The sequence below is a fragment of the Mustela nigripes genome, unplaced genomic scaffold (assembly GCF_022355385.1).
Source record: "Mustela nigripes isolate SB6536 unplaced genomic scaffold, MUSNIG.SB6536 HiC_scaffold_75, whole genome shotgun sequence".
NCBI classification, from domain to species: Eukaryota; Metazoa; Chordata; class Mammalia; order Carnivora; family Mustelidae; genus Mustela; species Mustela nigripes.
The window spans coordinates 615148-679405 of NW_026739490.1; the positions used below are offsets into that span (position 1 = coordinate 615148).

At 39.1% G+C, this 64258-nt stretch overlaps 1 protein-coding gene across 1 annotated transcript; it reads left to right on the forward strand.

Moving 5' to 3' along the window:
- The first annotated feature begins 1368 nt into the window (after positions 1-1368).
- LOC132008178 (thioredoxin-related transmembrane protein 4-like) lies at positions 1369-44011 on the forward strand. Its single transcript, XM_059386599.1, has 8 exons — positions 1369-1770; positions 13734-13849; positions 21016-21061; positions 22666-22794; positions 25238-25283; positions 34477-34578; positions 38591-38654; positions 39840-44011. The coding sequence occupies exons 1-8, from the start codon at positions 1586-1588 to the stop codon at positions 40202-40204; spliced, it is 1053 nt and encodes a 350-aa protein (XP_059242582.1). The 5' UTR covers positions 1369-1585; the 3' UTR covers positions 40205-44011.
- Positions 44012-64258: the final 20247 nt, after the last annotated feature.

Sequence of the window (64258 nt, forward strand, 5' to 3'; positions counted from 1 at the left end):
CCAAAATTAATAGTTATTTCTTTTTTAATTTTTAATTTATTTTTATTTATTTATATATTTAAAGATTTTATTTATTTATTTGACAGAGAGAGATCACAAGTAGGCAGAGAGAGATGGAGAAGCAGGCTCCCTGTGGAGCAGATAGCTGGATGCGGGGCTTGATCCATGACCTGAGCCGAAGGCAGAGGCTTAACCCACTGAGCCACCCAGGCGCCCCATGGGTAATAGTTATTTCTTAATACAGAATCTGTTTTAAAGAATTTTTTCTACCAATCCCAAATCATATACAAAAGCTGCACCTAAAAGAATGATAGAATCCCTGTATTTCTTTTTATAAGCAAAATAAAATGTTTTCTATTGGGTTTATAGGATTGATTTGTATAAAATACCAGTGATTATTACTAACACTTATTACAAGGACATTTTCCAAATTTACAATGATTTGTAAATGTGAGTCTTATATTTTTATAAGGGCTGGCTCCAGATAACATTGAGCTACTGCTAATTAATACCTAACTCAAGTAAGATCTCCTCTGGAGGCAAAATTAATCTTTGTCTCCTACAGGATTAGAGATTAATCTCATGTAAACAGCAATACTGTTAGTTTTATAACGGTCTTTGTTTTAAGCCCAGGACAGAAATCACACTTTTTCATCATGTGTTTACCATATTATCTAGTTTTATGCTTTGCACAGCTCACAAATTTTTATAAAGCACACTTCTAATTGTATTTCAGCCATACAAACTCAGGATGTGCTGTTCTCAAGGTACAGATACATCTAACGCGTATCTGGAGAGAGATATGGAAATCATTTACGCTTCTCTCATTTTAGATCTAGGGAACTGTAAGCCAAGAGAAGGGAGAGAGCCATTTAATTGTAACTGCCAATATTCTTTTATTCCCTGACTCGTTTTATGTTAGCACTCACATCTTACAAGTTTTTATAAAATTAAAATTATTTACAAATATTACAGAGTCTTGTTTCACTATTATCTCTAATTAGGCAGTGACACTTATTATATTCAGGGGCAGAGAGTATTTAAATTTTCCTCTTCCTTGTCGCAAGAGATGGCCAAGCATCTTTCTGTTTTCTCATTACACATAGCTTTACTTTGCAACCCATTATTACTTCCACTACCATGGAATAGGGGATGAATTTTTAAATTAGCGGCCGTGTTTCTCTTTAGAAATCCCCCACGCACGCCAACCCCCGTACTGGAGCCTGGGCACACGCGGTGCCCGTTCCAACTTAAGCAACATTGGGTCATCTGTTTATTTTCGGGGGGAGGAGGGGGGAAGGGCGTCAGAAAGAAAGAGCGGCCGTTGCCCACGCAACCGACACCCCGGGCAACGGCAAGGCGAGGCGGGAGGGGGCGTGGCCTCGGCGGGCCCGGGCGGATAAGAGGCGGCGCTGGCGGCCCGCCTCCGAAGCGGGGACTGTCGGTGCGGCCGGGCGGAGGCGGGGCGGCCCGGCACCACCTCCGACTACCTGGAAAGGCCGGGGCTGGCGGGCTAGCGAGGCCCCGGGCCCGCCGCTTCGTTTCTCCACGCCCCCTGCCGAGGAGCGTCCCTCCGCGCCCCAACATGGCGGGCGGGCGCTGGGGTCCGCTGCTGACGGCGCTCCTGGTGGCCCGAGTCGCGGCGGCGGCGGCGGCGGCGGCGGAGGGCGGCCCCGAGCAGGCCGCGCTACCGGAGGAGCGGAGCTGGGTGCGGCCCATGACCGCCTCCAACTGGACGCTGGTGATGGAGGGCGAGTGGATGCTGAAATTGTGAGTGTGCCCGCCCGCCCCGCACGCCACACTGCCCTCGTGGGCGCCGCTCTCCCAGAGCCGTGAGGGTGTCTGTGGATCCTGCACTGCCCGCTGGGCTCGACCGCTGCTCGCCGGGCGACCTGCGGCGCCGGGGCCGGGCTCCTCACGCTGCGCATGCGCGCCAGGCCCTTCGCGGTGACAGCTGCGGGTGCCGAGCATCGCCTCCCTCTTCACCCCACCCCGCCCTTTTAGCCACCAGCTTTGGAGGGGAAAGAGTTTGAGGGATGGGGTGGGCAAGCTTACCACGGGGAGGGGGGGGTAAGTGGGCAAAACCTGTGAAAAACTCGCGTCCTTTTGATACAGGCGTGTACATAGAGAAAGGGGCTGCCATTCAATGACATTTACATATAGTATAAATAGGTAGCACGGGCTAGGCAAGGTATTTATTGAATGAATAATTCCAGCACGGCGGAGGGCAGACCGGTGTGTGCGAAGTAGTTTGGTTTTCATTTTGAAGACCCCGGGATGTCAGTGTGGAAAATAAAACAGGAAGATGGGAGTGTTTTTGAAGATTTTAGAACAAGATTTCAAATAAATGTTGATAATGGTTATCATTTTCAGACGTAGAGATTCCTGGGTAGATATCTTAATTGTGCTAGTGTAATAAAAGGATCTTCCTAGGTTGCCCTTTTTGAACAATAGAAGGTAATTGTATGCAGTGCCTTTGCTTGAAGGAGACGGGAAAAATACAGTTTTGAGTTAGGAACAGGCATGTAGCTTAAAATTAACTTCTAGGAAGAAATTGATCATTTGGGGAAAAAGCGTTGAGGTAGACAATGGGCAGATGTCTGAACAGGCTTCAGAGACCATCATGGTGGGCTTGCCGGGCAAAAATGAAGAACCTCTGGAGAAATGATCACTGAGAATTTAATCTCTATAGATTGTAGTTTCAGGTAATATACATACTTGATCGCTACTGTTTGCTGATTTATCTTACCTTGAGGACACAGACACACAGAATTGGATCTTTCCTTTATTTGTCCAAGGCCAAATCTTGATTCTTTCAATTTAGATTGCAAACAGATGCCTGTGGAGTGAAAACCTCACTGTGAGATCAGGACCAAAAGTTGCAACTCCCTTAGCAGATTACATTGTTCAGAAAACACAATACCATGACCCCTTCAAACATGCATATACCTTTTGGTCACAAAGAAGGGGATATTTTAAGCCTCTGTGTAAAATGCCTTTGATATCATAATGAAAAAATGAAATGATTAAAGAGATCTGTAGACTTGAAAGACTTATTAAGCTATTTAACCACTTTGGATAAAGATGAGGTCATTTTCCATTTAAGGGGGAAACTTCTAAGTAAGTGGAGCTTTATTCAACACTGTCATGTTTGTAATAATTGTAAGAATTTTCGGCTGCATCTTGTCAGCTAGTACTACAGGAAGTTCTTTGTAGGTGCTTACACAATGGAGCTTTCTAGATGTCAATTTTCTGAATAAATCTGACTTCGTGTATGTGCATGATGAAGGTCAAAGCTGAAGGCCTCAACTCCTTTATAGCTCCTTTTTGGAATAGCTATGATTTTTTTTTCTTTAAGTAAAAGAACTAAGCACACTAAAGGAGAGTGTAAGCCACATACGCTCATAAATAGCAACAACCAACACTTCCTGTGTTTGGCCATGTTGACTGTATTCAAATTGGCCATGTTGACTGTATTCAAATTGTATTCTTCATAAATGTACAGGCCCAGACATGGTAACAAACTGCTGTAAACTTGCCATGCGTCCATTGCATAGAATACGTGTGGGCTGTGATACAAGATGAAACTTGTAAACCGGAAGTAAGCTGCCCTTGAGATCGTTTTAGTGGAAGTTCCCTTTTCATCAAGTACACTTCAGAATAGTTCAATATGAAAGGACACTGTAAAGGAAAAAAAAAATACTTAAACCATTATATCCAAATTTCTCTATCTACCAGAACCTAAGTCCTGAAGAAATACTGTGGCTCTTATCTGTTTGTAATTTGTACTACTCCGTCTCCTCCCTTTGACAAAAATCCAACACCTAAAAAACATAAAATTCATTATATTCTCTACCATGATAGGCCTATATTTCTAAGAATTCACTCTAATAGCCAATAATTTGTCAGATTTTTTTTCCCCTGATGTATATAACAGAAAAAAGCCAAATGTGTTAATGTTAGCTACCATGTCAATCCCTCTTTCAAGTGAACTGATCATAATAAACAGAGATTGTTAGGGGTCCACAGCTGATGCATTTAACTTTCCTACAGAAGCAAGTTAGGAGGCTTTCTGGTAGTATTAAAATTTTGACATTACTTTGAATGACAGTTCTTTATTTGTTCATTTGCTTATGCAACTTCTGGGAATTTTTTCTTTTATATCCCATTTCATACAAAGCTCCTATAATACAATTCCTAGTTATATTGGGATTGATAATTTAACTTATTTTTAAGAACCTAGCAGCATTTTCTGCTTCTTTTGTAAAACCTAATTTGTATCTTCTTCATCTTTAAAACAGTTTTTTTGGTAACTTGCAATTGAATTTTCAGTTTTTAAAAAAGATTTATTTTAGCGATAGAGAGGGAGAGAGTGTGTGCATGGGGGGTCAGGGGCAGAGGGAGAGAATATTCGAACAAACTCTCAGAGTGGGGACCTGAGATCATGACCTAAGTCCAAACCGAGAGTCAGTCGTTCAGCCAACTGAGGCACCCTGGTGCCCCTAAATTTTCAGTTTTAAAAAAGCACTGCTCTGTTAAGGAGAAATATCAGGTAAAAATATATTTGTAGTAACTCACCATTTCAGTTATGAAATCTTTGTTTTTAAAACCTGAAAAATTATTCCATTACTATTTACATTTTCTTTACTGCTTATTGTATATTCATGTGTTTCTCGTCTTGTTTGCTTTTATACATTGTTTTATAATTTTATCCCTATTTCTGCTGTGTCTCTAAAATTGCCTTGCTGTGCTTTTCTCATCTTAACCTCTGATGAAAAGTTTGCCCTTTCTCAGGGTTAGAAAAGGTTATATAATCTGTAAAATATCTTCTGATGTTTTCTTTATTTCCATTGTTTCATATTATCCTTCACTCAGTTACTTTGTAATATTTTAAACTTTTTTGGTTCCCATTGTATCAGTCCTTGAGAATACTACTTGTGTTCTTTTGACAAACAATAGTATACATTCTATATACTTTTCTGGTGGTGCCCCCCACCCCAAGGGAAAAAAGAAGCTATCCAAGCAGCTTTATTTTGAGCTGATTAATCTGATATCCAGAGTCAAAGTACAGGGGTTACCTCTGTAAAGTGTATGGCTCTTTATAAAACACTCCTTTTTTTACTTTTTTCTTTGGACAATCATGTTTAAACTTGGAAGCAGTCAAAGTGATGGAGGGAAGTCTCATTTATTTCCCTAGGACCTCTAGGTTTTAGTAATTTCCCTCAAAAACCCTTATTTCTGAAGAGAACGTCTTCAACATCATCGCCTTAGCTTGTCCCTGTCAAATAATTATCATATTTTGCGGTTTAGTAGATTATCTTGATGTGCTGATTGAATGTTTAAGAGATAGTCATTAAATGCTTGTTATGTTTCAGGTTTAGAGTTAGGGATCTGGGAAGATGAAAATAAGCTACATTCTTTGATTTCAAGGGACTGTCAGTCTTCTGTGCTCTGAAGGAAATAAGTAGCAGATACAGCATTCATTTATTTAGCATATATTTACTGAATGCTTTTTCTCTGTCAAGCATTCAGCAGTGGTTCTCATCAGGGCCCTATTGGCATCTTGGGTTCAACAGTTGTTTGATGTATGGGGGTGGCCTGCCCATTGCTGCCCCTGCCCATTACGTTCTAGGATTCACCAAAAAAAATTAGCAATCTCCATCCCCTATGCATATTTCCAAATGTCTCTGATTGAAAACCACTGCCCTGGCTACTGTTATGTGTATTTAAAAACATGCAAAAAAAAAAAAATCTCATAAGTGAATATATAAGTATTTGATTTCAGATTGTTTCCACAAAGAGTTATCCACATCACCTCCATGATCCTCATCATCTCAGTCACAGTAAACTGTTGCATTGCTCACATTACATGTCCTCTTGCTCATCAGTCCTCGCTCTCTCTCTCTCTTTTAAGATTTTATTCATTTATTTGACAGACTGAGATCACAGGTAGACAGAGAGGCAGGCAGAGAGAGAGGAAGGGAAGCAGGTTCCCTGCTGAGCAGAGAGCCCAATGTGGGGCTCAGTCCCAGGACCCTGGAATTGTGATCTGAGCTAAAGGCAAAAGCTTTAACCCACTGAGCCACCCAGGCGGCCCTCATCAATGATCTCTTATTTGATCATCCCAGCAGTCAGGTGCAGAATTCTTATTCTCATTCTCATTTACTAGAGGAGATTAAAACTCAAAAAGGTTAAAGCTTTGGCCAAGGCCAGTAGTAAGTGGTTGGCAAGGCCAGAACTAGAATGCAGGCCTGAGCTTTGCAGTTCTTGATGCAAGCCTAGAGTAGCTGGGTAGTGAGGGAGCCTGGGTGATTCATGCTTAGTCTGTCAGCTAGCCGTCACCATGAGCCACCTGAAAGATAGCCTTTTCCCTGTGGGATTCAGAGGCCCACCCATAATTTTTTCCTCTGTAGAATCTCTAAATAAAGAGCATCATTGCTATATTCTCATTCTTGACACTCTTCACCACTCAAACAGGTACCCGTCTTCTGTGCACACCAACCACCTGGGAGAATTCTCAGTTTATCTTCTTTGTATCTAGCATGGCCCTTATCACAACTTATAATTATAAATTAATTTATATGCTTCCACACTAGGTTTTTGTCTAATTCCTCTTCTAGACAATCAGCTTTTCAGTAGAGGACGAAAGTCTTTCTTCTTTCTATTGATCTCCAGAGCCTTCATAACAAGTACTAAGTGTTCAATAAATACTTGGACTAAGTGAATGAATGAATAATAGACTAGTTGTTCCTTTAATAAAGAGCTTCCTCAAGCACATCACTGAAGGAAACATCTATCTATATTTTCATAGGAACTAAGGATAGTCGTTATCATCTACCTTTTGTTCGTTAGTGTAATACATATTTACTGTGGCCCAGGATCTGCCAAGTATTACTCTAGCTAAGTATGAGGCATCAGTCACTGTCTTCATGGAGTCTTCATTCTAGAGAAGGTAGTGAATTCTAATTCCTCTAGCAGGTATCATGGTTTTTGTAGAATTATCAAGTTTTATTTTTCCTCTATATGTGATGACAAAATGTCCTAGAAATGATCTTGTAAAGAAATAGCATCAAACATAAGCCTTCCAACTCTTGGATCATTAAGCTTGTCCATATTTTCTAGAGAAAGGAGTAACACTTGATGTAGATCATCAGTTGACATTTTGATTTAGTTTCATGTATTAAGTCAGAGAAAGATGAACCTGGTGTACTTCTTTCATCTTCATTGTCACAGATTGTTTTGAGCACTTTGGTCAAAGTCAGTTCTAAGTGAAAAACCTACCGTATCAGTCATTGTCCATCTCTGTTCTGCAAGGATAAGAAAAGAGAATGTGTACTCTCTCCTAAAGAGAGTGTGTGAAATTTGAACCACGACAGAAGAAGAAAAATTGCCCATTACTGGGGAATAAAAAATGTATTTTTAGTAAAGTGTTATTTCTAAGATGTGTTTTTAAGTAACTCCTTTCTTGTACACTTAATAGAATCTCACACCAAATTCAGTTGGTTTATGCAACCAAAGTAATCAAAGGCTTTCAACCACCTTGCATATAGCAGAAGCTCAGTGTAATATATACATAAATGTGAACATGGATGAAAAAACATGATTTTGAATTCTGTTTCCCAGAAGTGGTTAAAAACATTGGACTGATATCCAAGTTGATGTAATGTAACACTGTTAGCTATCTGGAATGTATTTCAAATGTCTTTATGAAGCTTACTATATACCACTGCCGCCTAAGAAAAGTTTAAATAGAAAAGATACTATTGTATAGTTTTCATGATTATAAAGGTTCTAATTCCTCTTAGAGGCTCTTAAATGAAAAAAGGATGAATTTGAATGTAAAAGACAAAGTTATGGCAGGTCAACTCCTTTATAGTTCCTAGAAGACTGACGTTATGAACTAGTTTTAAATAATATAAATGAAGACCATATGCAGTCCTTTCTGCTGATTTTTGTCATGGATACATACATAAAAATTACATTTATATCTACATAAATACACAGAGAGAGATAGAGTGTGCATGAGTACATGAAAGTCACGAGTTTCCTTTGTTTGTATTGCTTTGGCCCCTGAGATATTTTCTTTTAGTAGGTTCTGAATTACTGTCTAAAACACAGTTCTTTAGGTCCAAAAGAATACTAATCATTTAAAAAGCTGAAACAACAGTGGACCAATTCCCACACCAGAGACTCAGAGCAGACTGATTTCTACCACCAAAAGAACACACTAAGTCAGTGAATGATGTTGGTGCACTCCAACACAAATAGCTCTGATTAAATCTCAGAAATAATGACATTCATAGTCTCCAGTGGGTAGCGGCTACATAAAAATTGGAATATCTAAAGTGACCTCAATGGCATTTTTATATCTTGGGTTATAAAAATGTCACCCAAATCCCAATTTTTATAATAGCCTGTCTAGAGATTAGGGACTGGGATTTTAAAAAATAAAAGATGAAATTTGCATGATTTAATAATTACTGATGAAGTAAATATATCCCTGAGTTAAATGGAAAGGCACAGGCCTAGGGAAACAAAACAAAAATAATCTAGAGTTCATTTAATTGTACTGCAAGATTTCTTCCTTATTTTTGGTAATTTCTTCCTTCTGTCTGGTTCTCTCTCTCTTTCTCCCTTTCCCTCCCTCACCCCTCTCTTTCTCTCTCTGTCAATATTGGATCTTATTTTCCTTGGAGGTTTTATCACATAACTACCTCCATCTGGGTTCTTGTTCTGTGTGGTCTTAGGTGACCTTAAGCAAGGTCCTTTATACTCGCCTTGTCTGTTTGACAGTGACGTTGTAAGGTTCAGATGAGCTCTAATGCATCATCAAAGTATCTTGGAAACCAAGCAGCATATTACAAATGTTATTGGTATTAGTGATTGTTCTTAATATGTGCCTGCTTTATATAAGTCCTCTAATCTCCCAGTAACCTTCTAAGGTAGTTGCTGTTACTGTCCCATTTTGCAGTTGAGGAAGCTGAGGCATGGAGTGATTACTAACCTGACCAAAGTCACATGGATACTTGTGGTTGGTCTTGTTGAGTCCTTTGGCAGAACTCTTATTTAATACACTGAAATGCCCATTGAAGTACTAAATAATAAAATGTTCTCTTTATCCCTAAAGTTTACCAACTGCTTGCCCCGGTATCATCTGCCTTACAGATAATTTTTAAATATGTAAAAAATGACTTTTCTCAAAGGTAGTTATTTTCTTTGAAGTTTGTTCATTTATTTATTCAGCAAATATTTATGTACCAGCTATATACTTTGCCCTGGAAATGTTTAAAATCAGCCGTGGTCAAAGATGTCAGCAGATGGTTCCTGGTCCATGTTCTCTGGTCCATATTTCTGGGGTTTCAGGGATTACACAGTGAGCTGTAATGAGAAGATTAATGACTTTTTAGAATTATATTGGAATTGGCTATACTAGACCCTTCTAGAGATGGATGAACAGTCCTTAGGATGAGCAATTGTGCTAAAGACTGGCAGCTTCTGGAGCCTGGCTGGAGAGGAAAATGCATGCCTTGCTTTGGGTAGACCTTTCTCTCCTGGGCTGTGCCCAATCTCAATACTTGTCTTGAAATAAATGCAACCTCCCATCATGTTGACTTTTAACACCCCCCTTTTCCCTTTCATAATGCGAAGGAGGAAAGTATTGCCCCATTTCAGAGATGGGTTTGTTGTTGTTTTTCAGGAAAGTTGGTTCGTATGCATCATTGCCTTGAGTGTTGCATAGCACTTCCATCCACGCTTCTGTTCAGGTCAAGGTGAAAAGGGTTCGTGAATGATGACCTGATAGCACCTTTGAGCCTAAATCTTGTAGAATTTGATCATTTAATGCTTTTTCCCCCTTTATTTCCTTTCCTAAGGCATTTTTTCCCTGTGTGTGTTTGTTTTATTCTTTTGGCAGACATTGTTTCCTGCCTCTTTTCCCCCCACCCCTTCCTTCTCTTAATATGGAAATGATAGATGCCACATTTTGTAAAAATAATTCAGGAATGGAAAAAAATGGAAAATAAGTTGGGGGGAAATCAAAATTTTCACAATGTTGAGGCTGCCCATCCAGAACTTGTTGGATATTTCCATTTAATCAAATCTTTAAGAAATATATTTGATCAGGGGCGCCTGGGTGGCTCAGTGGGTTAAGAAATATATTTGATCATTATGTTGTACCTAAAACTTACATAATGTTATAAATCAGTTATACCTTAGTTATACCTCAGTAAAACAATAAAAACGATTTATTAGGAAAATCTCATACATAAACAAAAATAAGAGTAGTGCAATGAACCCCCATCATCCATCATCAGATTCAGTAGTTCTATCAACATATTGCCAATATTGGTTCATCCATGTCTCTTGCCCTCTATCCCTGGGTGGCATAATTTATGTACTATAAAATTCACCAATTGTACATAAATTATTCAGTGATATCAAGTCTTTTAAAAGAACCTGTTGCATTTATTCCCTCAGCATTTTGACTTGAGTTGAGGATTTAAAAAAAATATAATCTAAACAGATTTAAGCAGATCTTTAAAATTCCATATCTAGTTGATGGCATCCCGAAATATTATTCAAAATGTTTGGGGATATTTTTTCCTGGAGTATCCTGTTCTATTTTGTGAGCATTGATTAATTAATTTTATTTACTGCTTTTATTCTTCTGGGTATTATTAAGCAAAACGGAATGTCTCTCCATTTGTATTCATGTATTTTTGTCACGTTCTGTAAATGTTAATTTTCCTTTTAATTGTGTCCTATGTTAGTATTTTGACATGGATTTCTAGTATATGTTATTGTTTGTTCACAATATTTTATATTAAGCGTAGCTCTACCAGCTTTTTAAGTCTCCATGAGGCATATTTGATCCCATTTCCTTCTAATTTCAAATGATACTTTCCTTTCTGTGGAAGTTTCCTTGGACTACTGCAAATTACCACTAACTTAGTAGCTTTAAACAGTGGAAATTTATCCTCTCACAATTCTGGAGACCAAAATTCCAAAATCACCATGTTAGCAAGGTTGGCTTCCTCTGGAGGCTCTGGGAGAGCTTCTGTCTGTTCCATGCCTCTCTTAGCTTCTGTGGCTGCCAGCAGTCCTTGGCATTCCTTGGCCTGTAGCTACAAACCACCCATCTCAGACTGCATCTCTACATGGCCTTCCTCCTGTGTTTCTGTGTCACACTTTGCTCTTCTTTCTTTTATAAGAACCTACTCTAAATCCAGGAATAGCTCACATCAAGATATTTACTTTAATTATATGTGTAAATACCCTCATTCAGAATAAGATCATATGCGTGAATATGGGAGGTTAGGACTCTTTTTTAAGACACACTGTGCGATCCACTATCTTTTCTAAACAGCAGTTTTCTCTCGATTCCTATTTTAACATCTGCATATGACATCCTGGAACACATTAGAGCTTTATGGCCCATTTATGACGTTTTCTAGCATCATGGGAGGCAAAGTGAGGCCATTAGCATATTACCAGGAGGAAGCACAGCCTTCCAGTTTGCTTCCGTCTTATCCGTCCCTGATCCATTATCCACAGAGCTGCCAGATGACTTTTCCAAAAATGTAAATCTGATCATGAGTCTTAACATTTTTTAGGGCGTCAGTCATGGAGCTTGGAATAAAGTCCTGATTCCTTATACAACATTTTTAAAGGCTGTGAATGATGTTTTCATCCTGTCCTGTCAATACTCTGTCTTCACACTTCCTGTTCTCTCTGCTTGGGTTAGAACATTCCTTGACCCCTCTCTGGCTATTACTCTTACTTTAGATCTTAGCACAGATGCTTCTTTCTCTGTGGGCTCTTCTGAGTTCACCCAGCTTCTGAGTGTTCCATAGCATCTGTTCCGCATTCTCAGTCATGGCATCTGCCTCTTTGATTGTCATTATCCCTGTGCTTACCTCTTTTCATCTCTGGATGACTCCACAAAGAGGAAGGAGGCACCACATCTGTCTTGTTCACAGGGGTTACCTCAGTTTTTAACATGGTCCTTAGATCATGTTTATTGAATGAAAAAATAATCTAAAACAGTAGAGTTCTGGTTGAAGGCCCAAGCACTTATTTATTTATTTTTAAAGATTTTATGTATTTATCTGCCAGAGAGAGAGAGAAAGAGAGAGAAAGAGAGAACACACAAACAGGGAGAAGTAGGCTCACTGAGCCAGGAGACTGATGTAGGGCTTTTCTCAGGACCCTGGGATCATGACCCCAGCCCAAGGCAGACACTTAACCAACTGAGCCATCCAGGTGCCCCAGCCAAGTGTTTATTTCTAACCCTTCTATTTAAGAAAGAGTCTGTGGAGCAGGCTTAGCCTGTAGCTTCTACTTTCTCTGAATGGTTCAGAACTGCCACATATCTTTGGAAATGACTTGCATTTTGGGGGACCCATTAGCAATACATCTTCTGGTCTCTACCCATCAGATCTCACTTCGATGAATCTGAAACTGGTTTGGCTAGTTTGAAGACATCCTTGTGAAAATTGGCCTCCTTTAGTGGCATACTCAAAGAGGTTTCATCTTCCATCAAAAGCTATCTGGAAAGTAGTAAAATTTGAGTCCATTGTAAGAATAACATTGAAGGGCAGAGGACATGAACAGACATTGCTGCAAAGAAGACATCCAGATGGCCAACAGACACATGAAAAAATGCTCCACATCACTCGGCATCAGGGAAATACAAATCAAAACCACAATGAGATACCACCTCACACCAGTCAGAATGGCTAAAATTAACAAGTCAAGAAATGACAGATGCTGGCGAGGATGTGGAGAGAGGGGAACCCTCCTACACTGTTGGTGGGAATGCATGCTGGTGCAACTACTCTGGAAAACAGTGTGGAGGTTCCTCAAAAAACTGAAAATAGAGCTACCATATGACCCAGTGATTGCACTACTGGGTATATATCCTAAAGATACAAACGTGCACCCGAATGTTTATAGCAGCAATGTCCACAATAGCCAAACTATGGAAAGAACCTAGATGTCCATCAACAGATGAATGTATCAAGAAGATGTGGTATATATATACAATGGAATACTATGCAGTCATCAAAAGAAATGAAATCTTGCCATTTGTGATGACGTGGATGGAACTAGAGGGTATTATGCTTAGCGAAATAAGTCAATTGGAGAAAGACGACTATCATATGACCTCCCTGATATGGGGAAGTGGAGATGCAATGTGAGGGGCTTGGGGGGTAGGAAAAGAAAAAATGGAAGAAGATGGGATTGGGAGGGAGACAAACCATAAAAGACTCAATCTCAAAAAACAGACTGAGGGTTGCTTGGGGGACGGGGGACGGGAGAGGGTGGTGGGGATATGGACATTGGGGAGGGTGTGTGCTATGATGAGTGCTGTGAAATGTGTAAACCTGGTGATTCACAGACCTGTACCCCTGGGGATAAAAATACATTATATGTTTATTAAAAAAATTAAAAATTAAAAAGAATAACATTGAAGTAAAATATTTTATATATTACAATAATTCATAAAAATCTTAAACTTTGGTTGTTAAATCACCAGGGAACTGATATTCGTATGTTCTGTTGTGGGGGGAGTATTCTTCTGTTTTTTTCTGTATTAAGCAACTTCAGAAAAGCTTGCTTTTGTTTTTCCCTTTAGTTAAGAATTTATTTTTTAAATTTAAATGCTCTATTTCTCTACTTTGCTTTATAGATTTTTTTCATGTTTGTATTGACTAACAATTTTTCTTTTACAGTTATGCTCCTTGGTGTCCATCCTGCCAGCAGACTGATTCAGAATGGGAGACATTTGCAAAGAACGGTGAAATACTTCAGATCAGTGTAGGAAAAGTAGATGTCACTCAAGAACCAGGTACTGTACATGTTGAACATTAAATGCAAAAGTTTGTTACTTTTTAATTGAGTTTTTTTCAAGTGTATAGGAGAGTTGAAAAACTAGGATACTGAGTACCCATGAACTGACCAGCTAGAGTCTGGGTCTGTCTATGTATGTTTATGTTTACATATATATGTGTGTGTGTGTATATACATATGTACATATATATGATATATATTTATATTGTTATTATTAATTTACTGAATCATTTGAAAATTAATTATAGACCCCATGATACTTTACCATCAATACTTCAACGTATTAAAATCTTTCTCCATATTTCCCATTTTTTTAATAGTTTTTTGAACCGGGATCTAACCAAGGTTCACCAACTAAATTAAGTAGTTACATCTTTTCAATTAATTAATTAATTAATCTTTAAAAATTTTATTTATTTGACACAGAGAGACACAGTGAGAGAGGGAACACAAGCAGGGAGAGTGGGAGAGGGAGAAGCAGGCTCCTCACTGAGTGGGGAGCCCAGCACAGGGCTTGATCCCAGGACCCTGGGATCATGACCTGAGCTGAAAATAGACACTTAAGGACTAAGCCACCCAGGTGCCCCAGTTACATCTTTTCAGTTTCCCTCAATCTAGAAGAGAGGCCCCCTCTTTTTTTTCATGGCATTATGACATTGACACTCTGAAGAGAACAGACCAGGAATTTGCCTATGTGTTTCTTTATGGTAACATTTAATTTATTCTATTTTGTTCAAGCTTGAATTTTGGTCAAAAGCATGATTTGGGTTAAAAATTAATGGCAAGAGTACTTTATAGGTGATCCTGTGGCTTAAATTGTATTCTCTCTGAACACACATTATCACCATTAATGCTGTTGAGTTTGAGCACTTGGTTAAGGTGATGAGAATAAACTTCTCTATTATAAAGGAAATACCCTATTTGTGATTAGGGAATAACCTTTGGGGTGATACTTTGGAGATTTAAATCCATGATGATCTTATCTGAATCAAATATTTCATAATGGATTCCAGAATGGTGAATTTCTAATTCTGTTGTTCCATCTACATTTATTAGCTCTTAATGATACAATTTTTCAAAAGGAAGAGGGAAATAAAAATTTTTAAATTCAGAAAAGATGCAATTTCTATTTGTAATTTAAAAATAACTGTGTGGGGATACCTGGGTGGTCAGTTAAGTGTCTGCCTTCCGCTCAGGTCATGATCCCAGGGTCCTGGGATTGAGTGCTGTATCAGACTCTTTGCTCAGTGGGGAGCCTGCTTCTCCGTCTGCTTGCTGCTCTCCCTGCTTGTGCATGCTCTCTTTCTCTGACAAATAAAATCTTTGCAAAAATAACTGTGTATTACATACAAAATGAGAAGAGAAGTTGGGCTTTTATGATTCAAATTTCAACTTGGATTTTTTGAAACTTCATTAGTTATTTTTTTCTTGTCTACATTCAATTTCTATCTCGTGTATCCCTATACAAGGGAAAAAGAAGGCATGGAGGTGCAGCTATTACTTTTCTGTAATAACCGTGAGTGCAAAAACACACAAAGTAATGCATTACCAATTACTTGGACAATAAAATGGATGGTGTCTGTTAAATTGGATGTGTTGACAAACCCTTGGAGAGAGATTTCTGTTAAAGCCATTAGTCCTCAAGCCTCTGCCTTTCTAATCATTTGAATCAAAGCCACTTCTGCCCATCTGCTGTTTAGAGATAGACAATTATACTTATTAGTTTGTGGTTTGAGCTGTTAGAATGAGTTATTCTATTTGGATGTCAAGTCATTGCAATTATATTTTTGCTGTAAAGTCGTTTTTGTCTTTTAGTAGTTAAGTCCAACAAAATCAGGTGTAAGCCTTGGTAATTAGTAAGCACCAAGCACATTTTATGATGAGTTTCTTAGAAATGCAGCTGGCCTATTCATGTTTCAGTCATTTGGTATACCTGCAGTGAACTCACAGCATGATTTGAATGAAAAGAATTAAACAATTAGTTTTGTGATGGATTCATAGATCTAAAGGCTAACTGAATACAGGCTTTCCATCTGAAATGTAGATTTACGGCTATTTTTTCCATTGTTACTGGATTGAGTGCTTTTTTTGATCATGTAGAGAGGAATTTATTATAATGAAATATTTTAAAAATGAATTTATCATTAATTCATGCTATTTATGCAAATGTAAACTATATATATTTGAAACTTTTATCAAAGAAGGAGGAAAAAATCTTTGGTCCAGTATTTTTTAGGAATAGTGAAGAAAAAAAGTCCAGAAAAGAAAAGAATTGAAAGATAAGAGAAAGAAAAATGTACCAGGGAACTATATTCTGATATGCAAAAACACAATTGAAATGATTTAAGTTTAATACTTAAAAAGTGGGGATAGCTGCTAGCTTTTGTACTACCGTTATTAGCTATTTATTTAGGGCATGTTACTAGTTACTAGTTACTAGTTACTAGCTAGTTACTTTGGGCATGTTACTTAACCCTAGAGCTAGTGATGTACATTTGAAGATCATCCTTGTAGATGGTATTCGAAAGGAGGGGAGGAAGGAATTGAGAGTTGTTTTGAGGATTGAAAACCGGGGCACTCTAACATTTTGAAGAAGAGATGTAGTTCCAGCAGCAGAAGAGGAGAAGCTGGTGAGGTAGGAAGGAGGTGGAGGGGTCTGGGTCCTGGAAGCCAAATGAAGAGAGGGCCTCTTACATGTATTAACTCACTGGCAAGTCTTTGGGGCAGCTTGTCCCTATTCTTGAAAGCTCTTTGGGTATTTACTTCACTTTTACAAAATCTAGCATCCTGAATGAGCAGTGGGGAATAACTGAAATGATACTACTTTTCCTCAAATTGCGCACTTTCCTGGATATTTCTGTATACCAATTTCTATTTTGTTACAGATCTCCATTACTATATTCTTTCAGTAGGACTGCCTTGCCAATGAGTGCTAGTAAGGCATAATTTCATGTCTTTTCCCTGCAAGTAAACTTTAAAAAGAAGTGAAAGCAAGAGTTTTTGAAGTGTTTCTGCATAGTCTTTAGTTATGCTTATAACTCTTCCATTGGCATATCTCACAAGGGATTTTTTTTAGGTATTTTGAACAGAAAATAAATTTTCAGAATTATAAAGATTAGGGATTACACTTTGTATTTTACAGCTGAGATGTAGACGTCAAGGAAAGGAAAGTCCTTAAGTTAGATTACATGGTGTTGCCTGCTTATTGCATCGACCAGGTGAAATATCAGTTGTGTGTTTTTTGAGAAATTAAATGTAATGAGCATGTATTTGAACCTTCTGTTCCATGCAGATGAGCTTAGCTGTCAAGGACAGGAAAACAGCAGCTGCTCCTAGAGCACACATGGGTGATGGCTAGTTCACTGGACAAGAGGGTTTACCTGGTTTACAGATTCCTACCATAGCCAGGAATAAACATTGTGTTTAAATCACTAATTAGTTGCAAAATCCAACTTAGTTTACTGTGTTTCAGTTAGTGTTCATATTTTAATTTTATAATTGTAAAAATTAGCCTTTTGTATAAAACTGACAACTTTATTTCAGTCTCAAAAGGTAAGGCTAGTTCTACTTTTTTTCACTGCTTTCCTTCTGCTACTTTTTTGGTGATAATAACTTATATTTAATTAAGCATTTACTTCAGCCTGTAGTTGTGTTAGGGACTTACATACATTTTAGTTTCATAACAATGCTAGGAAGGACTGTTTATATTACTCAGAAAACTGAGGCTCAGAGGGGTTATGTAACATGCCCAAAGCAACACAGCTAATAACGGTAGAACAAAAGCTAGCAGCTATCCCCATTTTTAAAGTATTGAACTTAAATCATTTCTGTTGTGTTTTTACATATCAAAATATAGTTCCCTGGTACATTTTTCTTTCTCTTATCTTTTAATTCTTTTCTTTCTTTTGCTTTACATGTTTAAGATAAGCTAGATTAAATTAAATTTAATTTAAATTAAATTTTGCCCTGCATTTTGGATTAATGCCCTTTTTATGTTGCAGTCCTCATTTTAAAGTAGAGGTTTCCCTTAAAGTAAAAAAGATACGCAGAAATGTTGGGAGACCTTGTGGTCAAACTTCATCTCTTTCAGTTGAAGTTTAAGTATGTACTTGTTTCTTCTACACTTGGTGAGGTTTCTTGCAGTGAATCATTATGCCAACCTTGACATGAGCTGCTGCCCTCTGTTGTAATCCTTTGCTGAGATCCATGCTTGCCTTTTTTTAGACCTTGACCTTAAAGCCCACAACCTCAGATGGTGCTTCTTTGTTCCAAGTTGGTAATGTTTTAACTTTTCAGGTAATGAGAGGCTCCTTTGATAGCAGCATCAGTATTAAAGGTTAGAACACATTTTTTGGAGCAGTGACATGAAACCCAAAGCTTTCTAACCTTTGTTAGCCTCTCAGAAATGACATTTATTTGAGGTGAATTTCCTAGGGTGTCAGATCTTCAAAGGACTTAGTAGTGTGTCATAGTCTAAGGGCTACTTTGGTTATTCTTGGTTTTGTTGTTGATTATCTTGAAGATATCCTTAGTGACAGTGTATTATTCCAGTATCATTCAAATTGAATTCATATCTGCATTAGATGCTGTGATCTTATTATTAGTATTTTGCATAGGTTTTCATTAGAAGAAATAAACATAAATAAGTTTTGAGAATTATAATTTATTAATAATCTTTATTTTAAATGAACCTTAATTGATGGTCTTATAAATTGGTACAGTAGTCATGGAAAAAAGCACAGCAATTCATATCAAGAGCCATAAAGTTCTCATACCCTTTATTCTAATAGTTTTGGCAATGAGCATCCTTTTAGTCTGAACCAGAAAAGTAGACTCTCAGAGACTATATATATATATATATATCACTGTGTTTTCTTTCTTATTTCCTCGGTATTTATCTTTTCATGGGCACATTTATTTGTAAAAGTATGTTCTCCAAAATAATGTATGATTTCCAAAACACTTGACACTAAATTACTTTATTACATCCCACTTTATTCCAACTTTGAGCCAGAGCCTTAAAGAACATATTCGCTACGCTGTATTTAGTACCTATTCTATGTCAAATACTGTGTCCTATGTGCTTTATAAATGTAAAATCATTTAATACTAAAAAATAGTGAGATAGAAATTATGATGCCCATTAATGAGAAAACTGATAGTTTAAATTTACTGACCAAGAACATATGAAGGATTTTTAATTTTTTTAAGATTTTATTTATTTATTTATTTACAGAGCTTGAGCAGGGAGAGGGGTAGAAGGAGATGGAGAAACTCCAGCAGACTCCACACTGAATGCATAGCCTGATGTGGGGCTCAGTCTCATAACCTTGAGATCACAACCTGAACCAAAACCAGGAGTCAGATGCTTAAATGACTACACCATCCAGGCGCCCCTGTGCCTTCCATTTTAGAAGTCCATTGTAAATAAAGCATAATTCCCTAACACTGTGAGTGTCCTTTAAGATTTAGGGCAGTCATAAAAATCTGTAGCTAGGAAAAAAGTGGGATATGAAACTATCTGTAATTAGCAAAACATATAATAATTTTCAAGCCTTTAAGATTACCAGTACTCCTTCTCTTGGCAATTTAGATTTGGAACTATACCAAAAGATGCCTTTGTTCCTTGGTAGAGCGGAATTCCAAGCCTGTTAGAGGTGAGAATGACCTGTAGACAGAGATGCTTATTCCAATCCTCAGCTGACTTCTCGGATCACTTTTGTTTCTGTTCCTGCCAGTACAACCTTTAGAAAAATGTACAATCATAAATGTGAAGTTTATGTTTCTTTTTGTAGTATTGGCTATTACTGCCTTCAGAATACTGTGTTTGCTTTTAGGTGCCATACAGGTGTTTAAAGTTAATTGCTTGGATATGAGGAAAAAATAGAGAATGCTTCTTTGGGAAGACTCATCATCATCAATCAATAAATTATTTTGCTGAGTATAGATTTACTTTATAAAATGAGTATAAGCAAACATTCTTTGTTATTAAAAATACACCTTCAATATTGCAAACAGCAAGTCATCGCAGAGATGTAAAATTTGAGCCACTTTATTTAACTAGGGCTTGATTTTGTCTAGATTGTTCTTAAGTGGGAAAGGCAGAAATGATGAGAAATGTGAAAATGTTATCTCTGCATGTTTTCATGTGGGCCAGGAGGATCCTTTAGCTTTCCTTCTTTTTGCCAGAACTAGAATGACTCACTCTTGGTGCCCACATCAATATTGTTTAGTTAATAGTAAAGAGCAGAGATCTGTTCTTCACTCCTGGTGTCATGCAGGTTTTTGTTGCATATGCCCCTTTCCCTGATATCATCCATCTCTGTTTCTGGTCATGATCATTTGACTAAATTCTCCCCCTCTGCCACTAGACTATAACTTCTGTAAAAACAAAGATTGCACGTTTTAACTTCTGTAAAAACAAAAATTGTATTTTTGCTTTGTATGTCTTGAGCCATTGTCACAGTCCCTGGAACAAAGAAGTTGCTTAGTAAAGTTGCTTGATGAATGACTAAGGGTTTTATTTATCCTTATCTTCACATGTACCTAGCATAGCCCTTGATATGTGGTTATTGTTCAGTAAAGGTTTGCTGAGACAAGTTGAAAAAAATCTTTTTAACATGGATAGACTTCCTTGACAGAAATTAACAAATTTTCTAAGTGTGAAAAGATTATACATGATCTTATTATTTCATACTCTTCATTCTTTTTAAACCTGTAACTGATCTAATCTCGCTTCAGAATGATTCAGGCAGGCTTTCATATACCCATTTTACAGAAAGGTTAAGTAATGTATTTATGGTCACAAAGCTAGTAACTGGAGAATTTAGTATTTAACCCAGATTGCATGACTCTACAACCTGTCCTTTCAGCCGCCATACTATTCTAAGCAATGCACAAGCCAGAAAACTTTAGTGCAATGCATAAAAAATAAGCAAATTATATGTCAGTAACCAGAAAGTGGTAGGTAAATAAAAATGGATAAAAATACAGTTTCTTTAAGTAAAAAGAAAAGAGGTAAATATGATTAAATAAATGGAACAATTTTAATATGGCCATGAAAACAAGCTCAAGGCTGCTTGTTCTTACAACATAAATCAGGTGCTTGGGGTAGTCTGAATTTGACTTGAAACTTTTTTTTTTTTTTTTTTATGCCTCTTGTAGGTTTGAGTGGCCGCTTCTTTGTCACTACTCTCCCAGCATTTTTTCAGTAAGTTTAAATAATTTTCTGATTAGAAACTTAAGAACATTAGAAGAAGTTCGAAAACAGTATCAGGAATTCTAAGTTGTTTTCCATAACCATTGCTTATTCAGTTGAACATTTGAAGAGAGTGTGCACTGGTGTGCAGTGAATGATAGCTGGTATAAGAGAAGGGTACCTGGAGTACAACAGGGGAAATCTACATAATGTCAGACAGTGAGTCGGAGGGGTGGGGAGTGTCAAAGAAGATTTCTCTGATAACACAAAAGGCAGGAATTGAGTTAAGCAGACAGTGGAGAAGCCCTTTCCAGATACAGGAGCTGTCATGGAGAAAGCTGGGAGAAAATGAGATACCTTCTGAGGACTGTAACTGGTTTTGGCCCATAGGATGCAGTTGGATCATCTTGGGTGATAAGGCTAGTGAGGCTCAGGTAGTGATGGGGGAAGAGAAAAGGGAAGATACTTAGGAGGTGGGATCACTGGGGCATGTGACTACTTAGCAATAAGGAAGGGAGAGCCTATAATGACTACCAATGGGCCATGTAGAATTCATAAAAGCTATTGAGGAGCCATTAGAATAAGATGAAGTTTGGAAGATAGAGGCCAGGATGGAGAAGAAAGTGAAGTGCCTGTTAATTCCAAGTGGAGAAGTTTAAGTAATAATTTGATTTCAGGATCTCAAGTACAGAAGAAAGATCTTGACTGGAGAGATGTATTGGGGATTCCTCAGCATTGAGGTAGACAAACACTGCAATGTATCTAGGGAGAACATGCACAGTAGGACTAGAAATGGGTCAAGGATAGAACCTGGGATTGACCAACATTAGGACATCTGCAAAGGAAGACAGGGTAGTGAGGAAGTGAGCAGGGGTGGTAGGGGTAATAAGAAGCCAAGGGAGCTCATGTCATAAAAGCCAATGGAAAGGAGAAACGAAGAGATGTTTAGTAGTGGACAGTGCCGATTACAGACCAAGAAAAATGACAGAAAAGTGCTTTATAGATATGGCATTGATGAGCCATTGGAGACCCCCAGTACTAGCAGTTTCTATGGAGTTGTAGAAGCAGAACCACCGATCACAAGAATGCTGAATGAGTAATACATGGGGAGAAAATGGCCAGTGCAGACCTTCCCTCAGGAAGCTGGATTGTGGTGAGAAAGTCAGAGAAAAACTGAGGGACCTGTGAGAATACAAGGTGTTTTGTTAATTGAGGCGGGGCGGTGGGGAGCTTGAATAACATAAATTTGGAAAGCTGGATACAAGTTTTTAAAGCTTGATAACAATTGCTCTTTTGTCACTGTAAGAGAAAAATTGAAATAATTGATCGCAAAAATAATAAAAAGTAACTTGGTAGATTAGACGCTGCCAAGGACTTTGCTTATGGTCCTAAATTGTGCAGTGATAAAAGTAAAATACGTAATGCCTGCAGTTTTGGAATTTCTAATCTGTAATAGATTAATATTTATGCCTAACTATATTTTTTTTCTTCAGTTGAGCCAAGTGAAAATTCAAAGTGAAGGTCACATGTAAAACTAGTATTTGTTTTAATTTTTATTATCTGTAACACTTGTTATTTTAATGGATTTATTCTCCATTTGTTTTTCTAATTTATAGTGCAAAGGATGGGATATTCCGCCGTTACCGTGGCCCAGGAGTCTATGAAGACCTGCAAAATTATATCTTAGAGAAGAAATGGCAATCAGTGGAGCCTCTGACTGGCTGGAAATCCCCAGCTTCTTTGACGTAATTTGTTATTTTTCTTATGACAAAGTATTATTTATAAAATGGGAGATATTAACTTAAACAGCCCATAGACCTTGCAAGTCTAAATTTTTCTTCATATTCAGTTCTGATTACCCAGACTGTACATGACCATGTTTGGCCAATGGTTTTATGACCCACATGTTTCAGCTAGTAGTTACTAGCTGGGAATTAGGTATCCAGATTCAGGTAGGTTACAAAAGCCTTTCCTCCAACTTTTGTACTAAGCCATATTAACTATTTTCTTTTTATAAAATATGATATTGAATAACATTTGCTATTCTTTCTTCTGTTTAAATTATTGATAAGATAGAAGAGTTAACTCTTTCTTGAATTACAGTTTATGAAGGAATTGCTCTTTTATTTATGTGGAAAATAAAACCTATGGTGTCTTTAGCTGCCTAGTAGAACACAGATGAAGGTAACTTTTGTCCGTGAGGTCAAACTGTGTAATTATCGGTGAGGTAGATAAGGCCAAACCATACAAACTTTTTTAACAGTTGATTTTAATTTAGAATGAATTGTCATAATTGTAGTTGTTTATATTAGTATATATAAGAATAGGGAATATCCCTGTTGAAATAGAATCAACGTATGCAACATTTAAGGAATAAATCATCCAGTAGCATTTGTGTAATAGCCAGGAAATGTAGAGCTTACTCTAAAAGCAGCTCACTAGGGTGCCTGGGTGGCTCAGTCATTTAAGCATCTGCCTTGGCTTAGGTCATGATCCTGGGGTTCTGGGATCAAAATCTGTATCGGACTCCCCACCCTCTGCCCCTCACCCTACTTGTGCTCTTTTTATCTTTCAGATAAATAGATAAAATCTTAAAAAAAAAAGCACCTCACCTCTGGTGTTTCATTTTACAAATATTTGAGCACTGGTTTTATGCCAAATGCTGCTCTGGGTGCTAGATATTCAACAAGACAGAGTTGGTCCCTCTGCTCTCTTTAGGTAACTTAAATTAAGGCAGATTAAGGGGAAAAAAAAAAACTAGGGATATGAAGAATCTTAATCTGGGTAACTACTGTTAAAAACAGACAGATCTTTAGTAAGGCAGGAGGCATGGGCCTCTATTGGATGAGAGTTGGAGCACAAGAGAGAACTGAAGGAGAGAATGACCTAGCTGGGTAAAGAGGGTAGGGAGGAGTATTTCCAACAATGGGGATATCACGGCTATAGGCCCCCACTGGGAAAGAGCTCATGGTACTGAAGAGCAGAAAGATGGGTAACATTGAGCACAGAGAAAGGGAGGGGGAGCGGTATACACTAAGAACGAGAGGCAGGCAGGAGCAGGATCATACAGGTCTGCGGCCTTGGTTTGGAACTTGGATGTATCAGTGCATACAATTAGAAGATGACTCTTAGGAGGAGAGGCTGGAGAAGGCACCAGTGGATGAGGTGAGACAATCAGAAGGCTGTTGCACTGTACCTGTTAAAGGTATAGTGAGGAAGAAGAAACAGTAAGCACAGACTACTCTTTGGAGAAGTTTGTGAAGCTGGAGAGCCATGTAAGGTCCAAGAATGCACTTTTTAAAAGAAAGAGAAGGTAGAACATGTTTTCGTGCAGAAGAAAATGATCCCACAGAAAGGGAGAAATTGCTAACGCAGGAAGAGGGATGGCAGAAAGAGCCAAGTCATTAACAAGACCAAAGGGATGGGATCCATGGCACAAGTGGAGGAATTCGGCTGTGGTTAGGGCAGATCTCCTTTCTCTGTCGTAACAGGAGGAGGCGGATCAGGTGTACACCAGGCTCAGATTTGGTGGTGGGAAGATAAGAGAGATCACATGGTGGCTTCTGATTTTGCAGTGATGTACAAGGAGTATTTGTTAGCTGAGCAGGCATGGGAAGGCGGGGAGGGTGTGGAAGGTCTGAAGAGAGGGAAAAGACGTGAGCTATCATCTCAGGTAGAGCCTAAAACAATACAGTATTGAGTGCTCCCTGAAGTTTGTGACTGGAAAGGGAGAGCGATCAGCTGGTCATGTGGTTTTCCCCAGAGACATGCAGCTACCCAAGGTTGGGAGTTTTTGTCAGGTATATACAATGGAGGGAGAAAGGGCCAGAGGGGTTGAATATTTATAACAGAAGAATTGAAATGAAGACTATGAATCTAAGCTTTATGTGAATGAAAGTGAATCCAGGAGAGAGGATAATGTTACAAAAAGTGGAGGGGCAGATCCCTGTGACCTGAGGTTTTTTGGTTTTGGGGTTTTTTTTGTTTTATTTTATTTTTTTGTTTGTTTGTTTTTAAAATAGTTTTCACGCCCAGCATGGAGCCCAACACAGAGCTTGAGCTCATAGCTGTGAGATTGAGACCTGAGCTCCAGACACAACCAACTGAGCCACCTAGGCCCCCCTTGTTTTTTCATAATATACATCACCAGTCGTTCTCCTTTTCTTCATTTATTCATTTTTCTTTTAGGATGTCTGGAATGGCTGGTCTATTTAGTATCTCTGGCAAGATATGGGTGAGTAATCTTAAATATATTTTTTGTGACTATCTTTGCAGACAGGTTTTTAAAGAGTAAAAATGTAGCTTCTAAACAATAGGAAAGTAAACATTTACAAATATTTGTATAATGTCACTTTTCTTCTTAAGCCACACAACTGCTCTCATGTGGGGTCTCCAGTAGAATTGCGTCCCTGTGTAGAAGGGCATAAATTGGAACAAAGACCCATAACTACTGTATCAGTCATATTTTCTTAGATCATGGTGAGTTCCTTTATTAAAGTTGAAAGGGCTTATGTGGTTTAACTTCATCTTATTTTCCCATTGTTAGAATCTCCCTATAGGTCAAAGATTATCTAAGCCTGAAAGTGATTCTGTGCATCAGGGATCTGCAAACTATAGCTTGGGGGCTGGCTACCTGTTTTTATAAGTAAAGTTTTATTGGAACACAGCTATGTTCATTCATTATGATCTAAAATTGCCTTCATGCTATAGTGGTAGTGTTGAGTAGCTCTGACTGAGACCACGTGGCCCACAAGCCCAAGATATTTACTTTCTGGCCCTTTAAGAAGTTTAAATGCCCCTGCTATAAGCAATTTTATCGTTTCACTGAGTCATTTCAGTGAGTTAGAACTGTTATTTAGGTTAAAAATGTTGAACAATTATATAATCTTGAATGTGTTATATAATCTTTTACTTCCCTTTATGTGTAGGGTGGGGTAAATTCTGCCAAATTTAACAAACTTGCTGTGGAATTAAATATATATCCTTAAAGCATTTCAAAAAGTCTTTAGAAGTGAGTCCTTATATTTGTCTTTTCAAGGCTATGATTCTAAGTCATGATGTCCTGCTTGGAACTTAATATTCAAGGAGTTCATGAAGACTCTTCTGTTTCTCATGCACATTGTTATATGTTTAGGGAAATTTAAGAATGGTCTTTTGCGTCCCAGTTTTTCAGTTATATTTTTTTTTTCTGCCTTGTGAGATGGAATACTAACTCCAGTATTTTTTAACCGAAGCTAGGTTTGTCACTTGGATTCGTATTTCTTAAAGTTTGTTAACTGTTTTTTTTTTGGCATTTGTATATGATATTAAACAATATCTGGGATTTCCCCTCTCTTCAGATAGTATGAGTTTCATATTATTTCCTTCTACTGTTTTCTTAACACTGATAAGAAGTTTATTCAGGGCTTGAGAATTATGAATTGCCAATTGGGAATTGAGAGTAAGAATTTTGTCTTTTGCAGTATGTTGACACTAAAGGTTGACAGAGTCATTTATTCTGATAGCCATCTGAGAACCTTGTAGCCTTATAATGTCTAATTCAACAGGATGACCATTATAGGTGGATGTCAGGAATCCTAAGAGTAAGTTCTTAGCATGGAACCTATAATAAGTGCATGTCAAAAGATGAATTTGTACAATGGTTTAAGAAGAGCTTAGATGGAAGTTGGTCGTAACTTTCATGCATTGTTAAAGAGGTATATTTTCAAATATTGTATCCGGGGAGAGAAATAATTGCTTTGACCTCATATAACTTGGCATTTTGTGCCTTGATAAACAAGAGTTTGATAAGGAGTTACAGTTTTTCATTTTATCATGCAAATAATTACAATGTGTGGCACTGTCGCATCAAGGCCAGGAGTGGGTGTTTTATCTTTATACGCACAGTGCGCCAGCCGTAGGCAGCATGTAGATTCTGTGTGTATGCTTCAGACTGCAAAGAAAAGGCAATTTGGAGAATAGAATATGAACCATCTCTGAATAACCAATGAAGATGTTCTTCCTTTTGTTTTTTTAAAGATTTTATTTATTTATTTGAGAGAGAGAGAGCGAGAGAGAGAGAGAGAACCTGAACGGGTTAGTGGGGAGAGACAGTGGGAAGAGAGAAGTAGACTCCCCACTGGACAGGGACAAGACTCGGGCCTTGATCCCAGTACCTTGGGATCATGACCTAAGCTAAGGGCAGATGCTTAGTCAACTGAGCCACCCAGATGCCCCAGTAAAGATGTTCTTTTTAGTGATTGAAAAGTAGAGTATATATGATGTTTATATACATATGTATACTTAGAATGTCTTTGCAGATATCTAAATGGGGAACAAAAGAAGATAGGTTTGGTTTTTTTTTTAAGATTTTATTTATTTATTTGACACAGAGAGATCACAAGTAGGCAGAGAGGCAGGCAGAGAGAGAGGGGGAAGCAGGCTCCCTGATGAGCAGAGAGCTTGATGTGGGACTCAATCCCAGGACCCTGAGATCATGACCTTTGCTGAAGGCAGAGGCTTAACCAACTGAGCCACCCAGGTGCCCCCAAAAGAAGATAGTTTTAGAGGATAAATTGTTAAATGTGAAACACAAACAATTAGATTTTACATTCTATTGAGTCAGTTTTATATCTAGTATTAATACCATATTTTTTCCTTTTTGGTCAGTTTTTGCCTGGAATGTTTTTCCACTTTCAACCTTTTCATTCTTGTTATGTTATAAATGAGTCTTGTAAAATGCATATAGCAAGAAGTAAGTCTTTTAAATGATAAATTTAGTCCATTTATATTTATTGGCCTTAGTAGTGTATTTGCCCTAACTGTAGGTTGTGTGTGTGTGTGTAGCAGGGAGTAATATGACTAAAGGAACATAAGTGGTAGCTTAGTAGATTATTTTGATCTCTCCATGTGTGTGTATTCATTACCTTAAAAAACTGCGAGAGAAATCTGATATCAGCATCTAGCTTCTCCAAACCTCTTGACAACTTTTGTAGTTTCTTCTTTTCTTAGCAACAAGTTTCCAAGCTTCCATGAAATCTCTGGGAAGGGCTCTCACAACCTGTTTCTATAATCTAGATCTTGTCCTCTTACTCACAGGGAATGTGATTTCCAGCCTGGTGAGAACCAATCCTCGGTTGTCTGTCAGGTTTCCACTTCAACTTCGAGGTGCAGTCTTGCCTCATTGCATCTAAAGAACCACTTACGGAGCAAGTCCTCCTAGCTGACTACCCAGCTCACTCAGCGTATTTAGCCAGCCCTTCTCACTTGCCCAGGATTCTTCCATCAATGCTGAATGTATCATTGTGGGGAAAATAATCTGTTTGTAACTCATGTCTAAACAATATAAAACTCCAGTGCAACCATATTAACAGTGAACAAAAGAAACATAGCATGTGGTGAGAGAGAGAGAGGGAAAGAACAAGGCTAGAACCAAATGAGTGTAAGGTCTCCAAGAGAGAAGGTCTAAAGAGCCAAACAAGAAAGAGGGAAAGACCCAGAGTGGCTAATGGCAGTGAGGAAAGGTTACTGATGACCATCCACAATCTCTCTTATCCTACTGTGGTGATGTGGATTCATAAACAGACAGAAGTCAGTGTTTCTTCAGCAAGAGCATCCCCTGGTTGGGTGGCTGGTTAGGCATAATACACCTATAGGGAAAATTGCATGCTATTAAGTGGGGGGAAAGGTAACAAAGCAGTGTTTGTAATGTTATGTTTGTGTGGTATTTCCATGTGTTTACGGGAAAGTGCCTGGAAGGAGATTAATCAGATGTCAACAATAGCTATCTCTGATACTGAAATTATGGCTATAGCTAAATCTCTTATCTTTGTCTGTATTAATTTTTTTTTCTGTAATGAAAAAGATAAAGTAAAAACAAGAGTAATATCTATAAGATGAGCCTACTGAACTAGTCCTTAAAGTCCTTGAGTTTCTGCTGTAGGAGTAAAGCCAGCTTGCTGGGTCTGGCATTCTGGAAATAAGAGCTTGTCCTCAGGATGTCAGAATTGCTTGGTGAGGAGACACCCACACAGCTGAGTTCCCATGAACTCAGGGGTTTTGTTGTATTTTGCATTTGGCTTCCTTAACTCTACACCAACCTCCCATATGTTCTTGCTTGACTAAATTCTTGAGGTGAAGAATTTCCTAGGACCGTGTTACAAGCCAGATTCTGCAAGCTTCCTGCTGTCACCTGGAATCCAAGTGATCCTTAGTAGGTAATTTGTACCACAATGTGGGGGAAAGGTGGATAATCTCATATGTTCTATCCAGCACTAAAATTCAGATTGTCTTTCCAATCCAGTCGTGATAGTATTCACTGATGTGTTTTAATTTTTATATAAACTTGTAGAAATCACTGCCACTTTAGCTCTAACACCCATCCTCATATATAGTCTTGACATTTGCCTACCTCATAAGAGTCACTGGTGGCTGGAAGACAGCTCAAGGAGTTTCTCAAAGGTGGATAGACATCTTCTAGATGTCTAGAATAGTAGCAATATCAAATTTCTTTGAAATTCAGCTTAAAAGAAGTTACTCATCTTAATGAAAAATGTTAATGATCTAAAGGATAGTACAAGGTGAGGCAAATGCCATGAAAGCAGTGCACACATTGAACTTGTCGAGCACTGTCACTGAGTCTGGTGCCACTGTCAGGGTTCGGAATCTTGGGGCTGACATGTTGTTTGTGGCCCCTGTTTGGAGAGACTTTCCAGCCTTTCTGTCTTCTCATCTTTTTTCACAGTTGGCTACAATGGTGTAGGGAAGTATTATCTTTCTCTCTTCCAGAGAGACAACTCATTATTCTCCACCTTTTGTGTGTATCTCTGAGCTCATGAGTTTTCCCTGCTATAAACTGTTGTCACCAGAACATTTTGAGTGCTTAGCATAGAATCTGGCACCTAATCAGTACTTGGTAACTGCTTCCTGTTAGTTGTATCCATTAATTATCGTTGTCATCATTATTTTACTTTTTACCTTTCATTAGTCAATAAGGAATGCTTTCTCTTTTTATTTATTTACTTTTTTAAATCCAGGCTGATAGCAGGATTAATGGCAGGTTGTACAATGTGTATTTTTGCTAACTAGGTTTAGCATCTGAATGCATTTCAGTATTATTTTATTTGATTTGGTGAATTTGTGCTGTTCACTGAGCTAATGTAGTCTGTAACTTCCCTCACCTCAGTGCCACTGTTCTTGTTCAAGGACGCAGACCATAAGGTAGGATGCATCCTGGCGGGGATAGTCTGTGTGGTGGAGAAGATTTAAGACTTTATAAATACCTCATCATGAGGATTTAAGGACATGAGTGTTTAGACTGGAGAATAATGAGAGTGTTTCTTTCAAAGTGGAATACTTTTTTAAAAATTTCAATTCCAGTGTAATTAACAAACTGCTATATTATTTTCAAGTGTACAATATAGTAACTCCTCTTAACTCAGTGCTCAGTATGAAAAGTGTACTCTTAATCCTCATGACTTATTTCACCCATACCCTCACCCAGCTCTGCTCTGTTAACCATTATTCTCCACAGTTAAGAGTCTGCTCTTTGGTTTGTCTCTCTTTTTCTGTTTTGTTAAATTCTGCATGAGTGAAATCATATATTTGTCTTTAACTTATTTCACTTAGCATTACACACTCTAGATCCATCCACCTTGTTGCAAATGGCAAGATCTCCTTTTTTATGGCTAATATTCCATTGTGCATATATACCATATCTTCTTTATCCATTCCTCTGTTGATGAATACTAGGTTTCTTCCATAATTTGTCTATTGTCAATAATGCTACAATAAACATAGGATTCATATATCTTTTCCAATTATTGTTTTCATATTCTTTGGATAAATACCCCATAGTGAAATTACTGGATCACATGGTAATTCCATTTTTAAGTTTTTGAGGAACGTCCATAGTGTTTTCCAAGGTGGCTGCACCAGTGTGCATTCACACCGGCAGTGCACGAGAGTTCTTTTTTCTCCACATCCACACCAACACTTAACAAGAATATATTTTAAAGCTCCCCCAAAACGTTGTTTTAGATAGTGGCATCTTTCCTCTTACTGTCTTGAGGTTTTTTTGCCCTGTAAAATGATCTAGAACCTTATTACAGTGAGATGGTGTACACCCACAGAATACCTCTTAATGCCTACAGGAGGCTGCAAAGTTGTGTCTTGTTGCAAATGTTGAAAGGGTAAAACATTGAAGATGAACTGGACCCTTGGCTATTACTAGAGAAAGTCTTTCTGAGCTGCTCCCACACAGGGAGGATATTTTGAGGATTCTGATTTGTGTTTGAAAGGATATTGGATTTGTCCCCAAACTCCTCAGAGTATATTCTGTGACACTGGCGGGATCTAAATCCAAAAATTTCTCTGTCATTAGGGTCAGCCCAGCTCTGAATGAGACTATGCAGCACTGGGGTCCCTGAGTGAGTGCCCCTGGTCAGCATTGAATCTGACCTTCAGTAGTTCCATCCCCAGAGGGAATACTGGGCTCCCTGGAGAGAGAAAGCTCTACCTTTGTCCATGGATGCTTTGGCCTTGCTCCATTCCTTAAATCCAACTGACCACGGGGTAGAACGTTCTTTTCATTTATTCTACTGTAATGGTGTTTTCATTTAGTCTCTCACTCAAATCTATATGTAGCCAAAAACTACCTCTAACTCCGTTATCTATTACAATGGTACTGTGTATGTTGTCAGGCCCATTAGGTGATATTTTTGAGCATTTTAAGGAAACAGAGTAAGATACTTCCCTATAATGAGCACATATAATTTTGAACAAGGATCAGTATTTTCCACAATTGAAAACTGTCACTTTGCCTGGCAGTTAAAACACGGGAATCTAAAACTGAGTGAGATCAGTTTGAATCAGTTATTACTCAAAAATGTATATACAACAAGACTTCACGTACCTAATGCCGCAAACCCCAACACTCTCAAAGGTGTTCTAAAACTACTGTGACTCTGACAAAGTAAACAGATAAAGATTTATGTCTGCAGTTGTGAAAACACAACTTGGTTAATGAGGCTTTGGTATTAACCAACTAAAAGACCACAAGATGGCAGGGTTTCTCTAAGAGGCTCACATAGATCTTTAAAGAGTACATTGATGTGAGAAAATTGAAGTGGAACTCAATACAGTAAGAGGATATTTTGAATCCACTCAGAAGTGTGTGACCCAGAATGCAGTGATTCAAAGTCATATAACTTACTGAATTCCAGAAAATAACTTAGAAAATTTCTTAAGGGTTAATTTAATCATTTATTTTGCAGAAAGAGTGTGAGACACTATGCAGGACTTAGAACAGGACGTTATTCATTCCAGCCATATGGATGGATATTATTTATAAAACAAGCTCCAGAATATACACCTCTGTGGGTCAGCACAAAGCCAGACTGGTTTTCTCTATCTTCTAATTCTTTGGCACATTTCAGAGTTTAATCCTGATGGTGGCACAGAGTCCTCAAGAAAAGCATAAATTATGTATACATAGAATTTTCTAAAGGTGGATACATGTATGCTACATTTTAGAACTTACACTGAACAGAATCTGAATGAAGCAGGCTTTTGATATCGCAAATACCTCTTTTCTACTGGGCTGCAGAATGTTAGATTACTCTTAATAAATAATTGCCCCAGCTAAAGATAAAATGATGACCAATGCCATCAACAGGAGATGGATGAATGGATGATAGTTTTACGAATCATGAGTTGTTTGCATTTCCTATGAATAATTAAAGGATGTGCTAGTATCTTTTTTTAATTCAATAAATATTTATTGAACACTTGGCATATATAAATATATAAAGTATTTGCTGAGTCTTTAGATCTATGTCTTTTACTGAATAAGAAATTGGAAAGAAGAGAGCTCAGATTATTCTAGACCATTAACAAACTTTTTTGTTTGTTGGCTTATCATTTGGAATTAAGCCAGAATAAAATACATTGTTTAATTGAATTAACATTTATAAACTGAGAAACCAATGGGAGATACTTGAGTAATTTGGGTTTTGAGAAATATTAAATTAAAATAGAAACTAGGAGTCATTTTCATCCACCTCATCAGTTTTAGGTAAGTCATTCTGTTATCTTTGCTTGCTGGTGGCATTTAGCTTGGAGCCATTTCATCATGGGCCCAATAAATGCTTGGATTATAGTGAATGACTGGTTTTGGAGCTGTAAGTGCCTAACACAGATGATCACTAAGCCATCATGGTGAAGCATGGTTGCTGCAGGTCCATAATTCAAGTGGGTCTTCACTCCAGACTGGTAGGTTCATACCTGCATGAGTTAGCATGTAAACAATTTTCAGCAAAGATGGTATCTCTTCACTCATTTTTAAAGTATTTGATGGGAATAGTAAGCATGAAGGGATGTGGGCTGTACTCAAAGACTGATGGAATCTCATTCATTCCTGATGAATTAACTAGAAAGACTTTCTTCTGTTTAGTATATTTTCAGCTTTATGGTGATTTAGGCAAGTTATTGAGGGTAGTTATTGGGTAGGGTAGAGAAATCATCTGATTAGGAAAAGGAAATATGGAGATTTTGTTTTGTTTTATTATTATTTATTTATTTAAAGAGAGAAGGAGTGGGAGTGGAGGGGGGCAGAGGGAGAAGGAGAGAGAATCATAAGCAGGCTGCATGCCCATCACAGAGCCTGGCACAGGGCTCCATCTCACAGTCCTGAGATTGTGACCTAAGCCAAAATCAAGAGTCAGACGCTTAACCTACTGAGTCATCCAGGCACCCCAGTGTGGAGACATTTTAAATGACTGATGTTCTGTAAGTAGTAATTTAGTTCCACTTAAAAATTAACAAAGGGTGGGGTGCCTGGGTGGCTCAGTCCGTTTAAGAGACTGCCTTCGGCTCAGGTCATGATCTGGAATGGAGCCCTGCATCCGGCTCCCTGCTCGACAGGAGGCCTGTTTCTCCCTCTCCCACTCCCTCTGCTTGTGTTCCTTTTCTCACTGTGTGTGTCTCTCTCTGTCAAATAAATAAATGAAATCTTTTAAAAAAATTGACAAGAAGATCTTTAAAATCTTTTTTTAAATTTATTTAAAAAATAAATAAAATCTTTAAAAAGAAATTTGATTTTTTTGTGGATGCCACATGATGAGTAAAAATTGAGGTATATGGAATTATTAGGGGAGAATGACCAAAAAGAATCTGTCATGATGAAAGAAGGGTCTAGAAAAATAATTCTGCCAGAGTTCTACCAGATCATAAACAAAGAAATATAACTCTTAATAGATATGACCTTCATTAGTACCCTCCAATTTTTAATGTTGTAAAATTTGACTTTTCCTTGAAGAATTACATAAATGCAGATGGGGTGAACTTTGTGGGAACTCATACATGTAGAAACAGTTAGCAGACTTCAGCTCTAGCAAAGGAGGGAGATTCAAACGTGTTTGGTAATAAATATTTATTCCTTCTGATTACAGCATCTTCACAACTATTTCACAGTGACCCTTGGAATTCCTGCTTGGTGTTCTTACGTCTTTTTCGTCATGGCTACCTTGATTTTTGGCCTTTTCTTGGGTCTGGTAAGAGATAATGCCATTTTTTCTCTTCCACATGGGTTTTATGCAAAACTAGAAAGCAGTCAAGAAAGAAAAGGTGCATAAACAAGTATCATTTTGTGTATGATCTAAATTTACTTTTTTGATACTAATTTCAGTGGTAATTTGAGAAAAATGGAAAGTTCATTAAATTATTATCTCCTAATACTAACCTAAAATATTGTGAGAATGTGTGCTGCCTAGTCAGTTTCCAAGGCAACCAAGTCAGCTGTGATTTCACACATTGCTTCCTTGATTGGAACACTGTGGTGATGAGGCCAAATCTGTGAATTTGTTCCTTGAGAGAACAAGGTGATTTTTTCTTGCTCATATCCCGCAACTGAACCTTTAATCCTGACCTGCTGCTTATACATACAGTTTGGTTATCCTAAGGTGGATTTTGTGAGATAAGATACATAAAAAACACAGTCCTTATTATGAGAAAAAAATAAGATGCAAAGCACATTACCACGTCTTCTTTAAGTATGAAAATTAGTACCTAGCAGGTATTTGCATTTTCTCCATAGATGTTTTGGGTAAGAATTAAAATCATAAATTTGTTTATTTAACTATATAAGCAACTGTAAGAGTTTTGGCAATGTTTTACTCTTTTACATAATTTTTAATCTTTCTTTTATCCATACTGGATCAATATGATCAAGTTTTAAACTCTAATTAAGGAGTTCTTAAAAACCATTGTGCTATATATTAATCACAAACCCCTAAATACTGTATGATAGGAATAATTGATGATTACTAAAAATTTATATAAAAGGACAGACATTGAAGTTAGATTATCTTCAAGTCTATCCTTACATTGTATAATGCATTTCAGCTTTTTAGTAAGTTCTTCTTTAAAAATAAGCTTAAAATGTTAGCAATAGCCTGTGTGTGTGTGTGTGTGTGTGTGTGTGTGTATAGCTATATATTGATATATAACTTGTTATGACAAAGCTGTACTTCAAGAAGCCAAGGAGGCTTGATTTTATTTTGCTGCAAATATGCTTACTTCATGCTATGGCTTATATCTGAGATCTGACTGCTGGTGTTAACTCCACAGGTGGGAATGGAACTCAAGATATGTCATTCATTAGGTCACATTAATCTTATTTCTAACCAATGTGACCCTGATGGTCTGGCCTAAAAGGATTTGACTTTGGATGTAAATCTGACTGGATATAAATATGCTTCTCTCATCTACTGTCTGGTGCTAGATTTTTCTAGCAGTGTATTTTAGAGCCCATGAATATGAGGCTTTTGAAGGGGGAATACCATGAAATCCTGGGTTGTTCTCAGTTGGAGTTGTAGAGAATGTAGGCTGTGTGTTAACCTATTGAAAGACCACTGGAAAGTCTTCTCAGCATCAAGAGTTTTTGAATTTTATCTTTGAGGTTAACTTTAAGTTCAAGAAATCAGGTCAGGCCTATGTCCTAAGTTCATTCAGAAACTTTGATTTAAATAGTTCAGAAAGGTTGTTAAGATTTGGCCTGAAGAAAGAAGAAAGTTGATTCTAGACTATTCAAGTGATTAAAGGATATAGAATACTATTCCTTAAAGGAAGTTGGGAGGAGAGCTTTCTTTAACAAAAGGATAATGATTTCAAAGCAGTAAGAGTCATACATTTTCTGGTAATCCATTTCCATAAAATACCAAACATTTATCTCTGATTCCTTTTCTACAACTGTAATATATATTTTAAAAAGTGCACAACAGCTAGAATTTTAGCCTTCAGGAAGGTCTGCAGCTGTGCCTTCTGTGCTCTGTGGCACCTTTGCCATTAACTGAGGGCTGAAAGCAGAGCCCAGGTGTGCAGTCGTATGGAGCTTGGTCCTGGTGTCCCTGGAAGTTCTTCTCTCTATGAATCTTTCTAGAGTTTAACTTACAGAGTGGCCAGCAGGAGCATGGTATTTTCCATAGAGGAGTGATTTCCTGATCAAATTACTGTTCCCCATAAGCCTAACTATTCTGTTTCCTACTTTTTCCTAATTTTAAAAAGATGAGAAGTCAAAACAAGCCTGCTAGTTTGGATTTTTGTTTGTTTTCTTGGTTGAACCTCGTTACAACTAAAATATGTTACTAAATGTTATTTTTCACCTGTAAACAAAGTTCTCAACCTCTAAATCTTACTCTAGTGCAGTTTTGTTTGTTTGTTTTGTTTTTGTTTTTTTCAGTTCTGAGCCATCTGTAAACTTGGTATTTGCTGAGGATCCTGCCAAACTTCTGGGGGTGGGGCCTGGTGCACCCAATTGCACCTCTCCTGGCAGGGCTCAGTGGAAGCTCCTACCCTTTGCTCCATGGGACTTTTGTTCCCTGAAGGCTGTTCACACCACTTTAGGGGATGAAAAAAAAAGTAACAAATGGCAGCTCCCTGATCTCCAGCCCACAGGCTGAAAGATCACTGCCCCTTCTCTTCAGTGCACCCTCAGGGAAAGGCAGTCAATCCCTTTTGTGTGCGCCAGACTCCTGGACGCCAGACTCCTGGACTCCTAGGGTGCTTGCCCCTCCAGACCCTCCTGGTAGGGAAGAGTGTCCCTCCCACCCACCCCCACCCCCAGGCCTGGCCACTGCTCTGGAGCATTTGCCTTATGGCTCGGCCCCATAGTGCTCCTCCCTGGGGAAGGAGCCAGATCTCGCAGGAGTTGTCACTTGCTTGGACCCCTGCTTGGTGAGTGGTCCCCTGATGGTCAATTTGGTGTAGCTTAGAAGAGCTGGCAGCTGGTGCTACCCACCCACTCTGGACCATGTCCATGGCCTTAAAAGCTGCCTCCTTCAAGTGGCCATTCTTGATCCTTCCCAAACCTAGAACTGGTTGTCGTATCTGTATCTCGTGAATATCTGTCAAAGTGCTTTATTCATTTTTTCTTATGGAATTCATGTTCTATATTGCTTTATAATTAAATCACCATTTTTTCCTTTTTTTTTTTTAACTTCTCCCTGCAGAAGTTGACATGATACCTGGAACCTAATGAACCAAATTTTGAGTAAAAAATGAATATACAGATGATAATAACTCTGAACACAAAGTAGGGTACTCATCTGATGTTTATGAAGTTGAATCAAAAGTACTATGACTTCTTTAGGTTCTTTAACATTTTAAAGCACCTTTTAAAACACTAATGTATGAAGTAGTAGTATTATTTTAAAGCCCTGCAATTATTCAAAGTAAAGGCACAGTCCAGGAGTTAGCTAGGTCCAAGAAGTGGATTGCCCTTCTAAACAGGCAGCTTCTCTCTGGGTGGATGTTTGTGTTGTGGGGTGCTGTAGGGGAAGGTGTGAAGAATGACTGCAGCTTATTCCCAGTCAGAGAACTGTGCCCTTTTTGACACAATCTGTAGCCTCATCACCGTGGCCCATGCCAGTCCGGGCGCGGAACAGAGATTGGGCGGAACCTGCCTCCAAGGAGCTTGTAGTTTACAAAGGGAGAGGGATGCATATAGCAAGTAGAAAGTGAGTCATGCTGCAGTAAGGTTGAAGACGAAGCCAAGGCAATCACTGTCTAAAATAGAGTTTAGTTCATATCATCAATGACTTTTCTCACAATTTATTTCTGTAGAAATTTCTTATGGTACTCTTAAGAATTCTAGCCCCTGACATCATCTTTTATTCAGTCAGTGGTTACCCATGGGTGAGAGGCAGCCATATGCAGACTAATTTTGTTTGGCCAGAGGAGTGTTTTTTTAAAAGACCATTTTAGGCTTGGCTGAGAGTATCTATTTTCTTATACCTGTTTGATATACCTATTTTTAATGGGCTCTCTATAGACATTTGACTTTGTGATCCCTGACTCCTGTTATATATTCATAATATTTTCCTACATTGTTTCATTTAAAAAATAGAAGATTCTTAATTGTATCCATGTCTTTTTTGAGGACTTTTGACCAACTGCTAATTAATTGTCTCTGAATGTCTGGTTCAAGAACCAAGGCCTACATTTGAGGTTCTTTACATTTGAGGTAATAAATATCTAGTCACTGTAAAACCACATTTTTCCCTCCAGGTCCTGGTGGTAATATCAGAATGTTTCTATCTACCATTTCCAAAGCATTTATCTGAACACACTGGTAAGTATGACAAACTCATGTGAATAGAGTATTTTTGGAATTCTGTGGTGTACCCTTTTGTGCTCAAAGAGATACTAGATTCTTCCCCTGTAATTCAGTAGGTATCCAAACCATCACCACTACCAAATTCTTTGAAATGTATTCTCTACATCAGATTTGAACAAAGGTTCTTTTTTTTTTTTTTCTTAAATTAGGGAATACTTCATTTTGGCAATTGTTTTTTCCCTTTAAGTGTATGCCCTTCATCAGTTAGTTGATACCTTTTCCTTCATTCAAACTGGAATGAAGGAGGGGAATTCATATTTATTGAGTCTCAACTGTGTACCATTAACTCTCCTAAGTCCTATAAGAACAGTTTTCCCAAATCCTTGCACTACCCCACACCATTTGTGGGACTCAAGAGCCTTGGGTTGGCATGCTTTTATTCCTAGTTTTGAGACTCTGCGTGAAGACTTTTATGAGACTTTATAATTGTTGCATTTTATGTGGGAGTTTAAATAAACTTCTGTTTCTTTTGAGTTCTTGAAGTTGTGAAGGCTTGGAGGCTTTCATAGATAATTAGAAAATATATTGCGTTTAGAATTCTTAAAAATCACAGAAATACAGTTTAAAGTAACTTAGGAAAAAAAGGAAAATTTATTAACACATAATTGCAAGATCCAGGGATTTCTGGCTTCAAGCACACCCCAAGGGATGTTGGGTTTCCGCTTCTAGGTGGCTGATTCAGGGGCTGTCAACAACCCTAACTCGCATATTATCAGCTGAACAAATCCTTTGGGAAGACAGAAGGCTTATCCCCTTGACTCTGGCTGAAAGCTCCTGGGAAGTCCTGTGATTGGCTTGACTTAAGTCACATTTCTCAACCAATCACCTGACTAGTGGGTGGGTCACAGAGTGTTCTGTAAGGTACCAAATACAAAGCATGAAGGAACCTTTGCCCTCTGTTCTTTACCAAAGTCAGCAGGGCCAGGGAAATCTCCAGACAGGATCAGGGAAGCCCCGGATGGAGGTAGGACACCATCAGCTGAGGTCCATGCTGTGGACTAGCACAGCTTCAGATTGGAGAAAACTGTCACGTACCCCCCCATACCCCCAACCCCGGCTTCATTTCACGACTAAACACCCTCGATGGCCTGCTGAGTGATCAGTTTATTGAGAGGATGTTCCCTTCTGTTCCCTCCACAGAGCAGACCCGGAAGTCAGAGGAGGCTCACAAAGCCGAACAGCCGCAGGACGCAGAGGAGGAAAAAGATGATTCGAATGAAGAAGAAAACAAGGACAGCCTTGTAGATGATGAAGAAGAAAAAGAAGACCTTGCTGATGAGGACGAAGTAGAGGAGGACGAGGAGGAGGACGGCTCGGTCGCCCTCGCGGAGGAGGAGAGGAATGACGCCCAGGACCAGGGGCCCCTGAGGGAGGCCCAGGAGGAGGGCGAAGCTGAGCCTAAGGAAGACTTGCCTGAGCCGCCCGGCGCCGCCCACACTGAGGTGGCGGAAGATACACTGAGGCAGCGCAAAAGCCAGCACGCCGCAAAGGGACCACAGGTCTAATGACAGTATTTCCGAGCATTCAGACCGAAGGAGTAGGTCCGCTTCCCTCGGGTCTGCAGTGTAAATCAAATCCTTATTTTTTCCTGAATGAGCAAGCTTCTCTTAAAAAAGCGATCTCTAGTCATGTAGTCTCTGGCATTGAGCCTCATGTAGGTTAATGAGAGCGTTTCAGGCATGACAATCAGGAAAGGGAGAGACAAACCGGGTGTGGGGATCTGTCCGGGGACTTGGGATGGGCACACCTTCACTGGCTTGAGGCTAGAGAGTCCTGACCAGGGAAAGCAGCCCGCAGGCGCCATAACACGAAAGCCAAGCACCACGACCATCCTCACAGCACATGGGAGGGAGTTCTTGCAGAAGTCTTCTGTGTTAGTATTTTGTTTTTGTCAAACTGTAAGAGATATCAGCCACGCGGTGCGGAAACGCTTTTCCAGAGATAGAAACCGTGAGGGCCCTGGATATTATGGTAGAAGAGAGCTTGGACGCCATCCAACTCTCCGATCCTCCTTTGTTAGGATTTACTTCTTACCTTTAGTATTTACAACTTTCCCACCACGGGCCTGCAGGCGCCCCACGCTCTTCACAATACTTCCTCAGTGAGCGGCCTCCGGCAGCCGCCGCTTCCCATCAGCCGCCTTCATTCTGACTTGAGGGTTTACATAATCCAGAACCAAAGCCCACGGAGCCGTGACTGCCAAGCGTCTTGAATGAAATGTTGTAACCTTTGGAGATTCAAAAGGGAAGCAGGGATTTTACAGGAGAGATTTTTGTTGTTGTTTGCCAAAACGTAGTAATTTTTTTTTTCCAAAAGATTCCTTTAGCAATATTCTTTTTGAAGCCAGAAGTGCCCTAAGTGTTGCCCAGGACAAGGTTGTCTTGTGAAGAGAACTTGAATACTTTGTTGTTTTGCTTCCATCTCAAGGGGTTCCCTGGCTCTTGAACCACTTTAATATTAACTGCAAAACCATTTCTGGTTTTCTTTCAGTGATGTGCTTTTGGTGAAAGAATTAATGAAAGTGAATATCTGGAAATGAAAGATTTGGTTTCGTTTCCTTCTTCCTTAATCTTGTAAAGAATTTTATCCCTGTAAATCTCTCAATACTCAATCTACTAAAAGTACCCAAGGGGCCCGATTTCTTTTAAAGAATCCATCCATCTACTTCTGCCTTACCTGATTTATGTCTTAGAATAAATTCATAAAATTAGATTCCAAGCTTATGAAAGATGTCTAAAGTTGATCCTACACCCCTTGGGTCCAGACAGAAAAACAAGTAATACAGGTTTATGAAATTCAAAAAGTTTCTGTCATCTTTATAAAGAAATATGCAATATACTCCTGTCTGGCTGTTTTGATAACCCTTACCTTGTATTAACTTTGAACACAGGCTCCCTAGAGGAGGGGGAGGTGCTGAGACCCTCCACCCTCGAGTGGCTGAATGGGCCTGTTGCAAGCCTCACACAAAGGGAGTTTTTATTCTGACAGAGTCCAATTTTTAGAGATGGTTATTTTTCATCTTTCTAACTCCGTTACCTGACAGTCTCATCCCCCAGTACTATGAAGTTCATGAGGAGTCGCCAATAGTTTTTCTCTTCGCAGCAACAGCACCTTGAGTTTGAGGCCATCACAGAACTGACAGACTGGGAAAACCTTGACTTTGGCTCATTTCCTACCCCTCCTGCCATGTACGTCTCTAACACATCCTCAGCCCAAGCACCATGGTTCTGATGGTGGCAGCTCCATCTCCCTGATCATGGAAAGCTTTTCTGGTTCATTGCTGAGCGGAGCCTGTGCTTCTCTCACTGGATTTCTTTCTCCTATAATCAGCTGAAACAAAGTTTTCAAAGATCATTAAGTTCAAGTTCAGAGGTATGGAATAAAGTTTTCATAGTTTGGCTTTTCTGCATAATACCTCCCCCCTTTCCCACTCCTCATATTAAAAAAAAAAAAAAAAGTTTTTAAAGTGGAGTATTTGACCAAAAGGGAAGGAATGAAGAAATAAAATCTATTTTTGCTTTTTATGAACATAAGGCCAATTTTCTACTGGACCCCAAATAATACCTAATTATACAACAAGAGAAATGTATGTTCTTTCTCAACAATACTTAAAAAAAAAATCGGAGGAAGAGGAGAAAACAGCTTAGAGAAGAAGATCCACGAAAAATTGAAGCTTCTGTGGCTATAGGAACCATTTTTTTTTTTTTAATATCCTGGCAAAAAGTGGGGTTTTTACTAAATGGCTGGAAAAGTACACATCTAATTTAATTTCTTTTCACTTACGGCCTGTAGGTTTGTTTCCAGTATTTACTGAATAAAAAACTACAGGGAAAAATGTCAACCTAAAATAATTTGAAATTACATTAACATTCCAATAGGCTTTTATGGATTTTTTTTCCTGGAGATAATCTATTTAATCCAGAAGTCAAATGTGTGGAAACATGATTTTGATTAAAAAAATAAAAAATAATCATGCTTCCCTATGTTGCAATATCAGTTTTCTAATTATAGAAAAGTATTTTATGTAAATCAAAATTAGGAAAATTAAATAAAAGTGACTATAGACTGTACTGGGGTGCAGTGTGTTTTGCATGAGTAGTTGGAGCAGGGTTCTTTTCTCTGATGAGAGGGAAAATCTGAAACTTCTAGCTACCTTTTATTAGTTTGTTTTATCATTCATCTCTTGCTAGATCTGCTCTACCACCCCAGCTTGCTTAGAGATCTCCTATTGGAGCTATGGATAGGCAATCCCACTTCTTTCTTTTTCTTTGAAGTCTAAGCACTGAATGGGGTAACAGGCAGTACTCATTCACTTCACAGGTCCCTAAACCTCACCTCACGGGTGCACACTTACACCTTATCTGGTGTGTAAGGGCCCAGTTAGCACAGGCCTCTCTAACTACAAAAAGAAATCCAAACTAACGACTGTAATAAAAAGTAAAGAAGCTTTAGCCAGGTTGGCTTTTAGCAGGGGAGAAAGTCAAATTTTGACCTTTTTATGGCCCAAATCCTGGTTGATAACTACAGCATTGCTGCGTGATTTGAGGATATGTAAGTCTGCAGAGCCGGCATCCTGTAAGACCTTTGGGAAAGGATGAGAAAAAATGTCTTCAAAGGCGAGCACTTAGCCTTTATGTTTTTTTACAACCAAGTCTTTAAGAGTGGAGCCTGTATGCTGCTTTCCAGGATGGCAAACATCAAAGAGCCCAAATATATGTGAACAATAAGGTCCACCGAAGATTTCAGTATAAAATGTTAAATTGGTATGAATTCAGGGAGAGAAAGAAGGGAAAGATTGGTGCTTTCGCTAATGTGTATCAACTCATCTCTGTCCAGCTCAGTATTGAAGTGTTATTTCTGCCAGTATTATAAGTGTGTAACAGACCCATCCTGTCAAATACAACATTTTGAAAAGTATTCATGTGAATCTTTTGTGCCAACGGAAAAGTTCCTTCTTGTTCAGCATTGTTACCTTAGTCTGATGTTTCAATCCTCTTCAGATCAGTTCCTCTTGAAAAACCAAATGATGATGAACCTTGATGGGGCAACCTTTTGAGCAGCTTTTCTGAACCAGGAGATTTGGTTAGAAGGCCTTTGGTGGTTTCAGACCGGCACATGGCCTTCAGATGGCTTCTTCTTGGTCAAGTTTCGTGGGAACTGTGCCCCTGCAAATGTGTGACTCAGATCATTTTCACATGTTTCTGATGTAGTTTCGTTGTATTTGTTACTAAATAGCTTCTTTGTGCAAATGCAGTTTTTACACTAAAAATGCTGTTTATTTGTATTGTAATACAGTATAAATTTGTTATTTATATTGTTTGTAATAGTCTTAATTATTTAGCTCAGTGATATTTAATTATGTTTCTCTTCATCCATGTGTTCTTTGCTTCCTCAGAGAGCATCTGCAGCATCTGGAACGGGGAATCAAAATACGAGTCTCGAGCAGTACACTGCTTGAATTACAAATCACCTTATCACAAAATTATATACAGTCTTTGATTATACATGTTTTTATTTTATTGTAAACTTCTGTTTGCATCCAAGCCTAATGATAGTGCTGAGTAAAATCAAAACAGTATATTACTTTTCATAGAAGTATTTTCACGAAAGTCATTTGCCTAGGCAGTAAAAAATACTGCTTTGTTAAAAAAAAATAATTTTCATGTGCCCATCCTCTGTCCAATCTGTTTGCTCCACCATCTTTCTTTTCCTCCCTCCCTCTCTCCCTCCCTCCCTTCCTTCTCTTTGACTTGATGAAATGCAAACCAGGTGCCTTTTAGTTGCTCCAGAAAGTGCTTCAAACCAAGAACAAATGCAAAGATCCAAGATCCTCTTTGTTATAGCCATTGTGTTACCTATAAAAATTCAATGTCACTCACTTCTTAGGTTTCCCTCAGCTCTGAGGTCTAGAGGTGGTCAGGGCTGGTGCAGATGGCTAAGAATGCTGCTAATACTTCAAGACACTGGGACTGACCTGGTCTCCTAAGGCATTCAGAAGACTGGTCTACGCCTAATCCTTCCTATCACCATAGCGTTGGAAAGGCACAAAGGAGAGGAGGTGACTCTCTTAAACCCCCTATGGGACTGAACCATGGATATTGGATTTTCCACTTTTGAAAGATGGTAAGAGGGAAGTGTAGTAAGAAGAAAATGACTGAACTTCCATACCACCCAGTCATTCCCTCAGACAGAATGGCTCAGTAGGCTCATTTTTCTATATAGAGAAGACTATCCATTATGCAGTGTCTCACCATAGGTGAACTTAGTCATGCATCCTTGGTGGGAACAAAACTTGCAGCTTTTGAAGTCAAAAACCCTGAATTGCAAAATGCAATCCCCTGCTTTGGCCCAATCTTGAAGACTCTGGAACATATTCCAAAATAATAGGAATTCTTTCTTAGAACATGTGAATTTCTCAAGATTGATAGCTATTAGAGAGTCTACACTGTGTTAACAGACTCCCAAATCTCAGAGGCTTTAAGAACAAGAATTTTATTTCTGCTTCTCTTAGGTCAGGTTAGCCATCCCAAATAACAGTAGCTATGCTTTGTGCAGGTTTTTCTGGGACCCAAGTCAAGAGAGGCTTTGCTGTAACATGGTGGCTTCAAAGGCAGCTATGGCCATTTTCATTCCATCAGTCTGAAGGGAAGAGCATATGGAAGAGGTCTTCTGGGAGATTTCAAAGCCAGGCTTCCAAGAGGCACACACGCATTACTTCTTTTCTCATTCCTACAAAAGGATCTAGTCACAAAGTCATGGGGTCAAGCCTAACCAAAAGGGAGGCTCAGATATGTCATCTTGCCATGTACTTAAGAAGAGAGAGATTAGAGAGCTGACCTCTTTGCCACAGAGACTTTATTCTACCTACCTGGGTCACCTGCCTGTCTCACAAAGAGTAAGCAACCGAGAAATGTCAGCCACGTGAAAGTGCAGGTGGCAGGAGAGGGAGTGATGCACATGGCCCTGTGCTTTTTGGCTTCCTTCTGGACTTTGCTATATTTGATCTTCAAGATACCAGACTTTTCAAATGATGAGTGGGGTGTTTCAGAGAGTTTATATTTTATTGGGGAAGATGGACATGAATAAGTGGGATAAGAATTACAAAGGGAGAAGTTAAGGGATCTATATGGGCTTATGCAAAAGGAACCTGATCTAGATGAGAGTTTAAGTGGTACATGGGACCAGGAAACATGATGAGGGGTTGCTGAGGCAGAGATGGATTTGGCACCCCTCCAAGACATGTACATGTGTAAGCTGCACACGTGGAAAGATAGGACCAACATTTATCTCAATGGGAGTTTCTTTGCTGAGCCATCAGGATAGATTCTGGGTTTTGGTTTTCCTATTGTATGAGGGAGTGATAGAGAAACAGTTTCTTATTCCTTTACCAGGCTGATGATGTGACTCTCCAAGGAGTATAGCATTTCCAAGACTTACTTGACATGCACTGTTGTAGAACAGAAAATTTGAAAACCCTCCCACTATAACAATTCAAAATGATGGCTAAAATATAACTGACCTCTTTTTAAAGGCCGAGCTGATTGCAAAAGAAAGAATTCACAGTCACCCAAAGCCATGATGTAAAGTGACATGGTAGGGGGACTGCCTTGGTGGGGGTGATGGTGGTGGCAGGGGACAGCTGCTGCCCTGGGTACCCATGGATTTTACTGGCCACAGTGGTCTAGGATTAAGGTCTTGACTCTAGTGAGGTTGGAAGTTGAAACTGAAACTCCATGAACTTCCCAGCTACATCCCCAGTGGGAACACAACAATCTCTTCTCTAGCACAGGGCCACTGCAATAAAGTTCATCCATCTCAACCTGGTCTATGTGTCCAAAACTAGACTTCCCTGAGAAAGTGTAACCATGGGCCTAACTCTTACCTATTGAAGTTTGAATTTACACTAGTTTCATAGTCTCAAAAGTCCATAAACAGAGATTCTAATAAAAAGCTTAATGGGGAAAGGTGACATACTAGCAGAAGCGAGCACTAAACTATGTGCTCTTAGAAATACCCTCAACCTGGCCTTAAGATTCTCATAGATGAAGCCCACTTAATATGAACTCACAATCCAAAATGACAAATTACACAAGGAAACTATTAATCAGCAGAATTAGATTTGCCCTAATCCTTGAAATCCTATCAGATAAAAACATTAAACTCTCACAAATGATTTTTAAAAAAGAGGAACATAAAACACAAAAGAATAAGGTGCTTTCCCCCCCTCAGAATAATGTATTTTAGGGGCATTTGAATGACTCAGTCAGTCATGCCTCTGACTCCTGGTTTGGATTCAGGCCATGATCTCAGGGTTGTGAGATCCAGCCCCCTGTCTGGCTCTGCGCTCAGCACTGAGTCTGCTTGGGATCTTGCCCCTCACTCTCTTTCTGACCCTTCCCATGCTTTCTCTCTCTCTCTAAAATAAAGTCTCTAAAAAAGAGAATAATGTATTTTAGGTTCATGTGTGCTGCATGTTTCAGTAGCTCAATCTTTTTTACTGGCATATCTCGTGTGAATATGTAACACATTTATCCATGTAAGGTGTTTCCCATTTTTGTTTGGCCCTTTGAATCTTCTGACTATGAGGCATTCCCAGAGCTATTTTCTCATAATCTTTGGTAGAAATACTGGAGTGAATGTTAGAAATTTATTCCTTAGGATTTTCCAAGATTTGTTCTCATATCACTAGCAAGCAATGTGTATTACCTTTGTCAGGAGAAGATGCTTGAGAAAACAGATGTGGTGCAGGTCTCCCTGGGTTGAATTCTGGGTCCACTACTTGCCAGTGATGTGAACTTGAGCAAGTTACCTAACTTCTCTGTGCCCCATCTTTATAGTGGGGTGATAAGGGACTTCCACATCCATTAATGAAGCTTTAGATAATTTTAAACAACCTTCCTAAATAGAACAACTAGAAAAGCTACTCTAAAATACACACACATACATATACATATATTTATTTATTATATATTTTATATAGTTATATATACATATATATTTATATATGTGTATGTTAAGATATTAATATAAATTTTAGACACACACACACACAGTGCTTGAAGGCATCACCATTTACCAGATGGTGAAGGAGTACCAGGCCAGAATCTAGGGGAGATTGAAAGGTCAGAAATGCCAGGCTGGTGTTCAGGGCTGCTTGTCTGGGGGGGAATTTGTTGTTTCTAGGAGCAGGGGTAGAGAGTGTGCTGAGAGGCTGAGTGTTGCTTTTGACAACTTTGGCTGGCTGAGGGAACAGGGATTGGCTGAGGATGGGAGGGCCTCTGAAACTCCTTGTTTGGGTTGGGTCTCTGAAAGAACGCACACTAAGGATGAACCAGGAGTAGACTGGCCCCACAGCTCAGCTATGATCTGCCCAGCTCCTGAAAACAAGAGGAGGTGAACCTGGAAGCAAGTACTAATGCTGGGAGGAAATAATTTGGTAGTGATCGAATTCTTCTTAAGTTAACTGGGGGGTTCTCTTGCCTCTTTTACTTTGCTGTAAGGTGTGATTCCATGATCTTAATAAATCTTGGGGCTTATATAGACTTGTCTTTGTGAATCATTGCATCCAAAAGATCATCATCTTGCAATCAAAAATCAGCAATGATTTCCTTATTTTCCTTTCACTATCTGCTTCTTTTAAGCCCCAAAGCAATTCCTTACCCAAGTCAACACTACCTGCCTCTTTCATTCTTTATATATGCTATGGTATCCCCAAAATGTGGGCATTGATTGCTGCCTTTCCCTTTCCATTTCCCTTTTACTACTACCTTTCCATTTTTCCCCTTTCTGGAGAAGGACCCTTTCTCCACAGATCCTTTCCAATTCAGTTAACCCATCTTGGCTCACAAGTTTCTTTCACTGTAAATTAGGCCACAGAGCTCTAGGAAAATAATAAATACCAAAATGACATTGCCAGGATTCTCCTTGATTGGGAGGAGAGGTGGGAGGGAGGTCGTGAATGCCCATGTGTCAAAAGAAATTGTGCCTATGTGCCTATTACACTTTCCATCTGCTGCCCCCAACTTCTCTAGTTTATTCTGGAGGAACTGTCAGATTTATTCAGGAGGAACTGTCAGATTCAGCTGCCTCTGCCAAAATTAATCATTGTCCTTTCCAGAAACACAGGAAGCAAAGAATGGGAAAACTCCCTGATGGCCAACATGTCAGATGCAGTATTTAACCATCCCCCACCCCTGAGAATCTCCCCTCCTCTCCTCCAGTTGCCCTTTTTCATGTAATGAAACATTATTCCTCTAATAGACATCTTGAGGTAGAGACTGTCATGAGATGTTCCTCTTCTCCACAACAGAAGCAAATATTGGCTATGTACGGTCCTCTAAGTTTGACCAAGCATGCTAAGAGTGATCCCTACATGGACTCACCTGTGTTGGGTTCTTTCAAATCTACTTTCATCATAGGAAACCTACTTGCATTTTGCTGCCCAATCTGCAAGAAGAGCTGTATCTCAGGGTCCCTGATTAGGATTTGGATCCTATTTAGCGCAAACATGGGAAGAAGTGACTAAGATGGAGCATCCTTGCTAAAACTTCTAGTATCCTGGATCTGCTCAATGCCTCTGGTGCCAGCCACATTAGGTGATCCTGAAAGCCATTACAATTCATTCTTTATCCTCCTCAACCTAGGTCTGCTTCACCAATAGCGAGAATTCATAAGGCTCTTGCTTTGGGATTAAAACCCAGCAAAACATGGCTCACTCACCTCTTTCTTTACTCCAACCAGTAGATTTGCCAAACTTCATTCCATCATCCCTGGTGCAATCCACTTTAGGAATTCTTCCAGCCACTTCTTAGGGGGAACGTCCTCTCAAAAACAACCATAACATTAATGGCAGCTTTTTAAAATTTTAGCTTTGACTTCATAAATCATCCCTGGGGGAGATTGGTAGATGCTAGCATCTCTATTTTTGTGTCTGTGCATCTTTGTATCATTTTGTTGGATTATCAACTCGGGGTTTTTACTTTGGCCCTTTTTTGGCATGGCATTTCCCATAAATTTCTCAAGTTTCTGGGAGCTATTATTCTGTTGCACTGGTTCCAAACCCTGCTTGAAGTTGACTTCCACGACAGCAGCCAGAAGCCCCTGGAATGAGTCTGTTCACCACCAGTGCAGCAGGAAGGTTTTGACCACTCCAAGCAGGACTAAAATAGGCCGCCTTTCTCTACTGAGAAAGGAATATAATTTCTTAAGAAGTTAGATGGCCATTGAAATTGTTTTAAAACTAATGTCCCGTTTGCAATTTCACAAAGGAAGTTTTTTGTTTTTTTAAGACAATCTCAATTTAATTCATTATATTTGCTTCACAAATCTGATTTCCAAGCTGGAGCTGTTTTTCCTTCTTCCCCTCCCAGTTGCTGTTTTCATTTCAGCAAAGCCTCAGCCATATTGCCATGACCTCTTGAGTTACTTCAAAAACCCACTCTTCGGTTCCCTCTCCTTTATTTCATTGTTGCGAGGGTCTGGCCTTCATACCAAAATGCACCATTGACTCAGGTGATAATTGAAGTCAAGGTGCAGTTGGAGATCACATCACAAATTCCAAAGACTTGGAGATTCACGCCCAAAATGTAACCCAGATACATTTAGTGACCCTACGTGGTTCAGTCTTTCCAGCCAATGCAACACAGCCCAGGAACCAGAAACATAATTCTATCTCTGGAATAATCCTAAGGAGGGTCCAATTTATTACCCATGAAACTTTTGTAAAAGCCCCCACTCCATCTCTCTGTTTTGACTGCTCTTCACCTTCTACCCCTTTGCTCATTCTCTCCCCCTACAAACTTTTCCCTGGATTCCTTTTAAAGAAGCTCTTATTTTTTAACTCCTCTTTCCCCTTTCCTTCCATGTCTCATTTTTTTTTCTCTTTTCACAGATCTCATTTCTTTTCTCTTTTTATCTCGTTTTTTCCTTTGGCCCCTTTCTTCACCTGACTGCTTTGAGTTTATATAACAAGGTCTAGGGGGAAGGAAGAAGACAAAGGAAGAAATGGAATATAGTAAAGCTGCTCCTTGCTGGGGGGAGATGATCAAATATTCATAAATTAATACATTGTCCCTGTCACATTACAGTGAAATAAAAATAAATTACAGCTGATATCATTTGTTTCCTCTATGGACCATATTTTCATCCATCACCTCCCCCCTTATTCCCCCTTTTTTCTTTCTGAGTTTGACACTTTGAATCTTCATTCTAAAACTAGAAATAAAACAATTGTTCTTTCTTTCTTCCCCAACATTTACTTATAACAATTTTCACATTTGAATGAAAGATGCTCTAATGGGTTCCAAGTTATTGATATTAATTCAATTCAGTTCTTTTCATTTGCTCAGAAGTAAATTAAGTTGTAGAGGGGTGCCTGGGTGGCTCAGTGGGTTAAGTCTCTTCTTTTGGCTCAGGTCATGATCTCAGGGTCCTGGGATCGAGACCCGCATTGGGCTCTCTCCTCAGCAAGAAGCTTGCTTCCCCTTCTCTCTCTGCCTGCCTCTCTGCCTACTTGTGATCTCTCTCTCTGTGTCCAATAATGAAATCTTAAAAAAGAAAAGTAAATTAGGCTGTAGAAAAAGAAAATCTCACATTTGCTACCTCTAGCATGGGAAAATTTTTGCCTCGGCCTCTGTCCTCCTCTCCCTGTCACCATCATAATTTCCCAGCAAAAAGCATGCAATGCTAATGTTTGTTTGTTTGTTTGTTTGTTTGTATGCAATTTAGTTTTTTATGTAAAAGCCTTTCCGGAGGCTACATAGCTCTCAGCAGGACACCATTGTCAACTCAAAAAAACAGGCTCTCTATCAAAGGAAACATCATTAATTAGCTTTCTTTTGGAGAAATAATGCCAACAGGAAATTAGAATTTATTCTGAAAGCTCACAAAAACTTCTCTAATGTAGGTAAAATTCAACAGACTTCTATTAATTGACCTAACTCCATGTGCATGGAAAGATGGGGATTTCTCGTAAAAGTTTCTAAAACATACATCCCTTCATCGTGTGAAGAAAGGAAGGCAATTAGACTAAAAGACTGGGATATATTTCCATTTACAGTAACAGCCATGAAATAGTAACGAAGCCTTCCCTCTCAAATCTGATTCCTCAAGCAACTTAGTTCCCTGATACACATTGAACTAGGAGATTTACAGATACTTTTATGTGTGTAACAGTTTCAAAATCCTCAAAAATCATTTTCATAATTTACCTTTAAATTGGAAAATATTGCCATCTTAATGATGAAAAGTTAATACTTTAAGCTTTTCTGTTTAAAACCTAATGGGAGGGGGAATCTGGGTCGTGCACTCAGTTAAGCATCCAACTCCTGGTTTCAGCTCAGGTCGTGATTGATCTCAGTGTCATGAGATCGAACCCACCTCAGGCTCTGCATTCAGCATGGAGTCAGCTTGATATTCTCTCTTTCTCCCTCTTCCTCTGTCCTGCCCACTTGTTCTCTCCAAATAAAATAAAAATAAATAAATAAATCTTTTAAAAACCCCGAATTGGAAGTTATTATTTTAAAATTGGAAGTTTAATGCCTATTACAGTAGATACTGTCTTTGAAATATATTTAGTGAGAATTCTGTGTAACTCAAGAGGTTTTAATTAAGTAGTTGTACCTCCCATGTGTTCAGTAGAAGCAATCTGTAAAAAAAAAGTGGTATGAGCACTATCTGGGGAATAAGAACGTTTAGGTTCTAGCTTGACTCACTCATTAGGTAATAGTATGCAAATCATTTAACCCTTCGGGGTGAGGATTCAGACTACACAGCTTATTGTCTATATTAATGTGACTATTATTCTATTGTCTTCAATCAGTTTAACTTTACTACTCCTAGAAACACTTGCACAGGAAGTTAAAAGTTACAAATAATTTTATGCTATTTCCAGAAACTTTCTAAAAGGCCCATCAGACTCTTCAGTAGAAGGCATCATTATTTATTTATTTATATAATTATATTTTTATATATTTATATATTATTTATTTATATATATATTTATATATATATATATTATTTATTTATATCATTATTTATTTTAAGTCTTTTTGGCTTCCTGTGTTCACCATCCCTGAACTATTGTGTTCTGATTCTTACCCGGTTCCAACCAAGCCTGCCTTCCCTCCTGAGAAGAAAACTACCTTAATTGAGACTCCCAGATTTCAATTAATATTCCAAGTTCATCCTTTCCCTTCTGAGATGTTACTAGGACTGTGTCGAGGCAGTGCTCTGCCTTACTAGAGTAAGAGATACATTCAACTTTGTCTTACCAAGAGGTTGTTTCAGTAATGTTCTGGGGAGCGAGCATTGGGCATGGGCCCCAAACATGCTTGTTTAGAGATTCTCAGCTGTGGCTTTATACTAGAATAACTTGGCTTTTCAAATACCACAGACACCAGAACACTGCCCTAGATGAATTCTTTCAGAGTCCTCCATCCCAAGGGGCTCCATGGGAATCCGACTTATACAGTTCTACAGGGCCCAAGCTTAAAAGGGCTCAGAGCTCAATTTAAATGTCACATTGTTGGGGTGCCTAGGGGGAGTGCCTGACTCTTGGTTTTGGCTCAGGTCCTGGGACCAAGCCCCATGGGTGACTCTGTGCTCAGCGCTGAGTCTGCTTGTCCCTCCCCCTCCTTGTCTGCTCTTCCCATGTTGGCACATGTGCTCTCTCCCTCTCTGAAATAGATAAATAAAAATCTTTAAATGTCACATTGCTGCTGTTTCAAAATTCTAAATAATGTATGACTAAGTGGCCCTGCAAATTATGTAGCTGGCTTGGCTTTGGGAGATAAAGTACAAGCATTTTAAACTTCTTTGAGTGATTTTGACATGAAGTAGGTTAAGGAGCACAAGGCTAGGGTTTCTCTTTGAACCAAAAGCAATAATAATACGATAGTTGGCATTTATTGAGTGATTGTATAAAGTGATTTACATGCACTCATTAAGAGATTAGATTTGAATAGAAAAAGTGTTAGTTTATAACTTTTGTGCTAAATCATAATTACGTCTGCAAATATCTATTAAATGTATCTATATTTATTTTCTACAGCTGTTGTAACAAATTATTACACATTTAGTGGCTTAAAACAAAAGTTTAGGGGCAACTGGGTGGCTCAGTGGGTTAAAGCTTCTGCCTTCAGCTTGGGTCGTGATCTCAGAGTCCCAGGGCCCTGCATCAGGCTCTCTGCTCCAGCAGGGAGCCTGATTCCTCCTTTCTCCTTCTGCCTGACTCTCTGCCTACTTGTGATCTCTGTCGGCCAAATAAATAAATAAAAATATAAAACAAAAACTACAACAACAACAAAAAGTTTATCCTCTTACAGTTCTGGAAGTTAAAAGTTCAAAATGCGTCTCAAGGGGTTAAAATCAAGGTGTCAGCTGGATGCTTCCTTCTGCAGGCTCCAGGAGAGGATGCATTTCCCTGACTCTTCCAGCTCCTAGAAGCAGCCAGCATTCTTTGGTTCCTGGCCACATCATTCTACTCTCTGCTTTTGCCATCACATCAATCTTCTCCTCTGTTGGCCTCTTTACCTCTGTCTTATAAAAACTCATGATTACATTTGAGCCCACACAGATAATCCAGAATAACCTTCCCATTTTAAGATCCTTAATTTAACCACATCTGTAACGTCCATCTCTCATTCAAGGTAACATATGCACAGGTTCCAGGAATAAGGGTATGAGCATGTTGAAGCAGGTCGGGGGAGTCATTCAGCCTACCATAGCATCCTATATGGCACTCTCCATTCTGGACACTGGAGACTCCACTGTGGAAAGAGAGATGATCCTGTGACTTCAAGAAGCTTACATGCTAGTGGAGGCACCAAGACTAATAAACAAATGTCAAAAGACTTAATTTGAGATTCTCATGAGTGCTATGAAGAAAATAAAGATAAGGGGCAGGATTAGGGAAGGAGGTGCAATTAAATGGGGTCAAGGAAGTCCGTTCTGAAAATGCACCATTTGAGTGATTTCTTCAATAACGAGAAGGAGCCTGCTTTAGAAAAATCTAGAAGGTAACCACTTCTTGGAGAAGAAAAGCTTTTACAAGGGCTCTGGGGATATAATAAGTATATCTTCAAGCAGAAATAAATCGAAGGTGAATAGCTGGAGATGAAGCCTTCAGTGTGTGTGTGGTGGGAGTGGGCAAATCCTGTAATGCCTTGAAGGCCACCTGGCAAGAAGTATGGCTCTTCTTCCAAGAGGGATGGAAAGTCATTGCAGGGTTGAAGCAGATGAATGATATGATTTGATCCATTATTAAATTCATCTTTGGGCCACCATCTCCAGTGAGAGAAGATGGTAGCTTAGACCATAATAATTGAAACACAGGTGCTGGTTAGTGATGGGAATTGGGATATAATATGAAGCCAGTAGGAGTTGCAAATAGATTGGATGTGGAAGGTGAAAGGGAAAGAGAAGAATTAGTAGTGTTTCTTAGGCATTTGGCCTGAGCACTTGAATGAATGATTCATGGAAGATGAAAATTTGGAACAAGCTACAGTTATGGACTGAATATTTGTGTCCCCACCCCCAACCTCATATGTTGAAGCCCTAATCTCTGGTGTGAGTGTATTTAGAGAAAAGGTCCTTTGAGGAAGTGATATGGTTAGATGAATTCATAAGGGTGGGGGAGGTCCTCATCTGATAGGGCTAGAAGGCTTAGAAGAAGAAGAAAAGACACCAGAGCACTGTCCCCTCCCCGCTCTCTACCATGTGAGGACGCAAAGAAGAGGGCCATTTGCAGACCAGAAAAAGAACTCTCCCAGGGACCAAAGCAGCCAGCACCTTGATCTTAAAGTCCTCAGCCCCAATGAGGAAAATAAATTTTTGTTGGTTAAACCACCAGTCTGTGATATTTTGTTATAACACCCCAAGCTGACTAAGATACCTCCCAATCATTAATAGTGAAGACAATTAGCTTTTCATTCCAGAGTGTTTTCTACTGGCTTATATGATAGAGGCAAATCTAAAGATATGAAATGAATGCCTCTTACATTCATGAACTTGCAGAGAAATTCAGAGATCTTATTTAGCAATTGCTTATGCTTTTTATGTGTTGACCAACTGTTTACTTTATCCGTAAGGCTCCTGGTCAACAGTAGACTACTAGTAGTTAAGTTTTTAGTGACTCAGAAGTTCCTCAGATTTTCAACTGTGCAGAGGGGCAGATCCCCTAACCCCCCCACATTGTTCAATGGTCAGCTGCATCATCATTTTGGAAGACTTGTTGAAGTAGATAAATAGTGAAAGAGTGGCCCATTCTAAGAAATCTTTTACCTAAAATTCTATACACATAAACACCTTAATGGGAGAGGCTCATTCAAAACCATTTTACTGCTCATTTTCTTGAAGTAGTAATTCAAAATGGTGCATTTGAACAAGGGTCTGAATTTCTAAAATTTCAGACCAAGCTGAATATTTCAGAGGCACAATATTTCAACAAGATACAGATATCCCCCATTTTTTTGGAAGTCTGCCTTAAGCCACTTGGCATTTATGACGGACCTACATTAATACCTGTTTTCTCTAACCAAAAGAAATAACAGAGATGATTTTTGCTTTAAAAAGAAATGTGAAATTCACAAGTAGCTTCTAGGGTTTTGTTTTTTAAAGTTTTATTTATTTATTTCACATACAGAGATCACAAGCAGGCAGAGAGGCAGGCAGAGAGAGACGAGGAAGAAGGCTTCCTGATGAGCAGAGAGCCGGTGATGTGGGGCTCAACGCCAGAACTCCGGGATCATGACCTGAGCTAAAGGCAGAGGCTTTAACCCATTGAGCCACCCAGTCACCCCTAGGGTTTGTTTTGCAGCAAGCTCTTGTAAAGGCAGCTCGTGCTCCAAGCACTGAATGTTACCCCACTAAGCTCCTGCCCCCACTTATACTCAACTTTTCAGCATTGAGCTGCCATAATTTTGAATGTGCATGTGAACATCCGTGGTTGATTGATTTTGTGTATCCCTCAGCAGGGTCCGAAGATATCAGGAAAACCTAAAAGCAATTATGTTTTGGCTCTGAAATCACTCGAAAATTTTTCCATATAAAATCGTAATTGCGTCTTAGCTTTATTATGCCCTCTTGGCTTTTGAAGGTTTTCATGGGAACACTCTTGTTTTGGATAGTGGAGAAGACCTGTACCCCTAAAAATGCACCTTCAAAGAGTATAAGCGAAGATCAACAGAAGAAGTGTTGTTCAGAGCCAGAAGACGATTTGTCGGAAAGTTGCAATTTGAATAACTGAATGTTTGATGACTTACAGCAATTTTTGTCAGATTTTATGTATGATAATGGTATTGTGGCTATGACTTTTTAAAAAGAGCCTTGATCTTTTAGAGATACACAACGTGGTATGATGTCTAGAATTTGCTTCAAAATAATCCCACGGGAAGTTGTGGGGAAAGAACGGAAAAGATAAGACTGGCCACAATTGGCAATTGCGAAAGCTGGGTAGTGGTTAGATGGAGGAAACGCCATCATCATGTTCTTTCTACAATCTGTCTGAAATTTTCCACAACAGAAAGTTAAAAGATAGCCATCCCGTTGTTAAGGGCAGTCTTGGCAGGACTCAAGTCTCAGAGTCTCTGCTCAGTGGCCTGTCCTCATTACCAGCTTTTCCCAAACTTGTAGTATCTTTTCTAAAAAAATAGATACACATGTCAAAAGATGATTTCACTAGGGGATAAAATGACTCACAGACCAATAGATCAATGAATATATGTTAAAGATTTTATTGAACTCACAGTCAGTGAAAGAACCAGACAGAAAAGGTGGACACATTTCTAGATCAAGAGCATGAAGAGGAGTGTGCATATGAAGCAGTACTGAGGTTCCTACAGGACAGGAAGGGAAGCCTCTTGCTCTTTTGTCACATAGGAGAGAGTCCGCTTGTCTATAGACAAAAATCACGGCATTCCCATCAGATGTCTATGACATAAAGTGTTGTAAAACAGCTCAAGGACAATGAGAGACTAAAATCAAATAACCTGGAAGGTGGCGATCTAAATAGTTGTAGTTTTCACTGAGGCTCATACTTGTTCCTATGAGTGTTTTTGTCCAGGACCCTCGACTAGGGACAAATGGAACCCACTTTGGGAAATGACATTAGAAGCTGCTGCCTTTCTGCTTGTTGATCACAGGAAATGAAAAAAGGCAGATACAAGATAGATTGTGTTTCACTATTTGAACTTAAATTCCAGATACTGTTCATTTATATGTATCTAAACATTCTGAGAACTTAGGTCTACTTTGTGGGCAGGAATTATTTAACATTATCAGATACTAATTTTTGGAGCAGTAGAAAGTGACTCCAGATTGGAAAAAGAACAAAAAGACACTTTATTTCTATTGAGAAATATTGGTCAAAAATAAATAACCTGCCCATAGGATCGTAATTTTAAAATCATCGTTTGATATTTCCTGTACTTTTTGAACTTGAGAAATTGTTTCCTGCACATTGAAAATGATGCCATCTCCTTTCTGGAAAATGTTGATTGTCTGTCAATACTGAAATCTCATTAGCAGACACTTTCCTGCTACTGAGACCCAAAAAGGCAGAATAATTTGTATGATCCGTATCCACATGACTTCTCAGAAATCCTATTAAGATAAAGGGCTGAGAATTATGGGGCTGGCCCAGATCCCACCGTTGTCTAACTGAACTGGATACTCAGAGGAGAAAAAGGTAGACACGGTTGTGCTGAGCACCTGTGAGAAAACACAGGCTAATTTATCCTATTGTCTTCAGAAGGGATGTAAGTGTTCCCAGGGGGCAACCGTGAAAGCCACTTGACAGAGAAAAATGTTAGGTGGATTTTTTCTAGTTGTCATTCTGCTACAAATTCACCATATTCTTTTCTACAATTCTTATCTTTTTTGTGATTTTTCTCTCAAACAAAGCGTAACAATAAGATTCTTAAACATGCATATATTTAAACTTCAGGAGATATTCCTCAGTGGATAAAGCATGGCATGGCTCAGGAAAAAAAAAAAAAAAGAGAGAGAGAGAGAGGTAAGGTTTCATTATAGTAGTATCTCATTCTAGCTTGGGGTGAAAGCCAGCCATAACAAAACAACAACAACAACAACAACAAAAAACCACCCCAAAACCTGTCATTTGCCTTTTCCACTCCAGGGGCTGACCACCTTTGTCACCTGAAAACTTGTTGGCTTTTACTTTCTGTAAAGGGCTGACTGGTAGACTTCACTCAGGGGCTGCAGGGAGTGAAAGTGGCCTTTGTTCTCCTGATTATGAAGCTGTTGGCAAGAGGTAAATTTATAATTGCCCACAGAACCTTGGAAACAATCTGTTGTTCATTATTGAAGAGAGAGCTCAGATAGTAAGGGTCTCCTTCAACATACTGGAAGAGTCTCTGAGCTTTCCATTTGCTGGAAGGGTTCATTAAGAAACAAGGGCATATTACTGGGGACAAAATCCCATTAGTGCTATTCTGCCTCAGCTTTGAGGGTTAATGTCCACTGGGGTGATAGAGTTCAGGCTTAGGATATATGTCTTTTATCTATCTTTTTGCACAGAGCAGATCTCTTCTGTTGGGATTTCTAAAAGCCAAATGCCCTGGCTTAGTGGTTGTTGAGGTATTTTATCTGTTTGCTCTAAGAAGAGGTTCTCCAGACTTTGGGCACATAGCTTTTTAGATCATAGTTTAAAAGGCACTGGAGAGGAATCAATCATTCTGCTCTTGTGGCGTTAGAAGCTACAGCTGGGCACCACCAGCTGTATCCTCATTGATAGTGGTTGACTCTATTGGAAATTTTCAGTTGATAAGATCTGAAACTGAATCTTTTTCTGTTAATGTTGAGGGTCAAAATCACAACACACGCACATAGGTACACGGCTTTGTTCATCCCAATAAATCTGTAGAAAAGAAAAGAAGAACCAGTATTTTAATGAGTGTTTTGGGGATTATTCTCAGTAAAACTAATGGTGATGACTCCTAATATCTTGAGTTCTGTAAATTATGTATTAAGTTACATTTAATTTTCAATTAACTATAAGTTATAGTTAATTGTATATATATACATATATATGGTAACTGAAATATTGTATATTATATACATACAAAATATTGTGTGAGTGTGTGTATGTAAGTGTGCATTTATTTGTTTATACAGTATGTTATATATCTTATTATTTCCTTATTGCATCTTTTCCTGGGCGTGCTGATGAACTAAGTTCTGGTAAGTAAGGAGCTGTGTTTTGAGTCTAGCAAAAGATACCCTGCATAAAGAACTTAAATAAGATAAAGAATTATGTTCTATTACATGAAGGAAATTGGGAAGCTGATGGTTTGGCATTGGTATGGTGGCTTTATGGGCCTTAGGACCCAGGTTCCTTGTCTCTTTCTGCCTGCCACCTTTAGTTCTGGTCTTCATTCTTGGGTTACCTCATTGTCTCCAGATGACTGATGGAGCCTTTTTTTTTTTTTTTTTTTTTGGTTAACATGGTTAACATTTTATTTATTTATTTGAGAGACAGAGATTGAGCAATAGAGAAAGAGAGAGAGTGAGCGAGTACACAAGTGAGGGGAGGGGCAGGGGAGAAGACGACTCTCCCCGCTGAGCAGGGATCCCCACATGGGACTTGATCCCGGACTCCCAAGGCAGACCCTCAACTGGCTGAGCCACCCAGTCACCCGAGCCACTGGAGCCTTCTAAGCTGAACAGAGGAGAAAAGGTGGGAATGGCAAAGAGTGGACCCAGCAGCTGAGTTACCCTCCCTCAAGGAGTATTTAAAGGAAAAGGCCATGGCGAAGGTGAAAGGTGGTGGTAGATTTTTCTTCCAACACATAAAGCACATACCAGCTGGGCAGCACAGTGTACTGACATAGAATTTATCCATCGTTTCTGTTTGCTAGGACCTGACCATGTCAATTTTATAAGAAAGAGACAAATAGGGGTGCCTGGGTAGCTCAGCCATTTAGGTGTCTGCCTTCGGTTCAGGTCATGATCCCAGGGTCCTGGGATCGAGCCCTACGTCTGGCTCCCCACCCGGGGGAGTCTGTTCCTCCCTCTGACTCTGCCCCCTCTCATGCTCTCTCTCTCTCTCTCAAATAAATAAAATCTTTAAAAAAGAGAGACAAATACTTGAAAGTTCCCCGTGGCACCTATATTTAATATTAATCTACAAATACTACTTGGTGCTGTACCAAGAGTGGAATTACATTGCCTTTGATAAGTAATAATTCGTGTTTTCCAATTTTGCCTTAGACTAAGATCTGTATAATTTTTGATCCACAAGTTTAACATGTATTAACATGTATTTAACAAGTTTAATATGTATTAAAATAATGTCCTACAATGCATGTTAATGTAGTAGATGTTACACAATATATATCAATATCATATTATGTTGAGCAAATATATTTACAGTGAAAAGCAAAGAGACTATATTATTGTAGCTTTTATTTTTATTTTTATTTATTTTTTTAAGATTTTATTTATTTGAGAGAGAGAGAGAGCATGAAAGGGGTGAGGGGCAGAGGGAGAAGTCGGCTCCCTGATGAGCAGAGGCCCTGATGTGGGACTTGATTCTGGGACTCCAGGATCATGACCTGAGCCGAAGGCAGTTGCTTAACCAACTGAGCCACCCAGGTGCCCTTATTGTAGCTTTTAAAGCTTAATGGGTAAATGCATGAGTTCCAGTAGGGTTTGAAAAAAGCAGAGAATCAATCCTTGTGGAACTAACTGAAGTTAATTGGTAAAGAACAGTTCTTTACCTCCTACCCCACAACAGAGAAGAGACATCCCTGCTGAACTATTTCCTCACTGGTAATATTTAGAAGTTAAATGGTCTTTCTTCTTATGCTATTCCTTATGGATGGGTATCTACCTTGCCCCAGGGGTTACAGCCGGCAATGCTGAGTTGAAAATCATATGGAGTTGAAGTACAAAATATATATAAAAAAAAGCCCTTTATAATTCTTTTAAAAAATTAAGTTATGATTATTATTATTTTTTAAGATTTTATTTATTTATTTGACAGAGATCACAAGTGGGCAGAGAAGCAGGCAGAGAGAGAGAGGAGGAAGCAGGCTCCCCACTGAGCAGAGAGCCTGATGTGGGGCTTGATCCCAGGATCATGACCTGAGCGAGCTGAAGGCAGAGGCTTTAACCCACTGAGCCACCCAGGCGCCCAAATTATTATTATTTTTAATCTATCACCCTTACCACTACCAACAAAACGAGGAAGGAAGGATGGAAATTCATTCAATCTGTTCCTTTCCCCAAGTCCATTTGCTTTTAATATATTTGCATGGCTCTCACACATTTTTTGTAAATATATTCTCTCATTTTAGCAATTTCCAAAAGATGTTGGCCCTAACAATTTTCCAGTTTTCAAATATGCTCACAGGAGTTTCTCATTTGACATGTACATGGATTTGTGGCTTTCAGCCTTTAGAGACTGGGAATGATTTACATGAAGCATGCTTAATTAATTTTCATCGGTAACACTCCTAAGAGTCAGAAAGTTGAGCACGTGCAGGCAGACGGAGCGCATCTCCGTCTCACCCTCTCAGACAAGGTGCCTGCAGAATGAGACTCGACCCCAGGACGTGTGTCCAAGGGCAGCAATTTCCTTTCAGCCTCGGCTCGAAGGTAGAGCTTCATTCCTGTTTGGCTTAAATGATCTCCTTGCAGAAATTATGTCGTGTTTTCAATATCCAGAACTTTTTCTCCTAGAACAAGACTGTAGTTTAAACAAAACCATGCTGGTTAAGGTCATTTCGATTCTGATTCTTAATCTCTAAAATCAGAGAGCACGACAGCTCGTTATTAGCCAGTCGGCTCTCATTCGCGGGTTCCTCCTGTGGCTGTGTTTTAAGAACCAAGCCCTCTGGAGATTGTCAGCTTGCGTTCCTGTACATTGCTTAGGGAGAGCATGATTTCTAGCACTTACCACCCATCTTGTTGCATCATTAACTTTGGGAATATCTTTACAGCTACAGAAAAAAGCTTGAGGCATAAAGTTAGGGATTTTTTTTTTAAAGATTTTATTTATTTGAGAGAGAGCATGAGCCTGGGGGAGGGAACTCAGGGAGAAGTGGACGCCCTGCTGAGCACAGAGCCCAGTGGGGGCCTCGATCCAGGACTCTGGGATCATGACCTGAGTCAAAGGCAGACACTTAACCAACTGAGCCACCCAGGCGCCCCAAGTTAGCGTTTAACAAAGAACAATTTTAGGGGCACATGGATGGCTCAGTCGGTTAAGCACCTGCCTCTTAGTTTTGGCTCAGGTCAAGATCTCAGGGTCGGGCACCTGGGTGGCTCAGTGGGTTAAGCCTCTGCCTTCTGCTTGGGTCATGATCTCAGGATCCTGAGATAAAGTCCCCAAGCGGGCTCTCTGCTCAGCGGGGAGCCTGCTTCCCCCCTCTCTCTCTGCCTGCCTCTCTACCTACTTGTACTCTCTCTCTCTGTCTCTCTTTTTTTAAAAAAAAAAAAAAAAAAAGATCTCAGGGTCATGGTATCAGCTCCACCTCGGGCTCCCCGCCCAGGAATGTGTTTGAGATTCTTTCCTTTCCCTCTTCCTCCCCACCGAACATGCTCTTTCTCTCTAAAACAAAACAACAAAAAATTTTTAAAAAGAACAAGTTTTAGGTTCTAGTAGTTATATGCATAGTATGATATATTCTGTCTTACAGAAGATTATTGAGAGTGGGGAAAGATGAGCTATTACTTAGTGCCAGTGAGATAAATGATTAGTTATTTGAAAACATAAATTACTTCTTACCTATCAATATCTGTAAGATTGGGATGCAGTATGTGACTTAGAACAACAAAGGTATAATTTGTGATCACGCTATGTTCCCATTATGTGTGGCCTGGGACTCTGTTGTCTTAAGTCCATGAGCCAGCTTGACAAAGCAGCCACTGTCAGAACATAGCTGGCTGATTGGACAAGGGAAAGAGTTAAGGAGGGTCTTACAGGATGTAAATGCTTGCAGTGTTCCAACCCCAAACTGACAGTCACCACTTCCTTTAACAATTCATTGACTAGAGCTAATCATAGGGCCAGGAACTAGTAAGACCTCCTCTAGAAGGGAATCGAATCATGCAATAGCACTATGAAACTTGAAGGGAGGAACTGGCCATATTTGTTAAATCAAGTATTTGGCCCACTTTGCCTCCTAAGCAAAATTCCTTCCCCATAAGAGAGGAATAGAAAATCTTCTTTAATAAAATGACATTCAGCTTAGAGCACAGGCTCTCTACTCTGCTATGGGTGAGTGTTCTGACATTAGAGGTGATGTGTAGGAGCTCTGCACTGGGTCAGAATGTGGCTTTTCTTTATCTGGAGACTTAAAACCTAAAAAAAAAAAAAAAAAAAAAAAAAAGTTTCCTAACTTCTACAGAAGAATTCTTCAAATGGTAGACCAGCATCACCAAATATTTGAAATTCTCAGCCCCTATTCCAGACCTGCTAAATCAGAAATGCTAGCTATGAACCTAGGAACTTATGCTTAATCCCCAGGTGATTCTGATAAAAGGTCAGGAAGCACCATCCTCCACAGTGCACAGAGACAAAACAGGAACAGAGTAAC

Coding starts and splice junctions, on each gene's coding strand:
- LOC132008178 (XM_059386599.1), top strand. CDS start 1,586: ATGGCGGGCGGGCGCTGGGGTCCGCTGCTGACGGCGCTCCTGGTGGCC. Junction 22,795..25,237: donor AAATCCCCAGCTTCTTTGAC/GTAATTTGTTAT, acceptor TTTTTCTTTTAG/GATGTCTGGAATGGCTGGTC. Junction 25,284..34,476: donor GTATCTCTGGCAAGATATGG/GTGAGTAATCTT, acceptor TTCTGATTACAG/CATCTTCACAACTATTTCAC.